Here is a 72,089-nt window from a genome sequence, read left to right on the forward strand (position 1 = left end):
AGAGACTTGAAGCAGGAGGGTCTTTCAGAGTATGCCACCTATGAGTCCAAGTTCGTGGATTTGTGGGAACGGTGGGTTGAGTCACTGGAAAGAGGAGAAGATGCACCCGATTTCCTTAAAAGGGACCGGTTCACACATGGCTTATGGCCACCACTCAAGGATAAGGTGAAGGGTAGATTCCAGGCTACACATATAAGCTAGCCATGGAGATTGCTTGCCTTAACGACAAGAAGCTATGAATGAAAGCCAAAGAAACGGAGTCAACAAAAGCAGGAACATCGCGTCAACCGCCAACCATGACAACCACCACTGGCTCTTGGGGTAAGAAATGACCAACAAGATATGTTGGCCCACATTACTAATCAACTACAGAATTTGCCTGCCCACTTGATATAGCAAGGAAGGAATCAGGAGAGAGATTAGAATGTGGGAAGGGCACAATGACAAAATAAGGAGTATCATTGCTACAAATGTGGAGAACATGGTCATGGTATATACTATTGCCCTCAATTGCAACAACTCTATAATAGAGGAGGTAGGAGAAACCAATTGTCACACCCTAGAGAAAGAGCACCTCCACCCTGAGCACTAGCCCCACCAACACAAATTCTACATCCACCCCAAGCACCACCACAAGCACCCATCCCACCTCCTCCACTGGCACCACCAAAGGATCGCACTGTAAGCATCATAAGCTTAGAAGAGAAGGGAAAGGTTGTAGTAGCGGATCCAACCAGCACTAATGATGAGACAAGCATGAAGGGAGAGACTAGCAAAAGTCCGTCAAGGCCACGATGGAAAATAGGCATCACCGACTCTCAGTTAGGGGAGAGTTCTAGGCCCTATGACCTAACATTGGATATGAAAGATCAAGGACCAAAGATTACCTGGCCATGACTGCTACATCTCGCACCAAAGATAAGGTGGAAATGGTCTAAAATGGTAAGTAAAATGTGCTCCAAAGCAAAGGTAGCAGGAGCAATTTCGGGTTGCAACATGGATGACATCCTTCCAGTCATCGATGTCAACGTAAAGGGTAAGAGGGTTGGAAACACCTACATTGATGGTGGCTCACAAATCTGTGTGATGAGTGAAGCTATGATGCTTTGGCTAGGGCTCAAGGTTGGGCTCAAGGTTGACCGACCTTCTCCATGTAAGGAAAAGATGGAAAACAACTCAAAAATAAAATGTGCGGGTGTGGTAAGTGCAGTAAAGGTAAAAGCCTTCAACACTGAGGTAGAAGTAGATATTTTTGTAATGCCAACTAAGGGGGAGGGCTATCCATTGATCTTGGGAAGGCCATGGTTGATGGCCATGAAGGCAAAACAATTCTGGGTCACTGGTCTTCTATGCATGATTGGTAAGAAGGGGGAAACAATGCATTACAACATGAGGACCTACAAGCAGAAACAAATGGACCTAGAGACATCAACATATGAAACTACTAGTGAGTCTTCCACTTCTGAGGAGGAGAACACTTTCACCAATGAGAGCGACAGCTCCATCAATGTGATGGGAATTATCATGAAGGATCTACAAAGGGCAAGCATGACTGGCGACCTGACACTAGAAGGTCATAGCCACAGGGAGGAAAATAAATCACCTGGCCTAGGAGAGGATAGTTTAAAAAGTATGTTGTCTATAGGATTAACAAGTGAAGAGAAGGAATTTTTTTTGCAAATGTTGATGGGATTCCCTAACCTTTTCATTGACAACTATGAAAGAATCACAGGTATTACAGTGGTGGAGCATCACATTAAGTTGAAGGAAGGGGTAAAGCCAGTCGTGTAGAAACTACGACGGCTGGGGGTCATACAGAAAAAGGCACTCCTTGCCGAGGTAAGGAAGCTACTAGAAGCAGGGTTCATTTATCCTGTGGAAAAATCTGAATGGGTGTCACCCGTCGTAGTGACACCTAAAAAAATGGGTAAGTGGAGGGTCTGCATCAACTACAAACCACTAAATGCAGCCACAAAGAGGGACCATTTCCCTCTCCCTTTCTTGGATGAAGTTATGAATGAAGTAGCTGGTGTTGAATGCTACACGGTGTGTGATGGGTATTCCAACTATTTTCAAATACGCATAGCCTTTGAAGATCAACTAAAAACCACTTTCATTACACCATGGGGTTGTTTTTTTTATAGAGTTATGCCATTTGGTCTCATAAGTGCACCCTGCCACGTTCCAGAATATATCACATATGTCTTTCAATCTTTCTTTGGAACATCCATAAGAGTGTTCATTGATGACTTTTGTATATATAGCCCTCACATCTCACACCTAGAAAAGGTAACTAAGGGTTTGGCAAGGCTGCAAAGCCTAGGGGGGTAGTTAAATGTAGACAAGTGCCACATTGGGAAACATAGATTCGTTCTTTTAGGCCATGAAATTTTAGCTAAAGGTATCAATGCCAATCCAAGTAAGGTATCCGCACTCATTGCACTTCCTTCACCAACAACCACACGACAACTAGTCTCTTTTCTACAAAAGGTGAGGTACTTGAGTAGATTCATACATCTACTATCACAACTTGTTCTACCACTGCAACAACTCACACAATCGACTTTCACATGGGACGAGGAGAGTGAGCATCACTACAACAAGGTAAAGGAGATCTTAGCCAACCTACCAACTATCTCACCGCCTAAGTGGGACAAAAAGTTATATGTCATCTCAAGTGTGGGAGATGACTCCTTGGGGGTAATACTACTCCAAAAGGACGTGACGACATCTTTCATGAGACCCATCTACTTCTCCAGTCGCATGATGGCAGCGGGCAGAGAAAGGTTTCACCCATGCAGAACACCTAGTCTTGGCTCCGATCATATTCATTGTTGCCTAGGCAATTTGTAATCTTAACCATGGATGAAATGTTCCTCTATGTGGTACAACACATTGGGGTGAAAGAATGTTAACCTGTCATGCTTTTTCATGTCTCGGACAATGCTAACTAGCACAATTTTGACATATGCTAACTAGTACAATAACTTGAGCTACATCTCCAAGATCTATGACATATGATATATCAATAGAAAGCACTTGAAACAAGGAATCCAAATGTACAACCTCAGACAAATTTTGATATTATTTTTAAAAAATTTACCGGACGCCCAACTTTTCAAAGATGTGCTAACTTGAAACTGCTAATGAGCACAAAAAGCGCGACAGGTTAACATGCTTTCACCCATTGATTTTTTTGCTAGAATTACTAAATGGCTAATTTGTCTGCAAGAGTTTGACTACACGATACAGATGGGAAGCATGAAAAGGGCAAGCTTGGGTGGACTCATGACCTACTAGAACTTTGAAAAGAAGGTAAAGCAATCTAAAGGGGAGGGAACTCAACCACTTCCAAAGTCACCGGTCATAGAAAGAGCACACTCCCTCTACTTTGATGGAGCCTACAAGCAAGCATCAGACAAAGAAGCTATAGGCATAGTGGTCTTTGATGACAAAGGTATCAAGGTATTTTCGCTTGGACATTTGTTAGAAGCACATTCTAACAATGAAGCTGAGTATGTTGCACTAACAAAGGGATTACAATGCTGCATCTCACAAGGGGTAAAACGCCATAATGTATTTGGGGATGCTTTAGTTTTGTAAAGCAAGTCAGACCAATTGAAAGGCAAGGGAAAAACCTATTAGTGGGATACCGCTCAGTAGAAAGGTTTTGATACTCTCAAGGAAGCATTAGCTATAGCTTCTATTTTAGCTATTGTGGATCCTTTGAAGCCATTCATCTTGGAAATGAATGCCAATAACCGTGCTATTGGAGCAGTCCTTCTACAAGAAGGGATGCCAATTTCATTTAAAAGCAAGAAGCTTGATTCAACATAGTAGAATTACTCTATTAGCAAACGCAAACTCTATGCAATAGTGTCTACCTTGAAGACATCTGGCATTATTTACATGGAGCTTAGTTTGAGATTGTGCTCAACCATGAAAGCATAAAATGGTTTACACAACAAGATGACTTGAAGAGTCCAAAGGCCAGGTGGGTTGAGATTCTTCACTAGTATGATGCAAAGCTCTGATATCATAAAGGACGATACAACATTGTGGTTCATGCTCTTAGTCATATGTTGAGATCAACTCTCTTCTATTCACGAAAATTTGAATTGACTTTTTGGCTTCTCTGAAGGGAAAATATGAGCATGAGGATGTATACTCTAAAGTGTGGAGCCATGTGAAAATGAAGGAGCGATGGTGGTGAGGATCCCAATAACAAAGGAGATAACGATAATGATGATGATGAATCTCCACCTTCTGTCCAACACCAAGCTCAGCAAAACAAGGAACCCAAAAAATTCTACTCAATAAGTTATCTCAGCAATTCAAAAAATAAGAAAAGAAATAATTTTTTGTATATTTAGATTCAAGTTCAGATACAAATCCGAACTATTCCACTATGCTACCAACATTGAACACAAGACTGAGGAAGGAAAAGGCAACACATATTCAATAATTTTTGCATCATAAGATGGCATACCCTAATTTAAAACACTTTTAGATGTTTTATGCTAGAGCTAGAAGGATGGTCAAGCAATGGCAATTGATTAAAATCATGACTAAACCACTTGCCAACTACCTCCACATCCTAGTTGCATTGAGGTACTAGAGCAAGTACCAGAATGGTTTTTGACAAATGATGATGTGATTTTCAACCCCCATGTGAAGGAAACATCCATGATTAATCTCTAAATAATTGTTAGACAGAAATGGTTTTTGACAAATGATGATGTGATTGTCAACCCCCGTATGAAGAAACTATCCATAGTTAATCTCGAAAGCATTGGATTGCAGTTAGAAATGCTACTGGGAGACAAACTAAATTAAAGACTCATGAAAGATATCAGAATAGAGGTTAAAGCCATGTTAGTCAAAATGCAGATTGCCCCAAGGAGTACTAGATCAAAAGATCAAGTTATTGCTAGAGAAAAATGCAACAAGTAGCAAAGGGTGTAAGACATGGATGAGACTTAGAGAGCATGCGATGAACTCAAAACCCTTGTGTCATCTCATGAAAATATTCAAGAAAATGATGCAATAATAAAAGAAGATTGTCATGAGTTTCATCGAGTTTATCTATGATTCACCAATTTTGATGCCTTGCCAAAGAAGGAGGATGAAATTTACATGCTTTTTCCTACTCTCTACCCAAAGTATAGCAAACCAGATGATCAATAGTGTTACATCAATATTGTAGATTAGCTGCAAGAGTGGTTTGACCAAAGAAAAGCAAAGTGGGTATCTTGGACAAAGATTCTAAATGAGGTCAAGCAAAAATTCATTGTAGATGAGTTGAAAGCCAACTTGCAACTTTTTAGAAGAAAGATGTAGTAGTGGAGGATTCAGCTTAGTAAGTTGATAAAGATTACCAATTAGTGTTGCAATTGTCAATTGAAGATTCAAAGTGTCTAGATAAGGAACTGGAAAACAAGACTACATCAGAGCCTTGATCTAAAGAAATGGTTGAAGTCCTGTTCGAAGCTTGGATCAAAGAAAACTAGTAGCTACTTGAAGGGGGGATCCATATTGCTTCAGTATGTCATAAGTTGGACAAGGCAAGGCTAACCATAGTTAAACACACATTGTATAATGTTGATGCAAAGACCTTCTGAATGCCTTGACACCCTACAAAGTGGAAATGATGATTGAACAAAAGGAGGAATTGGCGAAAGAAGCCATTTATAGTCCGGTTTAAAAAGAGAATGTTGGTATTAGTGCTCTATAGGTGTTGAAGAGTGCGCAAATGCGATGCGTGTGTGGAGAGCAAGAAGGGGAGAGAGGGAGAGTGAGTGAGAGTGAGTGAGAGAGAGAGAGAGAGAGAGAGGAAGAAGAGGAAGAAGAAGAAGAAGATGTGGGTGGAGCAACTCAGCACTATGTGTGTGAGAGAGCCCCATATTCTTCTATCTAGTAAAGATTAAGAATTGTACAAGTAATGGACGGTCGAATGTCTCTGACGTGTTCAGCAGAGGTAAGAGGCACGTTGCCTTTACCTCAACAAAGTCCCACTTAAAGGCAATGCGTCGATAAGTGAGGCCTTCTAGCTAAACTACTACAAGAAACTAGGTGAGAGACTATCTCAACCTATATCCACTAGCTCACTCTCTCAATCTACACACATTCATATCAGCTCGGGTCGTAGGAGAGCATGCGTATCCATGATAGAGGCTTCATGTAAATCCCATAGACAACTTTGTTGGGTTTGCAAAGCTCCACAAAGCGTCATGCTAGTGTCAATCATCGCACACTGACAAGTACTGATGCAAATGCTCCCAGTGCAGCTGCTAGTTCGGGCCATCACACTAACAAGTCAAACACGAGGTGCCCGAACGTTGACAAGATCTACACAAACATGGTTGTACTCACCCCTACGCTATCTGCATGTACTACATCATCAAGAATACCCATCGCTTATGGATGTGTCAATGTCGACACTGGGATAGCTACGTCCCTCTCACCCATAGGCAAAACTATGCGTCCTGGCCCCAACTCATCAACCTCTAACATGAGCATATCAGAGAACTGCATGTCTGTAATCTCTATTTGTGTTTCTAAGGAGCAAACCTAGCTACTCTACCTCTGCCTGCACAAACTCTAACTAAACCTATTGTGTCTCACTAGAGCACTGTCGCTCTACCTCTGTCTCTATAGAGTCTATTGGTATGTCCTGCATAGCTAAATGCTTTGTCTCGTGAGCATGGTGGAGCTCACACGTGAAGGAGACATGTCTCGTCTCTTGCTCAAATCGTGCCAGCAACAAAACCAATACTACACCTTCTCAAAACTCAGACACATGAATAGGATATATCAGGCTGCTGCGAGCTCCTCTAGGAGTCACTAATGAACCACAATGCATCTAGAAAAACTGCTCTATAAGAAATATCTGACAACAAAAGCTACTAATTGTCTCATTGACATCAAACTCTATCTCAAATTAGGGAACATAGCGCACATATTGTAGCGTGTATAACGCACCACTAGGCCAAGAAAAACAAACATCTCCTGCACCCTCTATGTCAAGTGCTGAACGATCGGCCAGGTGCACACAACCAAGTCTCCCACTAGAAAACGTGTTGAACCACTCACAACATGGCGTGACATGGAAAGCAACATTGCTATTTAGTAACCACTATGGAGAAAGTGTGTTATCCATATACAAATCTGCAAGAGGTACACTCAAGGCAAGCATGACATCACCATCACTGGCATAGACTACCACTAGAATTGCATCTCTAACATGTGTCAAAGCCATATCTGCATCTCCCACACATCTCCATTGTTGTCTCATACCTCTAAAACAATAGCGCCTAATGTGCCATGTGTGACCACAATGCCAAAAACGCAAGTATTGGCAAGAAGGGAATTGTCGTCTCTCAACGTCACACATATCTTCTGCCATAAGTGAACGCCAAAATGACAAAAAAGTGGGAGATAATTCGACCACTACATAATCATGGAAACCATGACCAATTGCATCAAAATCAATGCTCACATATGGATAAAACAACTCCACAATTTGCAAACTGCAAGCATATAATCTAGGACAAACTGCTCAACTGAGCATAAAGTGCATAACCATGTATGCAAGTAGAGAGCAAACTTGCTCAAAACGCATTCCACAAGAGAAAATTCTTGCAAAATTCTGCAAAAAACCTGTGAAACTTATGATTGGAAAAGTCTATAGCCACACTAGCATACGTAATCCTCACTCCACACTAGAGTGGGTACAAGAACACCAAACTTCTCCAAGCTGACAAAACCTGTCAAAGTGAGAGTAAACACTTGATCAATGTCAAGATGAGAATATATCGACCACTATACAAGATGGCATAAAACTGCAAAAATTTTACGGTGAGGATGTGGTAAAACAAACAAATTTTCTTTGAAAAATGAGTCAAATCTCAACGTAAACCGCAAGCCAAAAAACTACAGATATCTGCCACAGTGGGAGTAAACTCGACCACTAAACCATCAGAGAGTAAACTGCAGATACGCATAAACCATGGTGAGAATCTAGAAAAAATTTGGTAAAATTTTCTCTTAAAATGAGTAAAAACTCACAAATCTCACCAAATTGCATGAAAACAGACACTTAGTGTCTCAGTAATCAGATCCACAAATGATCTACATGTATTGCCAAAAGCTTGGCAAACTGACTCACTCCTAAACGAGTGGCTCTATGGATGTGTACATTTCCATAAATGCTACAAACCTGTAAACTTGCTAGCTACAAGGTACACCTAGCTTAAGCACTATCCACAAAATCCATACATAGCATGAAACAACACAAAACTGTGCTAAAAAAGCTCTCTGGAATGCCACACACGATCATACAATGCGCATAAGATCGCATCCGAATGTGTAAAGATCTGAAAGTCACATCTCAAAGCATCACTTGCATATGAAAAAACAATGTGAATTCACTCTCAAATAGCACCACAATGTGCCATACATAGCCAAAGATGCAAACCGCATCACTCTCTACAATGTAGGAATCAAACTGCAAAACTTTCATATATCGAGATTGTTGTTTGACAGGCTGCTGTAAAAAAACATAGCACTCAAAATTTGAAAATTTTGATACAACTATCACGTCCAAAACATACCAAAACCCTAGGGTAGACTCCTAGATCACATATATCCGAGTCCGGGTGTGAAAGATATGCCAAAAACATCCGTTCTCGGTCCGAATACGCAGCATAAACTTGCTGTTGTTGCACCTGCTATAATTTTGATCCAAAAAATGGACATCATCATCATGTTCATAATGTGCTAAAACCCTAATCTAAACTCCTGGATCATATCTATCGGACTCTGTGTGACGGAGATATACAAAAAACACTGTTTCGAGAGCCAAAAACAACAAAAACGAGCTGCAATACTTCTTGTTCTTGTTGTTTCTCTGCAAAATTCAGCAATTCCTTGCTACAAAATCACTATAAAAGTACAATATACATGCCTAAGCTCAGATCTGATCCCTTCAAGCTGGATCCACCACCGTCGAGCTCAAGCCTCAATAGCCGAGCTCCGTCGCCTTCTGCTCATCGAGAAGCCATCATGTCGCATCACCAAAGCTATGATACTACTTGAAGAGTGCACAAATGCGATGCATGTGCAAAGAGTGAGAAGAGGAGAGAGAGAGAGAGAGAGAGAGAGAGAGAGAGAGAGAGAGAGAGAGAGAGAGAGAGAGAGTACACAGGATGTGGGTGGAGCAACTCAACACTTTATGTGTGAGAGAGCCCCTTATTCTTCTATCGAGTAAAGAATAAGGTTTGTATAAGTAATGGGTTGTCGAATGTGTTTGATAGAGGTAAGAGGAACACCACCTCTACCCTAACCGATGCAAGCCAGCCATTGATAATCTAGGCTCCATCTTGGGTCATTTGGGAACCCATAAAGAAGACGGCCCCATATAAAAGGAAATGATGGCATCCAAACAATGTTCAAATATGCAAGCCAGTTCAGAAGCGTAGAGAGCTGAGAGGCCTCAACCCATTTTCAACAACATACCTCAAATTTTGAAATATTTTGAAATTCAAAGAAAGGGGGGAAGGAAATGTAGATAGTGGGAACAGTCCCCATTTGGCAAGTTAGACTAGCAGTGGAACTGGTAAATATCGAGCCTAGTTACTGTAGTAACTATGTTGTGGATAGCTAGTCAAAGGCCCATTTTGGAAACTATAAATAGGGCCAATTACTCATTTGACGGGATCTATTGTGAAGAATTGGGACTATTATCACTGAGTCTAGTGTCATTCTTGAAGCTCGTTGTGTTCTTGTACTTGATCATTAGAAAATTTCGGAGGTCATTTGGAGGGCCTTCTAAGAAATTGTATTTCTCTCTCTAGAAACTTTTTTTAAAATGCACTTGCACCTTGTGAGTACGTCCAAAAGGAGAACCAGACACTTTAAAAAGTAGATTTATATTCCCAATCGTCCTTGAAAACGGTCACTTTTTTATTTAATGCGAGCGTCTTTTTCAGGAGGCAGGTGCGACGCATTCAAGGAAGCTTACGTCATCACTGAAAGTTGAAAAGTCACAAACTGTCAAATAGTGATAGATTTTGAGGCTTCTGACACCACCAATGCGTTCGGAATGCCAAAATACCCTAAAAACGAATGTCTACTTGTCTCATTCCGACATCCGGAGAGGCAAAAAATATCAAAAAACCCCAAAAAATGGGCTTTTTACTTAAGGCGCGCGAGGAGGCATTCTAAAATGCTAGAATGCCCCTCTGCGCGCCGTTAGTACAAAGCTCCTTTTAGTGATTTTTGGACAATTATCTTTCAAGAAAGCCTACCCATGTTTCTCTATTGCACTTTTGCACCATGCTCTCTCTCTCTCTCTCTCTCTCTCTCTCTCTCTTTCTCCCTCTCCTTTCTATAGCTTAGCATATTTAAAGAGAGAGAGAGTGAGAGACTCCCATTACTAACGACGCACGTGGAGCATGTTTGACCTCAAAAAACACCTCCTCGCGCCTTTAGTATAAGGTAACAGAAAGACTCTTTCTCTCTCTCTCTCTCTCTCTCTCTCTCTCTCTCTCTCTTTCCCCCGCCTTACTTCCTCTCTCTATAACACTCACACATACACACATAACCACATACACTGGTGGATGCACAGTACTAAAGGCGCGCATAGAGACATGCACACCGGTTGTGCCTCTCTACGCGCGCCTTTAGTATAGAGAGAGAGAGAGAGAGAGAGAGAGAGAGAGAGAGAGAGAGAGAGAGAGAGAGAGGGGCTGTGTGTGTGTGTGTGTATGTTATATTTGTGTCTCTGTGTGTTTGTGTGTATGTTATATTTGTCTGTGTGTGTGTGTGTGTGATCAAAATGCACTTTGTAGAATTGTAACAATGGGTGTGCGTGCTCACTCTTATAGACCTGAAATTATGATCTCTAAGGCTAAGATGATGAAGAAAAAACCTATGTGATAGATGGAGGCCTTTTTAGAGATTTTTTGACATTTTCCTCTCAAAAAGATCCCTAAAAGAGGAAAAAAGGGACTTTTTACTAACGGCACGCGGTGAGGCATTCCAAAATTTTGGAATGCCCCCTCGCGCGCCGTTAGTAAAATGTTCTTTTAGGGGTTTTTGACATTCTTTGCCTCTTTGGATGTCGGAGCCAGGCAATTGAACATTCATTTTTAGGATATTTGGGCGTTCCGGACGCATTGACAGTATCAAAAGTTTCAAAATCTTCCACCACTTGATAGTTTTGTAACTTTTTGAATTCTAGTGATGACGTAAGCCGTATCAAATGCACTGCATCTACCTTCTGAAAAAGGTGCTCTCATTAAATGAAAGAGAGTGATCGTCGTCAAGGACCACTAGATTATTAAATGAGGAGAGGGACACCTTTTATTTTTTTGTTAATATCAATCTATTTTTCTACGTAACGTAGGCTCTTCTCTCATTGGAGGAGCTTATTTTCCTCTCTCTTCCAAAAGGCCCTCCAAAAGACCTCCGAAATCTCCTAATGCTTTTGTCATTAATCTCAGAGTATGCTTTGGCTCATGCTATTGTACTCATTACCACTTTCTCGGGGCATCCACTAGGAAATATGTAAGATAACACGTGCGAACAAAATAAGAGGTTTATAACATTTATAGAAAAATGTACTTACATGAAGGGTTTTATAGTTGAGAAAGTGAAAATTTTCATACATAAGGGCTAGTTTTTTTACATAAAATCATACATAAGGGATACATATAATACTTGAAAATATACAGGTAAGGGATTATTTAAATACCTCTTGTTCACACGTGCTATATGTAATTTTTAAATAGTGGGCTCCCTGGGCCAATTTTACTTATCCACAATCATACATTCTAGTTCCACTTCTAGTATCAATTTCACATTTCTATTTGAGTTTTGTCTTTATCTCTATCTAATCTTGTGACTAAAGTTTTCTTGCTTGAATGGGTTCAACTTACTCTACTCACTCAACTTAGAATAGTTGTTCAAAATGACTAGCTCATTCCACTTATTATAACCAAAACGCATGAAAATTGATGACAAGATTAAGTGGGAGCAAGCCGTACAATCACAGATGACTCGATTGAGCAAATCAAGACTTGGGAGCTAGTAAAATTGTCTAATGGAAAGAAGATTTTCCATGTAAATGGGTCTACAAGAGGAAGTATGTATCAGGGGATCCAAAGACCAAGTATAAGGCTAGGCAAGGGCTATGCTAGTAGCTAAGGGATTCAAAGGTATAGATTTTGACCAAACCTTTCAATTGTGGTCAAGATGACTACTTTGTTTGTGGTGCTTGGGCTAGTAGCTATTGAGGCTTGGAGTTGGTCCAAATGAATATTAAGACAACTTTATTTACCTTGATATCCAAAAAGATATATGTATTTAACAACTTATAGGGTTTTTTAAGTAAATTAGATAAGAGCTTGTATGTAGACTTGAAAAAGCACTTTATAGCTTGAAGCAAGGATTTAATAAATGGTATCAAAAGCTCGGTACATTTATTTAGTCTCACGGATATGAAAGGAGTCAAGAGGATCAACTCTTGTACACAAACAAGCTCAATGATGGATCACTCATTCTTCTTCTGTTGCATGTTGATTGCATGCTTATGTTTTGTTAGAACTCTCACAAAAATTTCCAATTCAAAGAAATTAATGCTAGATCATACATTTTTTATAAAGGATTTGGGAGAAGCTGTTTACTTCCTAGTCTAGGTATCAGGTTTGATAGGTGAAAGTACATTCTTGAGTTTTCTCACGATTCATAGATGGATAAGGTTGGTAGATAAGTGGATCAGGTATGATAGGTGAAAGAACATTCTTGAGTTTTCTCACAAGTCATAGATGCATATGGTGGATGCTTTTTTTTGTGAAACAATGATGCATCAACCATTAGATACTTAGATGTAGATTAATTATGCATAGAAAGTAGACAACAAGAAGTCTATATTTGGCTATATTTTCATATTTTTTTATCTATCTTTTAGAGAGATTGTGTTTTCAAGATTGTATAGCATATTTCACCATAGAGGCTAAGTATGTTGTCGTGTCAAAGGCCAATAGCGAGGATTTATGGTTGGCACATTTAGTAAGAGATCTAAACAAGGGTCAAAAAAGTGTTCCATTGTGATAGTCATAGTTCCATTGCTTTGGTAAGAATCCTTTGTTTCATTCTAGATCAAAACACATTAAGGGAGGTATCATTTCATATGGGATGTATTGGTAGATAAGTAGATCAAACTTGTCAAGAGCCATATTGATGAAAACCCTTTTGATTCTCTTATCAAGAGCCTAGCTTTGGAGGAGTTTGCACATTGCATAAAATTGATGGGTGTGGGCTGAAGCCATTGTCATGCTTCACAATTGTACATGTTGTTTTGTACATTGTTTTTCTTTACTCCACTTGGGTGACATTGGCCATTAGGTGGGATGTTGTTGAGGTAATGGTCATGGTCAGCTAGAGAACCACATCCATTACTATTCTGCCTTATCTAAATGAATAGGATTTTGTGAGATATTTCTCACACTTCAACTCCATCCACATCCTATATTGTGTTCTTCTCTTGCCATGCTCATGTGCAAGCATGCAGCTCCACTCATGTGCTCTTTATGGAGTGCCTTTGGTGCTTACCTCTAATATAGATAGCAAGATGTTGGGGTCAATTAGTTGCTCATTTCAACATCGAGAGTTTATCATGTTACTACCCTTAACGCAATACTTTATTAGAGAAAGTTAACTGGAATACTATTAAAATGTTGATAAAATATGACCCTAATAATCGTAAGAAATGGGAAGAGAGGCTTTACAATTGTCTATGGGCCTATTGGACTTCTTGCAATGTATCTACTCATTTCACCTTCTTTGGGTTCGTGTATGAAAAGGAAAAAATCATGTATATCCAAGTTCAGTCAATACATTTTCTACCACATTAATGTAGAGATGATCCGGCTATGATTAAATAAAGAATGAAAAGGCTTCAACTTGCACTCATGGATACATAACATGGTAATGGCTACTATGCAAAGCAAACGACTAAGACGGTTGCAAAGTTCAACTCTATTCTCTCACTCAGGCACGTGGAAGAGATCAAGTCATGAGATATAATGGCCCATTGGACATTAGTTTTTAAAACAAGTCTAGGAACAAATGGAAGGGCCTTTCTAAAGTCATTAAAGCACACCTAGAGGGAATCAAAGCACATATGAACTATCTAAAATGGAGGGACTTGAGCTAAAATCTTGCATCAATGAACACCAGCACAAGTTATATTTCCTTTGTATTATCATTATGGATGTCAAAGCACTTTTGGTGGGGCCTCAATGCTACATATTGGGGGAGGATAATGATTTTGGGCATTATATTATAGCCATATCTTCAACATCGTTTCCTCTCATCAAGATTCTACCAATTGATTGTGTATAGTGTACAAAATCTAAGTGATACATTTTAGTTATGGTCTTGCATATATATATCAAGAATGATATGATGTCAAAATTGAAAGAAACTTTGTTTGAGGTAGCTCATTGTGTACATGAGGGTGCACATAAGATGATTTTTTATAAGTGCATCCCACAGCTTCATAATTTGGCATTGAACTCCTCTCACATATAGTCGTGATGTTAATGGATCCTATTGATGATATCTCTCCAAAATGGTGTTAATTTAAAGTGCATATATATATATATATATATATATATATATATATATATATATATATATATATATATATATATATATATATATATAGTTACAATCTCTAGTATATATCTAAAAAATGATATGGTGTCAAAATTCAAAAGAAATTTGTTTGAGGTAGCTCATTGTGTACATGAGGGCTCAAATAAGATGATTTTTTATAAGTGCGTCCCATGGCTTCATATAGTTGTGATGTTAATGGATCCTATTGATGATATCTCTCCAGAACTAATCATTTGAAGTAGGGCCCTCCCAATTTGTACTCTAATGCAGATTCTCCATCTTACTTGTGCTAGTAGATGGAATTACTTCTCCTAAAAAACAAAGGGCTCTTAATATTGAAGAATTTTTATGTATTAAGCAAAATCATGGTAATAATTACTAAAGATAAATAAAATTATCTCTCTTTTAAAAGGCACTTTTCTATTTTAGGTTTGTCAAATTCAAAATGCATCCCTTTATATCAAAGCCTTTTGCAGAACGAGTTTTACTAATCTATATTACTTTTCATGTGGGGCATCAAAAATCAATTCAAACCACTAATACCCTTGATGCTTGTGGGAGAATGGGTAGACCTAAGAGAGAAGAATGTTGGATGATACAAGGCTACTATAGGAGAAGGAGGTTGGTTTGGGAGTTTTCAAAAATATGGAGGTTTCCCTAGAGGTTTGAGAAGGGAAAACCCAAGAGATCAGGAAAAGGTTTGGATGATGCAAGGCTAGTATAGGAGAAGGAGCTTGGTTTAGTAGTTTCCAATAGCATTGGCGTGGAGTGTTCAACTAGTTCTAGAGTCCCTAGGAGATTTAAAGGAAATAGGGATTGTTAAGGGGTACAAGTTTCTGAAGATGCAAAGCTAGTATAGGAGAAGGAGCTTGGTTTGGGAGTTTCCAATAGCATTGGCGTGGAGTGTTCAACTAGTTCTAGAGTACCTAGGAGAAATAAGGATTGTAAAGGGGTACAAGTTTCTGAAGATGCTTGGGTTGAAATTTTTTGGGAGGTGAGGTTTGCCAAATGACTATCAACTGAGTGAAACTTTTGCCTGAGACGGGGCTCTATTGTGTATAAAGATGGACATGTTTAAATTTGTAGACAATGGAAGAAGATGTATGAGAAGGAAAATACCTCAGCTTTAAGATTCTAGTATGTGGGGCTTGACATATTGAGAAGCAAACTTATGATGTTTCCTTTTATCAATAAATATAATATCATATATGATTACATGACCGAGTTGTACAAAACAAAAATGTAAAAACAATTCTTCTACCCTAGCAATTGAGAGAGAGAGAGAGAGAGAGAGAGAGAGAGAGAGAGAGAGAGAGAGAGAGAGAGAGGAGTTTAATGAAAGATTTACAAGATATATGAGTGATCTAGACTTTAAAGAGGTAAGAGAGTGTGTGTATCTATGTGTTTCCTCTCATCTTTCATCAACGTCAACATCATATCATTGTAGCACCACTAATCCTAACATTAGAATCCAATGGGAGAGGTGGAGAAAAGAATCCACTAGGAAGAGAACGGGGTCTAGGAGGGCCTCTTTATTTGGCATTTCAAGGGAGTCAAAGCTCTAGTATTAAGAAAGCAATCAAAGCACAACTTTTAGACAAAGATATATAGCTTATACTATAAGGTCTTACTGTAGACCTTTCTACACGATTGAAGTTGTCACTTAATGATGGGAGATTTTTTAAGGAAAAACAAAAATTTCTTGTGACTTTTTAATATTTTTTTGAGTGATCAGGTATGTACAAAACAACATTGTACATAGATCATAGTAGGTCCTATGAAGATGGTATCCTTATTTTTACAAGTCAAATATAGAACTCACTTTAAGAGGAAGTTGAATTTAATTTTCAATAGTGTAAAAATTAATTTGATCCTAGTGTACTAACTCTATATTTTCTTTATATATATATGTATATATAAATACATGTGTTTGTGTGTGTGTGTGTATATATATATATATATATATATATATATATATATATAGAGAGAGAGAGAGAGAGAGAGAGAGAGAGAGAGAGAGAGAGAGAGAGAGAGGGAGATAGACAGAGACAAAGGGATGTATCTTTACATTTATTCTCTTGAGAATATTATATTTGGATGCATACCAAAAATAAGAGAAAACTAGCAGAGGTACCACAAACAAGAGAAAAGTAGCAGAGACATTAACAACTAATATCAAGGTAGTCCACAAACTATATTCCTTGGGCAGGAATAGGATAAAGCTATGAAGAATAACTATCTAGAACACATGATTTTTTTGAGGATGAAATCAAACCGCATTTAGAATTCAAAATATCAATGTCATTGAGAACCTCTTTATTCTTTCATAATGCTAAACTTACCTTTCCACCCATGTGACCATTGATTATCCCATTAACACTTTTATTTGTGAAAGAAATTTACAATAATTTGAAAGGACTTGATCTCATATATTTGACTCATTGCTGGTGAATTACTCGTATAATGAGCTACTCTTGGTGCCTAGATGCTTTCAACTATTTTGTGAAATTTTAGGACAAGATGATGCACAGTAAAGAATCTATGCTTGACTTGCTATTGTTTAAAATGAAGCATGTAATCTGTTTATGAAAATCTTTTTTATTAATTCATTTTTTGTGAGTTTATACACCTTCAAAGCTTTTTCTTTTGCAAACTTTTGTGATATTGCCTTTATGAAATTAACATGATATCAATGCTACATCTAAAAGCCTATATTATGTTGAATAAGTCTCTTTGTTCAGAAAACAAGCATCAACTTTTGTTGTTTTTGTTTGGAGAAAATTCCAAGAATTTTGGCATCAATAGCAACCCTATTGTTTTTGCATAACATTATGCAACATGTAATTGGAACTAGTAGTCATGTGATCTCTTCTTAGCTTGATGAAAAAAATCTATATGTGTGTGTGTGTGTGTGTTTATGTATATTGATGCTTTTCTTTGTGAAGGTAGTAAGAGGAATACATTTTTTTCAATATGAAAAGTATTTCTACGAAAGGATGTTTTCCTTGTGAAGAACTCGTCGTTTTACAACTCAAGGTGGTGTGCTCATTTTTACTCAACTAGGTTGAGCATCATATATATGCAATGATGGATTACCATGTCCTAAAAACTAGGGGTGAAAATACAATAAGTAAAAACCACTTTTATAAGTTTTGTTGATGGCAAGTACTCAATCATATAAGTTATAGGATCCCTTTCAAAAAGATTCCTTGTGAATTAAAGAACTATTTCACATCGATAAATTCTTAGATTAACAAAAAATTTTATATGCATAAATGTTCTAATTACTTGGCAAATTGGGCAATCCATAATCTTTTATACTCGCTACTCATCAGCCTTTCTTCTCTCACTCTCAGTTTTTCAATATTTTTTTAATTAGGTCTCTTTTCTATTTTTAGTATATATTTAGCTCTACCATAGACATAGGAGGCTTCTACAAAGACATATAGATGTGGAGGTTTGCATGTATTGTGTGAAACAGACTTGCTATTAAGAGATGGATCTTTTGTAAAAATATACTATGATGCATGTTGCATTGGATACAATAATGCAAAAATGCATAGTTAATTAATTAAAAAAGTACATTTCCATCTATCTTTACCATATTGTAGGTACAAGATAGTTGAGCTAAATCTCGATGAGACATTACACATGCAAAAGAAACACAAAATGAGAAAGGAGTTAAAGCTCATGGCATAATGTATACTTTCAAGCTTTTTATGTACTTCATTTGGATGGCCTTCACTTTAGTCTTATCTTTGTCTTTGAGAGCACATATGTAAGTACCAGCTATATATAGAACTACATTTTTATCAAGCTAGAACTATTTATAAATAGCACATTTCTAGATGATAACCTAGCAATTCACAAGGAAGAATCTCATACATAATATACAAGTAAGCAATATCATAAATTCCACTACCATGGTACTACTATTAGTACTTATTCTTTCTTTGACATGGTAAGAAGGTTATTTTAAAATTTTAGACACCATCAAGAATACAAAGTGCTAGATATGTCTACTCTTGATGGAAAGTGTTGGACATGTCAACCTTGTAAAGATTTGCTGAAGACAAATTTACTAGCAAATTTTCACTAGCTGACCTACTTGAATGAATGAATTTTGATACTTCTGGGAGAATATGCATATTGTTGACTCTCTAAATTGCCTAGACAATTTCTTTACAGATCCTCCAAAAGTGGTCAATAGCCTACAATAGCCATCACAAGTGCGTGAGGGTGAACATTGATTTTACCTTATGTTCTTGTCAAACTCTAAATGAAATGCCCACCTCTCATGACCCTAAAAAGAAAAATCTTACATTTGTATCTTCAAGGATATATGAGACTGATATTTAATAAATTAGTCCATTATTGCATGGAAGTTTAGATCAAGTTCTATACAAAAGAATGCAACACATGAGAATTTTTGTGATTGTTTTTACTCCAAGGAGTATTGCAGTAAGGGAAGATAGTTATTATGAGAAGACAATAATTGATAATACCAATATATTTCTTGAAGCAAATGAGTGGGCCATAATGCATGCCCCAAGTTGCCACAATATTGCCTATCAAAAAAGATTGTAAAGGGTTGGGTACATACCATATAGCAAGTGGGTATGATTTGTGTGTGCAGTAAAACATGTGTGAGGGCCATGGGTATGTGGCTATGAAGGCTACAAGATCTTGGGTGATGGAAGAAGTAGTAGTCGTAGTAGTTGGGTAAAGGGGACCTTTAGTAGTTCAGATGTTGAAGGAGGCTGTCGTCACAAAAAAAAACCTTAATCATGGGGTGGTGTTGTAGTGCAAGATGAAGATGACGATCCCCAAAGTGTACTCAAAAGGTGGGAAAGGGGCCATTATAAAAATCAGGCTTGTAAACGTAAATTTGGGCAAGCAAGGTACGAAGGGAAGCATAGTTTTAGGCTTTATGGAAGAGCAAGGGGGATGCATCGAGTGATCACATATTCTCTAGAAGAGGTGTGTGCGTGTGTGTGTGTGCTTCTTTTGGGTTTAAAAAAAAAGGAAAATGCAGTGTTCGTGTTCGTGTGGGTGGAGTGGGCACGTGATCTGTGCAGTCCGACTATGTGTGTATGCGCCTTTTTGGTGCTTTCCAATAATGCCCACTTTATTCTAAGGAGGACTTGGGTATAAATAACAGGCCGCATGCATTCGCTTCCTCATTACCAAGCGCAGAAGTATATTTCAGGAGGCGGCCTCTTTGCAGTGATAGCCAGCTGCAGCTGCATATTTTGTGCAGCTGCATGTCACGAGTAGTAGTAGTACTATTATTGTCTTTATTATTATTATTATGCTGATCATTATTTTTGTGGGTCGCGCTGGAGTTGCAGGCAGAAGAGGATCTCCTACTGGCTCATCCGAGGTCACCGCCTGCCCTCGTTCATGCTGTGATACAGCTCACTTACTCACTTATTCCGTCCCTCTTGTGCACTCACCACCTGCCCTCGTTCCTCTTGTGATACAGCTCACTTACTCACTTATTCCGTCCCTCTTGTGCCCTGATCACCGCCTACCCTCATGTACGCTCTCTCTCTCTATCTCTCTTTCTCTCTCTCTCTCTCTCTCTCTCTCTCTCTCTCTCTCTCTCATGCATACACCATCCGTATAGTATCACTTACTCACTTATGCCTTCCATTCACTCACCCACTCAATCACTCTACCATCATCATTCCTTTGCCTTCTCTCCATCCCAATCCCCATACTACTATATTGTAACTAACATATTGATACTCATACTGATGTATTATTACTATATTAATCATGACTTTGCTTATTCTGCCTTCTAATGCCCATATTTAGTACTATCATTCCTTAAGGTTCTCTGATCCACTCTCTGCCCATATCCTGATATTAGCTTGAGTTTTCTCTCTCCTTGTTTGTTTGCTTTTGTATCTCCAACCTAATTCCTTTTATATCATTACTTTGCTCTTTTTCCCTTCATAAACTTTTTAAAGCATTTCCTACTTCTTCTACATACCTAATTGACGTTATAGTATTATGGGTTTCCTTCATTCTCATGTCGTTATGGACCTAGTTGGCTTTGTTTCTTTATTATTTAGCCACCATTTATATATGCCCTATTTGTCGTGTGCTCTCCTTATATTTATTGGCTTTTGTCACCACTGTGTAACTCGCCATTTGATTATGTTCCTTATAACCCACAATGTCCATTTTTCTTCATGCTCAATTTCCTTGTCAACTTATAGTGATAGTATTACCATTTATAGTATGTTACTCCCTTATCAAAAAATCCTACTTTCAAACTTTCTCACACAATCACATTAACCGTCATTAGATGCTAGCTAGAATCTTGAAACATGATAAGTTACTTGGTGATTCATTTTGATTATATCAAATACACCAACTTAGCCCTAGCACTAGCCTCTAGCAATCATATTGATTCTATGTAGCATGTGTGTGAACGAGGGTAGCCGGTGATATTTTGATGAGCTATTAAGAGATCTTCTCTTGCATGCAAAATGGTTAAGCTATTCAGTGCAGGTAAGGTCTTTTCTACTCAGCTATTTTCTTATTTCAATTGTGCTTAGATTCAAAACATTAAATGCTATGGCCATGTTCATATATTGATGAGGGCACATATCAAGAACATAGTAGGAAACATTCTTTTCAAATTGTCTTCCTTTTTCAACATACAAATATACTGAAATTTGAATATTATTTGGGAAGAAACATAGAGGGTAGCTCATGAAACTATACTCATCTCAATTGAGACCTACTCTTAGTTATAGTGGCTCAAGTAAAAGGTCCATTTTCATAAACTTTTTGAATCATGTTCCATGTCAACACAAAGATTTCCAAGAGAACTATCCATAAGTACATCAAACTATATAGTTTTTTCTTACTTTGCATTAATTGATCTTGCATATGCACTCTCATGCTAAGTTGTTATGAACCTTGAAAGAATTGTACTCCACCTTCTACAGACTATATTTCATTCATTCCAATCTCACTCATGCATACATTGTACGTATCCTCGCAGCATCCCAATTCTTTGCCTCACTGCATCCCAATCCTTATATTACCATATTAATACTTATAGCATATTCATATTGATGAATTATTGCTATAATAATCATGGCTTTTCTTTTCTCTCTTCTAATGCCCATATAATAGTTTCAATCCAATCATCCCTTCCCAGCTTGATGCCAAGATTCTGATATTTCTTGAATTCTTTCTCTCTTTGTTTGTTTGCTTTTGTATCTCCAACCTAATTCCTTTTATACCGCATTAATGTAGAAACTTTTCTCTTTCACCCTTCATAACATTTTTAAAGCATTTCCTACTTCTTCTATGTGGAGTTAAAGTGTCAATAAACTCCTTAATTTTTAATTCATTATGGACATATTTGATTTTGTTCCTTTGCTATTTAACCATAACCTATATATTTCCCCTCTTTGTCATTTGTTCTCAAATTCAATTATTGAATTTTTTCACCATTGTCTAAAGAATCATTGATTAATCTTGTTATACCCACAATGCCCTTTTTTCTTCATATTCAATTTCCATGTCAACTTATAGTGATGGCATTACCATTTATATCATGCTACTTCCTTACCATACATCCTATTCTCAAATTCTTTTTTTGACAATCCTAGTAGCCATCATCACATGCTACTAGAATTAAAAGCTTGATACAATGTAAGGTACTTGGTGATTCAATTTAATTGTATCAAATATGCCAACTAATTCACCAATGTATATTATTTGGGTGCATGGAAAGGGTAGCTTGTGTGAAATTATGCTCGATTGTAGTTCTTATAGAAGATTGTGTGGAGACATTGTGATATGTACCAGGAGGGTACCTTCATGTATGAACTAGGGACAAAGTTTGCAAAGGCCTTTGCATTGGAAAATTGCATGGAAGTTGTGTCAAGTCCTAGAAAGCATCAAATTGCTTGGGTTGTCTTCGTAGAGAGGGAAATGAAAGCCTCAAAGGAAAGACACAACCTACAAACCAAGATGAAGAGGTGGGAAGAGCAGACAATTGGTAGAGGGTTAGGTTTCAAAACCATTGTTGCTTCTACCAAATCATCTGTGTAAATAGAAGATTTTTTGTACCCCTATCAATTGTGCTCATCAAGGGTGCATGATGCAATTGAAAGAGGAGGATAGCAGGGTATTTGTAGTATTGAAATCTCCACTGAAAGGGTTCCAAAAAAGATGCAGTATGAATATGTTGTCAAGCCCAATGCATTGGCCTTTTTGCATGCATTGTGCCAAAGAGCACAATTAGTGATTTTCAGTAGCATGACCAAAGATAATCTAGAGATTGCTTTGAGGGCTTTCTTTATCAAGATGGTCCACCTTGACCAGGAAAATGACTTCCATGGAAGAATGGAAAAAAACAATGATTTTGCAACATTAGTATATTTTCATATCCATCACCAACAACTTGACCCTATTTAGCTTTCTCATGTGACACTTTTCCTTTGAATCCCCTGTTTTTTGTACAAGTGGCATCATTTCTTCAAGAAAATTATTAAGCTTAAGATCAGTGGCTTCCAAATCATCTTCTTTAGTCTAAGATTTAAATAACATCTGTCGACAACTAGAATTTGTACTTTTCTAGGACCCCCCTTCTCAACCTTTAGAAATGTGCTAACAAGACTACGCACCTTTCCAATGGTTGCCCTCCTAGTACCTGTCTAAACATTATGATTATGCTCCCCAAAGTGGATGACCAAATATGTCCTTGTGGAATCATTTGGCATCACATAATAGATCATGCATGTGCAAACATTTGAGCAAGTGACAATTTCTTTTTAAATAGTAGGGACAAGTTATTTTGGATTTACCTTCACTAGCAATATAGCCCATGATGACTTGCTTGTCCAAATGACCATGAAAAATGCAACATTGTATCTTCTTTTGCTCATGTAAAACAGGCGTGTCCCCGTGCAACATTAAAGACTGCCAAGACAATAGCTCAAGCGCACTGTGCATGCAATGGCCATGTTGGTTGATGTCTGTCTAGACCACAAGTGATCATCATACATCTAGTGCTCCATGCCGAGCATTTTTTTCTCTCGTCTGTTGGAGGAAGCTAGCTCCAAACAAACATTGCCATGTACACATTTGAAAGATCACCTACTCTTTTGGGAGTCCCACAAATCTCTAGTAGTTTGAATAACCTACCGAATTTAGCTCTGTCTTTAAACCCTGCAATGATGGATGTATCCTTTGAACACTCCTACCTGGTGTGCTCACTCAAACCTTTTGTCTCCATGAAGACTTTGGGTTCTTTGGCTATTTGTACCATCTTCATAGAAATTGCATCTCCTTCTTCATCTGTATCAATGTTAAAAATCACTTGACTCAAGTTATTAGAACATGGAGTACCCTAGATAGAATCATCGACAACATCTTCCATTGTTTCTAAACTATCAGACACATAAACATAGTCATCTGAATGCAAAATGTTTCAAGTAGAGGATAATTTATAATCAAGAAGATAACGCTTTGAGTCTTCATGATCCCACCTTGGCAACACATTCACCTTGTATAGAGATCCTTCTTTCGGTACAATTGCTTGCAAACCCCGAACTTTGACAGAAAGTGGAAACAAGATTTGCAAATAATATTTACTCATAAGAAGCTCTCCGTTCCTTTATAAAACACTATGTTCCATGGGAGCGCCATTTATTGTCCATGAAAGCATGGGTAAAGTTTTCATGTTCAAAGCAGAGATAGAAGAGAAAAGTCTAAAACAAAGAGAGTGAAAGTCTAAAACAAAGAGAGTGAAAAAAACGGATGGAATAGGATGCGTCAAAAAGAAAGGAATTGGAGAAGAATATAGTTCCAAGAAGTTAAAGTGCCAAAAGTCACTTTAAAAGGATATTCAATATCCATTCTTTAAGATAGGCACAATCATAATTATGAAGATCCTTCTGAATCTTTGTGTTAAAGGTTGCAGTCACAATCTCTCAAAAAATGGGCTTTGCAATCAAAAACATTTAAACACATATTAATATATACACGTGAGTTTACAAGCAAAACAGGCGCATAATATATCAAAGTGAGCATAGCTACATAACTATGTATATAAATTTTATATATCTATATAACTATAGCTATATATAGATATCTAAACATTTATTTATTTAAAACTATAGAATATATATAGTAGCAATAATATTTTTTATATTCATAGTATAGTATATAAAACTATACTATACAATCGCATAACTACATGACTATGTATATACATTTTATAAATCTATTATACTATTTACTACGTACCTATAGTATAGTTTATTATATATACATATATATACTATATACTACATACCTATAGTATAGTATATTATACCTATCTTTAGTATCTTATGGCATAATTCATAAATATTCTATATATTTATAGTATATTACATTATATATAGTTTATCATATATAATATGTATTTATAGTATAGTATAGTATAGTATATATAAAAATATAATATAATATTATATATATATATATATATATATGTGTGTGTGTGTGTGTGTGTGTGTGTGTATTGTATGATATATATGCATCTATAGTATGGTATATACTTTATACTACGTACTCTATACATATATATATATATATATATATATATATATATATATATATATACTATATGTACTTTGTCTTGCATTTCTCAAAGATCTTCTTAGATGCTCTATATGTTCATGGCTCATGAGAGAATGCATGCATAAGTCATTCATGTCTTAGATACTCTTTAAACGTATGACTTATCATCCTTTAGAATGTGGTATGTGCATTGTTTAAGCCAAATGGCATCGCTCTATAAGCAAATATGTCCCATTATGTTGCAAATGCCATCTTATGTTGATCCTCGAGCTTGATGTAAAGTTGGTTGTAACCCAAAAAGCCATCAAGAAAGTTGTACGCTTCCTTGCCCGTAACTCTCTCATTGCGTGATCAATAATTGGGAGGGGATAGTTATCTCTGATGGTGGTAGCATTTACCTATTTGAGATTTATACAAACTCTCAATTTGTCATTCTTCTTGGTCACTACCATGATGGGTGACACTCAATTTGTGTGTTCAATCTCATAGATAAACTTTGCTTCCTTAAGCTTGTCTATCTCCTCTTTAATATTTTTGGCGAACGTTTCATTGTATGTATAGGGACGTTTCCTGTGGGGTTTTCCATCACTCTTAAGGGGTATAAGATCCACTCCCTTAAGGTCCTTGTATGACCATACAAACACATCTCCGTACTATTGGAGACTAGTTATTAATAGTCGCTCTTCCTCCTTAGTGAGTTTTGTGGCAAAATACTTTGTCTCTTCTCCTGGTTTAGCTAGGTCAACACACTTCGCATTTTTAGATCTATTATAGGATGTTCTCCATTCCTTAAGTTCCCTCATCGGCTATTAAACTATGATCTTTTGATCTTGTATAGTATACTTCTTGTAGTGAGAGTGTGCGTCAAATTTGTCGGTGTCCGATCCTCTTCACTCTCCATTTCTAATTGTCCAAACCTCTTTCAAGATTTACTTTAGCTTCTTCTACTCAATTTTTTGCTTAGTTTTAGTCATTTTTTATGATTTTTCAAATGTGTCTTTGGGTTTTTCTTTGATTTGGTTCTTTGGATTAATCCTTGTGGAAATTGGTTTCAATGGTTTTTGTGTGATTTTGTCCTTGACACATACATTTTCTCGTATGAGCATCAGATATTGCGTTTGTCTCTTTAATAGAGACATATGTTTTCTTTGCATGCGTTTCTATTTCCCTACTTGTTTTGCGTGATACCTCTTTTGTCTTCTAGACTCTTGGTTGGGGAATTCATAGAAGGACACTTCATTCTCGTTTGTTTTTGTTTTGTTTTTAGAGCTACTAGATAGCTCATCCTCATCTTCAATCTCTACTAAAGGACACTTCATTCTCGTTTGTTTTTGTTTTGTTTTTAGAGCTACTAGATAGCTCATCCTCAGCTTCAATCTCTACTTCCACATGTTGACGGCTAAACACAGAAGAAGCATTTCCAACCTTTTATTTTTTTAGAAATGGAATGACATTTTGTAATGATTTAAGCGGCCAATAAGCTCCATTGGTTAGCCTTTCTCTTTGATAGAACATCTCTCATTTGGGCTCCTTTGCCATTGTCCCCATGTTGAGATAGATCTATAAGCACATGTCTTTATCTTAACCCTTGTTCCCGTTTATTCTCCCACATTAAGTGATCAGTTTAATATGAGAAAATCATTTGGGTTGGAAAGTACAACTCCTCTCTTTTTCAAGAACCTTTTTTTCTGCCCCACCAAAGTAAACTGCACGCACTGCAAGCCAATTTGCATTTGCCTCATCTGCCATGAATCCACGAAACTCTGGTTTTTCAAAGCCATTTTCATGAACCACAGAATTCAACATTTTCCAAAACTCATTCTGAGCAAAGCGATCCTCGACCTTGAACTCACATGTGGCAATAGTCAAAAGAGAACGCACATAAGGGTCATATACATGTGCAGACATTGTGGGCCAGCCAGAAACCCTATTTATGTGATCAAAATGAACCCACATTTCTTGCAAGTTTCCACCAGGTCTCATTCTATTAGCCAAATCAAGTCCACTACCAGATCCCCTAATTGACATTTTAAAAACATATGGTTGATGTTTGTCACTTAATTGCCCTGGGAACAACACACTGTGTATGAAAGGGTAGCGGCAACGATTCTTCAAGTTTAACACAGCTTCAAGTCCCGTTGCAATGATATTCTTCTCTCTTTTGGCATACTCTAAACATCTTCCTATCCTCCTTTTATTTGAGAGATGAGTGTCATACTCAAGAATGTCTGCAAGTTCATCCTCTCCAATCTCTAAGTTCCCCTCTTGTTTGTCTTTCATTAGCATGTCCAAAATAAGATCTTGAGTAACGGCACCCTCCAGCTGTTTTGGAGTAGTGAAAGGATTTAGCTTTGCACGTGCTGCAACCTTCTCCTCTATTTGTTTTTCAATGGCTCTGCTCACACCCTCTTCATAAGGGTGCTTATGATTACCCAGATGAATCGCACATCTTGTAGTGTTGAAATGATCTCTAGGCACACAATAGTAAATTATTGCATGACATAAATCCACACACTCAGGCATTTGTGAGCAATGCTTGCAAACTATATTACCATGTTGAGCCCTACAAGACCAACAGGACAACTTTTTTTCATTCTTCCTTTCCAGTGTGTTTCATTTTGATAATGTAGTCTCAAGTACTGAGGACAATCAATATTGACGCACCGAAGGTGTCCAGGACAACGACTCAAGCGCACAACACCATCAAAACAATCTGAGCTGCATGTGACGTACTCCATCCAAGAGTGACCATCATACTTCTACTCCATTCCATGCATTGTTGACTTCTCTTCACAAGGCGGGAGCTCAAATGCAATGTACCCATTGTAAACTTTGGGCAGTTCTTCAACTTTAACAATCTTTGTAGCACTTTGCATATCGACATGCAAGCTACTATTTAAGGGCAGTTGTTTAATCATATCAGTGACACTCTGAGTTTTTGGTGTTTCAGTAGGAATGAACTCAACAGAACTAGGAGTCTCATGTAGAGCAATATCAATAAAAATCTTATAGAATTGATGTATTTCTGCATCAAGAAGAAATCCTTCTTCACCAGTGGAGAGTAGAACAGTCTTAAACTTTAATTGTTCATGGATGAGTGACAAAGGCTTAAGTGACAAAGGCACCCCTTCTAAGTCAACATACTCCTCAAGAAGATTTAGCTTGATTTCCACAAACCTTCTCTGAAAATCAACACTTAATTTCTGTCTTGGAGAAGGACCATAGATGGTGATGAATCTACTCATGGTTGATATGGGCAGAAACAAGTAGAAACATGATGATTGCAGAAACAGGCAAAAATCGGTAGGTGATAGGTGATTGCAGATACAGGCAGGTGATTGCAGAAACAGGCTAGTGATATGTCGAAACGGGACAACAGTAAAAACAGTGCGTTGAACCAACTGAAGGGGAATTCTAGTGAAACCGTCATGAATGCACCTCTATTTTATGAATGATGACATAATTTTAAAAATTTAATGCACTAAATCTTGCCATCATAAAAAAACGCTAAACAAAAGAAGGCTACGGACTAGATCTCTCTCTCTCTCTCTCTCTCTCTCTCTCTCTCTCTCTCTCTCTCTCTCTCTCTCTCTCTCTCTCTCTCTCTCTCTCTCTCTCTAGTTCTCCATCTCTCACTCTAGAAAAGGCTTGCCCATAAAGGTGGACTATTCCCAACAAAGGGAGGAGAGAGAAAAGAGAGTGGGAAATCTTCACATAGTCTTCACATAATGAAATTATAGAGGGACTAATATTGATTTGAATACCTGATATAAATTAGAGACTTGAAAAACACTCAAAAAATAACAATCTAAATGTGGTACGCCTACTTAGAACATTCTCATTGCAAGGCCCTCTCTCAAGAACAGAGCGAAGATGAACAAATCGAAAAAAACGGAAAAGCCTCAGAGGTACATATCTCTTCTCCACAGAGGTTCCACTTGCTGTGCCATGCTCAAAAAACACCTCAAAAGCAGGCTGCGCTGGCGTGCCCTTCTTTTGGGGTGTTTTTTGACATTTTGTTTTCCTTTTGGGTTGTGCATCTGCAAGTTCAATTTTCAGTGGATTCAAGATTCAGATTTTCAGTTTGTATTGCAGAAATTTTCAGTCGATGCTAGTTCAGTTTTCAGTCGATTCAAGAGATAGCGTTTAGTTCAGATTTTTCAAATTTGTATTGCAGAAATTTGGCCTGATGCTATACTGTGAGAGAGAGAGAGAGAGAGAGAGAGAGAGAGAGAGAGAGAGAGAGAGAGAGAGAGAGAGAGAGAGAGAGAGAGAGAGAGAGAGAGAGAGAGAGAGAGAGAGAGAGAGAGAGAGAGAGAGAGAGAGAGAGAGAGAGAGATACACGGTTAGTAACCCCATGCTTGGAAGATCGTTTGTTTGTAGATGGTTTGCAAATCGTTTATTGTAGTTGATCACTTATTTGCTCAGGAATATTGGTGAGACTTGGCTCGTTGTGCTTTTATTTAAGAGTGAATGTGGGCTACGGACGAGGGGGGGCCTAGGTAAGCAGTACATGCAAGGAAAGGGTTAGACAGAAGCCGTGGCAGAGGAAAACTTCCATAGTGACAATGATTTCCATGAATGAGAAGACCTTTTTGTTATAAAACTGCTTTCCTACTTATACAATACCTAAGCAGGGACTTGGTGTATGGGTGAGAAGATTTTGAAAATGGAAAATCAGGGCAGGTCATATCAAACTGGACAAAATATAATTGTTTTTTATTGTCCACGACATCTGTTGACGATGTTTTTCTGGATTGGGAGGGTTTTAGGTGGGAAGTTGGTGTGATCAAGAATGGGGGGCAAATTTTAGATTTTGGATTCTCTGTTTGAACTTTACACCTCCTAATCAATCAGATCTTGTTTTGAGTGATCATTGTTTGTCTCTCTATTGATAGAGATATATTGTAGGAATTTTATGGGCGACCTGATGTTGGATGAAGGTAAACAATTGTTGAAAACCCAGATTAGGCATATGAGTAATTCCTGAGATTGTTGTTGTTTCTGCTTTTATTAGGCAAAGTGAGGATGCAAGTGTAACAGCAGTGTTGTACAAATCGGGTAAGAGGAAGGACCTTGAAGACCTAGGCTATTTCATTGTGGGCGACCAGTGGAGTGATCGTTCAGGATACTCGGTGGGGAGCAAATACGCACTTATTTCCTTGTACTCTCTTTAGCACATACGCACAAATTGTTAATACAAACATTAGAATCTATAAGGGTGGGTCTACTGCAGGACAGCCTAATTGAAATGGTAGCTCCATTCAAGTGTTGTCTCATGTGAGTGTTTTGGCCTGCATAATGTCTTGGCTCACGTGTGTATTAGCCTGCAAAATGCAAAAATAACACCTCAAAAGCAGGGCGCGCTGGCGCGGCCTGCTTTTGGGGTGTTTTTTTGCATTTTGTTTTTTTATACAGGCTGTTTTTTCGACCGAGGTGAGAGGTTGTTCAGGTGTCCCATTATTTACACTTGCATTTGCTTAGTGGAATTTCCTCTGCTAAGATTGGCAGGCACTTTCTAGGAAAGACTGCTGCTCTCACGATTTCATTCTGGACAATCGGCCTTGAATTCCTCCTCCCAAGGCCTTTCCATGAAGCATCATGTGTTGGTTTGAATTCTGGAAGACTTGCTTTGTTGGACTGCCCCCAAAATACTATCAAAGAGTGGGTGCAGAATTTTCAAGTTGAGCAAGTCATGGGAGCTGTGTTTGATGGTATCTGTGCCATTCACCCCATTTTCACAATACACGACAAGTTCGCCAAGATCCTTACATTTTGAAAGATCCTTATCTGAGCTTCCCCATATCACAAAAATGAGCCCTAAGCTTACCCATCATATTGTCACACAAATGAGCCTTGCCTACTGAGGTCCTCAATTTGGGACAGCCTACCAAAGTAAATTCACTCAACTCTCTCAACCCAGAAAGTGTGAGTTCCTCCAGCATTTTTGAATTCCCAAAGCCTTTTAAGCACTGCACCTTCCTGCAGTCAACAACATGCAAGACACAGAGGCTAGGAAGAGACCCTGGACCAATTATTTCCACCATATTGTAGCAGAGGCACAGATTGAGGTTTGTCAGGCTTCCAAACCCAGTTTTCAGATTCACTCTCTCTAGCCTCTCACACAATAGGACATCAAGGTGTTGTAGCGTGCACGCCGATGACGAAAGATCTAGAAGCTCTGAGCAGTGTGCAAGTAATGTAGCTGAAAACTTACAACATTGGCAGACAAAAAGCCCAATTGTCCTTGCTTGAAAAAGGAGGACTGCACTGTCATTTTCTTCAAATGTGGGCATCCAACCATGAAGTCTTTCCCTTCCAATAAATACCTCCCATTCCTTTCCTTGTGTCTCCATATTTGTCTGGCTAAAAATATTTTTGACCTGTATACACCCCTATGAGATAACGATGCTTTCTCATTCTGGCAACATCCCTGAAAAGGAATTGTTCGATTTTTGGAAGGCAACCCAAATTGAACACTTCCAGGTGGGGTTCAATAACCGTCAGATCTCAAAGTTGCGGCCATAGATCCCCAACGCAATCCAGCCTCGTGATGCCCGTGTTCTGCAAGTGGAGAACCTGTAGGCTTCTCATTTGGCTTGCTATGAGCCCCACTTCCAAAGATCGAGGCTGTCTTATCAAGGAGCCAATCGCTCTCTTCAAAAAGGAGGTTGTCTAATAGAAGAGCCAATCGTCGTGTCTAACGATGGGTTGCAAAAGATGCGGCACCTGCAGCTCCCATGACTTGCTCAGCTTGAAAATACTCTCCTAGCATTGGAGGGACCCTTTCCAAAATCATCCTCCAATGTAAAGGTGGTTATTGACTCAGAATCGCTCCCCTGTTCGACCTCATTTTGCGGCATCCTAAAGTTTTAGCATCTCAGCGGCATTCAATTGAAAGCCAAGTGTTGCCTGTAGCTGTTCATTTCTATAATAATAAAAGTATAATAAAAGCTATAATATATTAGATTATATTGGTGATCATGTCATGTAATTTCTCTTTGTTTGAAATGCAATAGCTTGTTAACAGATTAGTAGAAACTGCATGTATAAATGCCAGTATAAATGGCTTGCAAATTGCAAAAAAACACCCCAAAAAACAATATATTAGATTATATTGGTGATCATGTCATGTAATTTCTCTCTGTTTGAAATGCAATAGCTTGTTAACAGATTAGTAGAAACTGCATGTATAAATGCCAGTATAAATGGCTTGCAAATTGCAAAAAAACACCCCAAAAGCAGGGCACGTCGGCACGGCCTACTTTTAGGGTGTTTTTTTCAATTTGTTTTTTTTCAATGTGAGATGCTTTTTTTAACAAAGACTTTTTTACTTGTGTCTCTCTGCAGTCCTTCGGCTGTTGCTGGGGGTCGTAAGCGATTGAGGAAAACCAAAGGTTCATCTCAACTTAATGTAGACTCAATGCAACAAGAGAGTCAAGATGACACTTCAGTGCAAAATGACGTTGAGGAAGAGATTGAGAGCCAAAATTTGGATGCTTCAGGGGTTGTTCCACTTGATGAAAGGATTTCTCAACAAGAGGCAAGTATGATGATTGTCCCTTATGTTGTTAGGCCAGAGGTACAATCTGTAGAGCAATCCAATGAAGAGAACAAGATTTACATGGACATGGGAGAGGACATTCTTCAAAAAACAAGGATGTTCAGCTGTCACCATTGTCCACCCATTCCTCTTTGTAGACTCATTCCTTATGCAAGGGTTAGGGGTCTTCGTGCTGATCTTTCGGGCTTGAAAATAGCATTTGCTAGAGAGGGTTATGTGGCAGAGAAAGGAGCATTTATTGTGTCGATTTGGACAAGGGACAAAGAAGTTTCAATTGTGGATGAAGCAATACAGAGAGATTGGGATCCTATTTGGCATGATGTTAACAAAGAGTTTGAAGATGACCTCATTCTTAAACCGGAACTTCAGGAACTAATGGGTCACATGTTCTATGTTTGGGAAGGCAACCACCGTACAGTGGCATGGACATCTGCTATTAAAGAATGCTTCAAAGAAACAAAAGTGAAGCATTGTCGTGTGCTTTGTACTATTATTGACCCTACCAGGGTTAGTGAGATTTCCCTTCTTATAAGTTTACAGAGGATGAACTAGTGAGTCACCTTCTTCCTCTTTTTAGTTATTATAGTTCTCAAGTTTATTTATGTTTGTGTGAATTTATCTTCATTATGAACATGTAGTCTGAATACACATGCCTTGGTGACCACAACCTTGAGGGATGAACTAGTAAATTGTGCAAATATTTGTTATGTTGATCATGGGGAGTACCTCAAAGACCTACCTGAGAGAGATAGAATGTTGATTGCGCGTATCAGAAAGAAGAGTACCAAAGGTGCTGAGCCCTGGTATCCTCTCACATGTGGATATCTTGGAAAGCTAGTTTTTAATGTAAGTTTTATGTAGTATATATTTCTAACATGAATTTAGTATTCCTTAATGTAAGCTTGTTACAATGGATTTGACTCCTCCCTTATTTTTCTAGGTGCAAATAAGTAAAGCATTAAACAAGAAGGTTGAAGATGCAAGACTGAAAATGTCAGATGAAGAGCTTTGATTGTTTGAAGAGAAGGAGAACGAGGAGTTGGCTTCAAGATATGGTGATAGGATTGGAAAGGTGAGTCTTTCTCAATGAACAATTGTGTGTGTATTTACTTTGTTTAGATAAAATATTGAATTCACTAAGTTAATTTTAGATCCTTAATATTGTCGATCCCAAGCATGGAGATACTTGGTGGTCAAAGGTATGGTCTCTCAAATGGGGGCCCGAAAGCTTTGCAACGCTTGAGAAATTGAATTTATTGGCTTTATGTGATGTTCAAATGGAGTCCAAAATCTTTTGGCTGACTTTGTTGGAGGCAAACAAAGCCACAAGATCTATGTATGGTCTTGCACGAGGGGATCGTCTTTATAGACAGTGAGTTCCTAACAATTTTTTATGATTGTATACATTGCATGGTTTATAGGTTGACAAAAATAATACATGAAATTATGTTTTCTTCTTAAAGTTGGCTTAGAAGAGAAGCTGTGCTTGAGAAGATATACCATAAAGCTAAGGAGGTGCTGGTCGATTTTATGGATGTGCCGGGAGGGGTGATTGTGCCTCTTGATCTCTCTCTATTTGACTACTATGAAGAGGTGAAGATAGACATGAGGACACATTTGTTTCCTCTTGAGGTTCGAGGAGAGCCAAAGGAGAAAAAGAGCAATGATAAACCTATCACTCAAGAAAGAGGATATGATATTGAAAGCCTCTATGAGGCTACTTTTTAGGTGAAGATGTGTGAATGAATTTACTTGATAGTTACTTTAATTTAATAATGAAGATAAAATCATGTTTTAGATAATTGTTTCATTGTCCATGGTAGGTACTTTGTTTGCTTGCAAGAAAAAGGTCATTGCCAAGTATTCCAGTAAGGGCAAAGCAATGGATTTTGACCCTAAATGAAGAGACTTGTATGTACCCATGTGCTGTGCATCAATGTACATGATGGGAGCTTGACAATTGTCCATGGTGGATAGATCTTGAAGGAGGTCATGTATTGAATAGAGAGAAGGAGCTCTATTCACAAATATCAACCATGGTTCCAAAAGAAGTGGACCAAAGAAAGACTATGATAATTTGAAATTTTGTATAAGTGATGTTTTGAATCATGTATTATGTCTTGTAATTTGCCTTTTTGTTTTTAAATGTAAATATGATTTGTTGGTATTCAATAATGTTTTGTTCTTTATTCTAATGTTGTGTAAATAAACAAAAAGAGAAGCATGTTGAGAAACAAAGGATTGATGTTGAAAGCCAAAAGTCCTTTGATATTTCTCATCATATGGCGGACTTGGAAACAGAGGATTGCACTCAAGGTTTGAATTCCAAGATCCACATCTATTTTGATTCTTTAGTAAATATTTTAATAGTGTTTATATACACATGCACTCACACACATACATACCTACTTACTTGTGTACGTATACATACATATATAAATGTCTCTGTATGCATGTAAGTACTTATATATATATATATATACATATCATGTTTTTGCATAGATTAGTCTATGTGTGTATATCTCTCAAGTATCCATGTGATGTCTTTGCATTTATGTGTGAGAGTGTGCACACATAAACAAAGACTCTCTCTCTCTCTCTCTCTCTCTCTCTCTCTCTCTCTCTCTCTCTCTCTCTCTCTCTCTCTCTCTCTTCTCTTATCCGTATTTGTTTTGAGAGGAAAACCTTATTGATATCATGCTCTTGTGATCCTAAAGGGAATTCTATTAAAGGTCAAAAGAGGCTTTCCAAAAGGACTACACAATTTATTTATCTTGCAGCGCATTCTTTAAGATACACACCTCATGTTGAGAATCCCAAAAGCATTGTAGTGGTTGATGATTACATCATCATTGGGAAGGATTTTGCGGGAGGAAGAAAAAATGATACCTTCTATAGTGTGCACGAGCTCATCAAGCAAAATAAGCCTTCAGGGGTTAATTATACAAAGAGGGGAAAAGTTGTGGATTGGGCAGTTGACTTCATTTTCCTTGACTTGCCATTTGGACGCACTCAAGGTGGTGACAATCCTTGTCCCACCTGGGATTTTGTTTTTGAGGACCATGTACGCTATGGGATCGATTTGGCAGCATCTACTTTGGCAGACTTGGGATGGTTATTGGTGATGGCCTCTATGGCAGGTATTTGTTAAAGTTAATAGTTGTTAACATTTATGTTTACTTTTGCTTCTACTTATTGAAACTTTTCTAAGACGGTGCAATTATATTATAGGTGATTCCACAATTGGGTAGATTGAGCACTATGTTCGCGTTTACGATTTGGAGATAGTGAGACGAGTGGTTGTCATTCACCATTCTACATATGGATACAAGGAGATTGGTGGTATTCGCACAGATGTGAGTATAGTGATGATTATATTACGTTCAAATGCTCAAAACTACATGTGTTTCTTAAATTAAGGTTTAATTAGATATTATTATCTTTTGTTGCTAGTGTTCTACGTCAGTGCTTTTTATGGTTCCACGCCAAGCTACAGATCCTCCTATTTTCATTGCAGAGAGTACACCCCTCTTTGAGTCCTTCAGCATGTATCCTTTAGATACCCTCGCCTATCATTATCTTCCGGATGATTTGCGTGCTTTGGACCCCATCGGGCAACAGCGGCGTGGGGTACTAGAGAGGAGTCATACATTTTTAGCATGCTTTGTATACTTGTACTGTCGTCGAGGTGGTGTGTGCATTGAGATGGGATGTGGTACTGCACCTATTCTTAAGACATGCATGCACACTGGTAGAGTATGTGCATCTATCGATGTGGATACATGCTTGATGACCACGTATGTAGAGCCTCTCCTTTTGGCTTACATGCAACAGAGCAGCCATGACGATGTTAGTAGGCCGCAGGCAGATGATGAGGTGGATCCACTTGCAGGTTTCAATCCATATGACTAGTGAGGCCCTTGTCTCTTCAGACTATTACTATTATGGACTTCTTCAAAGTGTGGTTTGTTTTTATGTGATGTTTGGTTTGTATTGCCATGTTTAATTATGCTCTTGTTTTGTCGCAGAGTGACATTTATGTAAAACTCATTGGTTTTGGAACATATTGCTTCGGTTATGTTATGTTCTTGGATGTTATGTTGTTCATATGTTAATCTTCTCCCTTTGTATGGATTTTTTGTTATAGAAATTTATTACCAGCTCTAGGTAAATAGTAGTATTTCAATATATGCTTATGTGACGTTTGGCTTCTATTGCCATATTTGGATATGCTTTTGTTTTATCATGGTTGGTGACAATACATGGAATACTCACAATTTAGGAAACACATTTTACATCGGAAATGTTATGTATTAGATATTATATTTGAATATGTTAATTATTTTCCTTTGCATGGATTTCTTGATATGTATTAAGATCTCGTTTGTTCCTTCCATGCAAATTCAATTGCCCGTCTATGCCGAAGCAATGGCAAAGAGCATGTGTAGAGACAAACGATTCGACATGGAACGAGAAGAGCGCCGCTCCATTCGAAACCTTTACATTGATGAGATGAATGTGAATCATTGTAAATCACTGTGACATTTTGTTTCATTGATCGTACATGAAATCCTTATTTTCAACTATACTCTGTTATGTCTTTTTTATAACAAAAATTTAGTATCCAAGAGTCTTCCATTTAAATGTGTATTGTTATTGTTGCAATCTTGCATTCTCTCTCTCACACACTCTCTCTCTCTAGACATGAGATTAGGGTGTATATAAATAAACAATTGATTTAGGCATTCCATTCGTATTGATCAATGCAGTATGTATCCTCTTGTAGGTAAAGTTCTCTATGTCCTTTTCAAGTTAAAAAATCCATTCTTGTCAATATGTATTCGAGAACGGAATAGGAGCATGTATTGAAGTGACTCAGACCACCTTGTCTAATAGGAGTACCCTTCCGCCAAGACCTACTCGGAAACTAGGATCGCTCGGAAAACCTCGCTCGGAGAATGGTAACACTCTACACAAGTCACACCTATCACGTGGGTTGGTTAGATATCCTACAATCCACAACGGGTGCTACTAGCGTAGAGGAGCAACAACAAAGAGTTTGTGATGGCATCCATATGGTTATTGAGCTGGAGAGGTAGGACAAAGGGATCCACATGCCTTCAACGGGTCTCATGAGATTCTTGGATACAGAGAAGGCTAAGCAACCAACTTTACAACAAATGGAGAGTCCCTCGGTAAGCCCAATGGATCCTCCATATGTTGTTTTGCCAAGGATCTCAATACAATCTGAGCCCACAAGTGATAGCTTTATCTTTTCAAGTTTGGCTCATCTTTCTCTTGATGACACCACACCTACCCTGCCTACCCCAGTGATGGGCATGCCAAAAAATAGGCCATGGATCTCATTCATTAGTAAAGCACGGCTACATGGTAGATCAATGCCTACAACAATACCTACAAGTGTGTATCAATCTATGCATCTGTAGGTCCTCATACTCATATAGCTCTTACCCCTCCCATTGTTTCAATAACTTATGATCCACAACCACAACATCCAATCTCTCATTACAATGGGATCATACCAACTACCGTTAGCATGTCACATATCACGTCTGCTATCTCTAGGGCCATATATATGAACTTTGGGCCACCACATGGCACAACATCATACCCAACTTAGAGCCCAAGGGCTGCATATATGCCAAAACCAATGCCAAACCCCATTTCACATTTAGTCTAGAGAGCGCTTGTCCCCACTATACCTGCTCACTCAGGTGACTTGGCAACATTTTCTCGAGCTATCGATCGATGTATTGTTGAAACTATGTGTAACACATGTGATAGAGAGCCTAAAAGTAAGGTAGTACAAATAGCCAAGCTCATACAAAAATTTAGTGGAGACGGGGATGTGAGAAAGCATAACGAAGTATTTGAACAAATATGTGTTTCCCTGGGAGGAGAACACAATGACCTACATAAGAGTAATGCTTTAAGCATGACCTTGAGTGGAAAGGCTGGAGATTGGTATAGAACCCTAAGTGTGAAAGAGAAAACAATTTACCCTACTCCTAGGAGATTGTTCTTGAAAGAGTACATCGAGAGGGAGTACTTTGGGGTGTATCATCTCAACTCTAGAAAGCCCAACAAGAGGAAGGAGAGTTCATGAGAGACTTTATTAGTCACGACTCACTTGAAGCATTTGAATTCTCATTGTAATCCAAATAAGTAGTTTAATAATAATCAATTTCTAGATAGATTCATTAGGAGACTACGATGGCATGGGGATATCTACAATGGCCTAGTCATTAGAGGTATCACCACTTGGGAAGCACTCACCACCAATGCGATCAAATTGGTGTCTAACTTAATGATTCAAGGAGAAAGAGTGTCTATTGAGCTTAAATCTACTAGCTCGCAAGCATCGCCAATGACCATAAAGCCTATTGCTAAAGAGCCAAAGGTATCTGAGATGACCTTAGCAAATCTCACCAATGTCATTCAAGAAAGTCTTAGAGACAATCGTGCTCCACAAAACAACCATATGTATCCAAGAAGAAACCATGGAGAATAAAAGGGCCACTAGAAAAGAAACAAACAAGAGAGATTGTCATGAGCCACAATGGCCAGGACCCAAGGAACACAAGAAGAAGATAGAAACTTACCCAAACCCTACAGAGGAGATCGAGCAAGTCAAGCAATTAATGGGTTTGGTAGAAGAGACCCAAAGGGATCTAGAGCCAACACCTAGGAAGGTCTAGATTATAGACATAGTGTTCCCTACACAAAAGAAACCTCACAAAGTCCATAGACCACTAGCCATACCAAGTGTCGTCCAAGAAGAAAGTGACTTTAATTCATCGTGTAGTGGGCGTACTTCCTTCTTGTTGGAGAGAATGTTTACAGAGGGATTACCTGACCCTGTTGAAGAAATGGAGATCCCATCTTCCCCATGTCAAGGGACTGAAGCCCAAAAAGTGCCGTTAAATATTGTGAAAGTGATGGATGTCATGGCTGCAGAAGTTAGAACCACCATCATGTCCAAACTATATGGAGACCCCGAGCTATTCTTAGCTCTTTCAGGTTTCCATTAATGGGGAACTAAAAGTCAGGCTACCACAATTTTCACAGATGGATGGAGCTAGGGAGGTGCCAATAGAGGAGGAACATTCAGATCCACAATCCAACCTAGATGAGAAATCTGTTGTTGAAATACTCCTTAACAAGCTAGGACAATACTTTGAAGGTGATGAATTCAATGCGACCATACCAATCACTACCAAGGGATTAACTGTGAAGGGAATCCTTGATGGTGGTGTTGGGGTTAGCATTGTGACTAAAAATTGTTGGGAAACTATGGGAAGACCTGGCACCTTCGGACAACAAACATAGTAGTAAAGATGGCTAATGGGACTATTGTTAAGCCTATTGGGATGCTAGAAGATCTCAAGATCAAGGTATTTGGACACAAAATAAGGCATACCTTCATTGTTATGGATTTTTCCAAGCACACTATGTCATCTGAGATGATCATAGGACTTCCTTTCATGAGGGAAGTAAAAATGGTGCAGGATTGGTCTAAAAACCATGTCTACTTGTAGTTCCAAGATTTTGTTATTCAAGTTGATCTTGTAACTGGTCAAGCACACCCTCTAGGAAAAAGATTTATAATTGATCATAGATCTGACACCACAATTCACTCGACCCCATTACAGTATTGTTACACGTGTAAAAAGGACAGTGATGTTGGGGAAGATTCTCTTTATATGGATGTTCTACCTGGGACGATTGAGTCTAACAATGTGGATTGGGTCCACCTAGCAGCAACCATAGACACTTGGGAAAATAGGGGGACGACATGGGTAACACTTGAGGGGGATGAAATGCCACAACTTGTATCTTTAATATGATAGGAGCAATGCATATAGATTTTGATGACCTACCATATGAAGGCTTGACTGACATTGGAACCAGTAGCATCTCAAAACACTATATCCCACACAATTTGGAGTCAGAATTATCAATTAAGATTGACTCTGAGGGTGAAGAATCTAAGTTAAATCTTGGTGCAAATATGGGGACGAACCATACGGAGCCCGGTGATACCCTAGATGACAATCTATCCAGGAGAGGAAAAGACACAAGTCGCGATTCACATCTAGTGACTCTTCATTGGAGAACACCCATAATCAAAAATTAGACAAGAAGAGTAAGAGATATAAGAGGTGACAACATCAAGCAAATGTGCATGCTAGAATAAATGAAAAGAAATTTACCGCAGAATGGCTTCATTATGTGGGGCCATGTGATGCTCATCGGAAGTTGGTAGATAACTGGGGTGAATACCTTCAAAGAGCCATGTGATGCAGTCCACAACCCATTCACATCACATAGCTAGAAGCTACAGAGAATTCAAAATTGAGCCGTATTATAAGAAGACAACAAAATCAAGAGCTATCTCAACAACAAAAGAAAGCAGATGAGAAATCACAATCCTCAGAACAACAAGACCCCACAGACTTACACCCTGGACTAGATCATTTCAAATCCTACACCACGGAGGAGCGTAAGGTGGTGTATACAAAGGACCAAAGAACACCTATCGATGGAAGCAATGGATTCTATGATGGTCCAATGATAGTTAAGGAAATAGAGTTAGCAAAACCAAGTGTGGAGTCCAAACCTATTTTCATTGCCCAAGATCTTATAGTGATTGAGAAATATGTACTTAAGGAGCTTCTCAAGGAATTCAAGGATATATTTTCTTATGCATGTCATGATATGAAAGGTGTTCCACCTTCCATGGTGCAACACACAATCCCCATGAATAGCATGGCTAAACCAGTCTAACAACAACCCTACCCAATGAATCCTAAGTATGCAAAGATTATTTAAGAAGAGATTGAAAAGCATATCATGATGCGGATTCATATACCCTATTGAGCAGTCAGAATGGGTGTCTCCAATAGTTATTGTGCCAAAAAATAATGGAGTGTGTGTGGATCTCAAGAAGGTCAATGCCGCCACTAGGAGAGACCATTACCCCTTTTCATATTCAGAACATGTGCTTGAATGAGTTTCACAGAAGACAGCTCATAGCTTTTTAAATGGGTACTCTAACTAGAATAAATCATAATTGCATTTATTTCGTGTTATGGCTTTTGGCTTAACCGGTGCCCCTGCTACCTTCCAAAGATTGATAAACACTACTTTTAGGGAATATTTGAGGGAGTTTTGTGAAGCTTTCTTAGATTACCTTTGTGTTTATTCTTCTTGGAAAGAACATCTATCATGTTTACAAAAAGTGTTTGAAAAGTGCAGATTGTATTGCATCTCATTAAACCCTTACAAATGCCAATTTTGGGTTAAACATGGAGTCATTTTAGGGAACCTAGTGTCCAAAAATGGAATTTCCACCAATGAGAGAAAAATTAAAGCCATTTTCAATTTGCCACCGTCTACAAACTATAAAGGAGTTCAAAGATTCCTGGGCCATGATGGTTATTATCGGCGGTTTATTTTAAACTTTGTCAAGATAGCTCACCCATTTTACAAACTTCTTACTGAGTTCCACTGGACTACGGAGTGTGACCATGCTTATGATTTATTAAAAAAGACCTTAACTAGTGCTCCCATCCTACAAGTGCCCGATTGGATTGTAATTTTCCATGTGCATATTGATGCATTGAACTTTGCTATTGGGTGTGTTCTAGCTCAACCAGGAGAACATAAATTGGACTACCCCATTATCTTTGCAAGTCATCAATTAAATGATGCTGAGAGAAACTACACTACTACAGAGCGGAAAGGTTTAGCTATGATTTATGCATTGAAGAAATTTATCTACTACCTTCTTGCCAAACAAGTTTTTTTTCTATGTGGATCATCAAGCTTTGTTGTATTGAGTAAATAAACCTTGTTCCACAGGAATAATTACACGATGGTTGTTCATTCTTCTTGAGTTTGATTTTACTATTGTGGTGAGACCCAATACAAGACATATCATGGTGGATCATCTGTCTCGCATACCCAATGGTGAAGCCCCTATTGGAATCGATGATGAATTGCCCGATACTTCCCTGTTCCTAGTCGAGACCATGCCTGAATGGAGTGAGAAGAATGTGAACTTTTTAGTTAACGGTTTTTCACCCAAAAAGCTTCGTAAAGATATAGCTCGAAAACTATTAATGGAATGTGAATCCTATTCTCTAATTGCAGGAACTCTCTACAAGCTAGGGAAGGACAACATTCTTAGACATTGTGCCTAGTAGGATGAGTATTTATACATACTGCAAGAGGCCCACATGGGTATAGCCGGAGGACATTTCTCTAGAGAACTAGCTACTAGAAAGGTGTTGCAATCAGGCTATTGGTGGCCTATCTTATTCAAGGATGCATCACTTTTGCAAAAGGATGTGATGAATGCCAACGCTATAAGATTAGACAACAAAAGGATAAGATGCCCTTACATCCTATTAAAGTGACTCAAACATTTGAAAAATGGGATTTAGACTTTGTAGGCCCAATTAGTTCGGTAGATCGTAACACTCAATCTCGATATATTATTGTTGCCATTGACTATGTGACAAAGTGGGTAGAAACCAAGGCGCCACAGAAGGCTGATACAAGGTCAACTGCTCAGTTTCTCTTTGAGAAAATTATTACAAGATTTGGTTGTCCCTTTGAGATTGTGAGTGACAATGGTATCATTTTATAAATGGGGTCATAAAGGAACTCACAACAAACTTCATGATAGCCTACCATAAGTCGATGCCTTATCATCCACAAGCAAATGGCCAAGTTGAGAGCACTAACAAGACCTTAATTTCTATCTTGATCAAAAGAGTCCAGTTTTTGAGGAAGCTTTTGGAGGGAGCTTTTTCCATATTTTTGTTCAACTGAACAATTTTTAAAAAAAGCTTGCTTCCCTCTAAAATCAATTTTTGGAGCGAGCTTTTTTTTCTTAATCCCTCAATCTCTCTCTCTCTCTCTCTCTCTCTCTCTCTCTATATATATATATATATATATATATATATATATATATATATATATGTGTGTGTGTGTGTGTGTGTGTGTGTGTGTGTGTGTGTGTGTGTCTACACACATATATATTCCTCTCTTCCCCCCTTCTCTCTCTCTCTCTCTCTCTCTCTCTCTCTCTCTCTTCTTGAAAATCTTCAAATAGAGCTTAGGCTTAACAACCATCTATTACAATGCTCCCATCACTAGAGCTTGGTTGTCTTGATGACTTGCCCCTTGATTGGGCAAGACTAGCACACTAAGGAATACGTGAAGAGACAAAATAAATTAACCAAGTTTGAAGTGCATTGGGAGGTATGCACTTCAAGCTCAACGAACAAAACCAAAGTACCTTTTGCGACATGATATGATGAATTAGATATGGATAGAAAACTTATTTTTCCATCTGCAATTCATGTTAACTGCTCCATTATCCACCCTTCTCCCCACTACAAACATGCAGAAGCCAGTGAGTATGTCGGGAAGGGCAACAAGTGGAATCTTCATTAGTCTCCTTACGCATGATAGGCGAACGTCCTTGCCAATTAAGATCATCCATGTCTAGACCTCTTGTAATATAGAGGTGTCTCACAGTATTAATAAGCACCGACTCACTCAACACACCCTGCAGGATCTGCCTGCCCCAAGCGCACAAAGGTCAAATTTGGGAGCTATCATATGCACCTCTCTCCTCGTCGGATATATCTTTCAGGTCTCTTGAGATAGTTTCCTAAGATGTTAAAATTCTCTTCTTCTTCTTCTTCTTCTTCTCCTCTCCTCTCCTCTCCTCCTCCTCCTCCTCTCTCTCTCTCTCTCTATCTCTCTCTCTCTCTCTCTCTCTCTCTAGCTCAATAAGAATAAAAGCCTTCATAAAAACCTTCAAACATTACATTCATGAGAAAACTCTATGGTCTTACATAGGAGATGTATGTTTCTCCATCTCTTTCAATTCATCTTTTTCTTTTTGCAATAAATGTTGTCTGCCCCTCCTCCCCATGAGCCCACGAGATAAGTTGAGCTCAACCTTGTGTAGATTGACCTCCATCTCGGATTGGGCCCAACAACATACACTTCATCTGAGAGACTCGAGCACAGGGATGGAGTTGCTCTCCCAAGTTCACATGCAATGGGTGTTAGCTTTCACATTAGAGATGAGGCAGCCTCTCCCCTCAAGCACATGGCAAAGCTTGCCACCACAGAGTCTAATATAAATATATGAGAGAGATAAACTATGAGAGATGGCCCCTCAAATAAAAAAGTCACCACCAAAGAGCTTAATATATATGAGAGATGGACCCTCAAATGAATAGACTGATTCACATCTCTCTCTCTCTCAAGCTCAAGGTGAGAGGTGAGCGCTAGCTGCACTCAAGCTAAGAGAGAGAGAGAGAGAGAGGGAAGGTGATCTAGCCATGTCGAAGAGAGAGAGAGAGAGAGAGAGAGAGAGAGAGAGACTTTGTCTTTCTTGCTAGCTTTTGTGTGTTGCCTTACTTACTTGCGTGTTGCGTCTTACTTGGTTTGCTGTTGTGCATTGGTGAAACCTTGATGCAATCAAGCGGCCTCTACACCTGCAAAGCCTGCGTGACTCGCAAGCCATACGCCCCTATGCAGCATCTGCACTTGTGAAGCCCTGCACGATCTATGCTGCCTGTAGACTGCACGAGCCTAGTTGGCCCAAGGATCTTTGTTGCACCTCTGCGACTTGATGTAGATGTATGATGTACCCTTTTGCTTCTACCCCACACACCTACCTCAACTCGTAGCTACTCTATCACATATTACACCATATGCAGCCTGCAAAAATTAACAACTAGATAATTGTGTTATTTGTTGCATTTATCGGTCGCACTTTACAATATTCACTATATTCACTTCATTGACCCCTTTCAAAACCTGTTGTGCGAGCTGTGGAGAGAGAGAGAGAGAGAGAGAGAGAGAGAGAGGGGGGAAGAAGAAGAGAATTTTAACGTCATAGGAAACTATCCCACGCGACATTAAAGATCTATCTAATGAGGAGAGTTGAACTCAAGACCTATTATTCAATAGGGAAATGGCATAACCAATCTACCACACTCAGGTGATAGAAAGGTTATAACAATTTCCTCTTCTTATTCGCACACACACATACACACTCGAGAAGAAGAGAATTTGAACGTCATAGGAAACTATCCCAAGAGACCTTAAAGATCTATACGACAAGGAGAGCTGAACTCAACGCCTATTATTCAAGAGGAAAATGGCATAACCAATCTATCACACTTGGGTGATAGAGAGAAAGAGAGAGTGTGTGTGTATGTGTGTGTCAGAGAGAGAGAGAGAGAGAGAGAGAGAGAGAGAGAGAGAGAGAGAGATAGGCCTAGGAATTTGTACCTTCACTCTCATTCCAGTTTTGCAAGCTCATGCAATTTTTGCAAGCATGACAACAAGCATCTACAACCTCTTCATTATGACAACAAGCATCTACAACCTCTTCATTATCAACAAGTCCGACGGCCTAATCTTCTGCAAGGACTGTGGATCTACCAGCTGTCTAGACACTAATGACAGCTTACGGCTGGCAAGTATTTGGCATTCTAAGCATGCCATCTACCACAGCAGCTCTCACGTACCCCTGTTTGTGGTGGCATTGAGCTCTTAGAAGCTAATAAATTTGACCTTCGTTGTTTCCAGTCCCTTAATGGTACAAAACTCTTTGTGGTGGTAGAGCCAGGTACTCAGGCACTAGATACCTTACTATATGATCTTTACGTTGATAATGTACTAAAACTCCATATTATGAAGTTGAAATGCCAATTAGATGTGAGCTATTTGATCTCAGCTCCACCCAATATATCTGCAAAGACAAGGGAATGTTGAGTGGCAGGTAAAGACGAGCATTCATGAGAAACTTGGTTGCCTTGGGGTCTTGTAGTATTATGCCAATGTGGGACTATACTTCATTGTGAGAGAAGTTTGAATAGCTACCACGGCCTTGAACCCAAAACAGTGGTGAGGATCTGCTTCTACCTGAGCCAATACGGACAAAAAAGGAAAAGACTAGATATTTGGTTGTTAAATGCGATTCATGGGCCATACATTGTGATGATTGAACTTATATCAAAGGTCCAAAATTTAATAGTGGACTAATGTAGTCCTGTTCCTTGAGTGATGTAATGCTCTATCCCAAGCTATCAGAAAGAGAGTCGCCACTTACAGAGGATATGTCAGTAGATGATACGCTATGTGAAGGGGCAACACTCACTTTCCTTGGCAAGATGGATGCTTGAGTCCATCCTAAAACAACATCTTCTTGCTTTTTGTGTTGCAAAACAATCTGTTCCATATGAAGGTGCATAGCAGGTCCACACACACACACACACACACACACACACACACACACACACACACAGAGAGAGAGAGAGAGGCGGGGGGGGGGGGGGAGATTGAGAGATTAAGAAAAAACGCTTGCGCTAAAAAGTGATTTTGGAGTGAAGTGATTTTTTTTTTTAAATTGCTCAAATGAGCAAAAATCTAGAAAAAGCTCCCTCCATTCCCATCCCCAATGCGCTTGTGGAGAAAGATAGGAGAAAGAAATGGTTTGACCATCACGTAAAGCACAAAAATATCAAGGTTGGGGATAAAGTCCTTATGTATGGAGTGCGAAATGAGAAGAAAGAGTTAAAATATGCAGGAGAAGGACCATATAGAGTATGTGAAATCACCCCACAAGGTACCACTCGTGTGGAAACTTTTGATGGAGTTGAAACCATTGGATTCCTCAATGAGGTAAATTTAAAAGGTACTATGATCCTTTAAGCCAAGAGGAGCTATGTGCCATCCATTAAAAGAAAGGCAGCCAAGGCACAAGCAGAATTTAAAAAGATACAAGCTCAAGTTGAGGCTAAGGAGCGACAACAATGTATTAAATTTCAACGAGAGGTCAACCTTGGAGTCACACATGTATTCACGTTGAAACAAAGGATAGTTGGTTGGACTCTAAACAACCTCTACGATACCCTATTGAGCTATATAGCACTTATGAGAAAGTGCCACATAACGTCTTATTGGACATGGGTGCTAAATATAATCTTCTATCATATGGAGTGTGGTGTGTCAGTTAGTAAAGCCATCTCTATCTGAGAATACCATCCAAGCCAAGGGTATCAACAAGAAAAAAACTACGGTTCTTGGAACTTGGCACACTTCTATCAGTTTGACAATGGGGTTGTAGCTTAAGACTTTTTGGTCATGCCTGGTGGAACTATGGAAGGAAATATAAACCTAGGACATGGGTGGATGACAGCGACCAAATGCACTATTGATTGTGGGACTGGGAGTGTCACAACACAGAAACCAACTCTTAGTCCTACCACTCAAGTGATAGTCCCTAACATATCACCTTCTGACGAAATAAAATCTAAAACCTTGCATGTCCAAGAAGTTGAACCATCTGTACCTATTGCCCAATCCTCTAGAGCTTGAACTTTTTAAGAAAACGTTGTGTTGGATTCTTAAACGTTGTGTTGGAAGCCTAAGGCTACTATGAAGGGAATGATCAAATTTGGGTGCCTAAATGTAGATTGTGTTCTTACCTGTCACCTATAGACCCATGTGAGTCAAATCCTATAATAACAATAAAGCCCATTGAAGATCGTGGAAAGGGAAAGATCACAGAACACTATACACCTAACCCGGAGCTAGTTTGGGTACCCAAGAAAAAAAGGCTTGTTTTGCTCAGCCCAAACATAGAAAACAAAAATGAAGCTTCTTGTTCATGTAGTTCATACAAGCTTCGACACAACCTCCACCCACCATTGTACATATCCATACAAACAAGAAAAATCTTGCACCTCCCGTTGTTGTAGATTCACCACTTACAACAACTTTGCAAGTAAAATCATGGGAGAGTACCTTACCACCCTTGAAACTAGATGAAATGCCTAGGGTGGTTAAAAACTATTGGTCAAATTCTTCACCCATTATAACAACGTTAAACAATTGGATTCAAAGGGTGATGACATCATTCCAAAAGGTATGACCTACCCAAGGAAGGGGGGAGTGTTTGCTGACATCCATCTTTCACTTGCTTCTCTCTTAACCTTCCTCCCTTACCTCTCAATCTCCCAATCTTAGGGAATGTATATATATAGCCCTATACTAAAGAAAACAAAAATAAAAAAGTAAAAGAGCAAGAGCCACCAAACAAAAAGCTGGAAACCTACAAATTCTAGTATATGACTGTGGGACGCATGTTTAACCTCACCATCCTATCTTATTGTAGTATTAGCGAGAACCACGATTAAATTATCAATCCATGGGACGAAGCTAAATTGACTAGTGCATAGAGGCTACAAGAGGTTGTCAATCTCTTGAAAAACAACTAACAACTTGCATCTATCTCAAGCTACACTCAAGTGACTGAAATCACCAAAAGCCAATCGCTAATCAGCAAACAAATCACATCCGTTATAGCATCAAATGACATCCAAACGTAACAAAACTTCTAGGACATGTTTATAAGACCTCAGCACACATGCTTATGGTCTCAAACCCCACTTTAGGTCAAGTTTCAAAATCACAATTATTAACAGTAGTGAATTTTGGACCTAGTCGTTTTCGACCCAAAATTCATCTAAATGCTTAGCAATGATGCCCCAATACCCCACCTATGCTTAATTTTTTATTTGAAAGTGTAAATTCCTAGTTATGATGAAATTAGGCCACGGGTAGGCGACGCCAAAAGCTACGAAATACTGTGATGTGTTAACGTCAATGCGTAGACCTCTTACCTGCGGTTGCAATGCAACAAACGTGACTGCAATGTGACAATCGGAGAAGGAGTAGGAAGCGTGAGAAGGAGAGGAGTGAGAGCCGTTAGCTCACACTGTGTATTTCATTATCCAGAACTTCTTAATAACTTACAAAAATTGGCTTTTATACCTCAGCCAAGATTTTTGGTGGTCAAAACTAATAATCTAGGAGTTCTACCAAAGATGGGTAATGACGGGTTGATACAACCTGGAAGCTTACTTATCCAAAAAATGGTATCCGTGTTAGATTTCGGCTAACATTCCCCCCTCCTCGCTTGTGTCGTTCCTTGACACAGCTTTATGGGTTGAAGTAGTCTTTGGGCTGGTGGCTGGCGGCAGGCTGGCGAGGTGGTCTTTAAGTGCACTTAGTGCCTTTTGGTATCTTATCTTCCTTTCTTTATCAAGCACTTGCAAAAATTGCATAGTTACTTTGTTCTTCAGCTCCACTGTTGAGTAGCCTACAAACCTTGAGGTCAGATTGCTGATCACTGGTGCAAATATCTTCGTTCTCCAAGTGAAGAATCCCTTGTAGAACGCTTCCTTGAATGCCAGCATATTGTGTGAAGGTAGAAACATGCATCTAGCGTAGAAGCCATAGAGGACTTCTTTGGAAGGTTTCCCACTGAGATCATAGCACAAACCTTTATTACCCTCAAGGAATGATATCCAAGGGGCACCTGCTTGCTCTGGCTCATTGAATGCCAACATATTGTGTGAAGGTAGAAACATGCATCTAGCGTAGAATCCATAGAGGACTTCTTTGGAAGGTTGGCCACTGAGATCATAGCACAAACCTTTATTATCCGCAAGGAATGACATCCAAGGGGCACCTGCTTGCTCTAGCTCATTGAACACTTTGATGCATGTGAGCAGCATTCGACAGATTTTATATAGCATAGCACATGACAAATCAGGTAGACTTTTAAAGAATGACATGGTGCCCTTTAGGGTTTTCACCATGTATTCTTCAATGGCTGGTCCCTTTTTTGGAGCAGACAATCTGGGGTAGTTTAGCCAAGTTGGACGCTTCTTGAATAGTGTCTCATGAGCTATCCAGGTCCTTACTCTTGGTATAGGACAGAAAGTCGAGTCTTTTTGTAGGTCCGCAGGTGCTCTCATGAACAAAATCAAGTATCTTGGGTTTTTGTTCAGCCAGCTCAACCTCCACTTCGGGTGGTCTTTATCTGCATCCTTGACTTGCATGTCTGGGTAAAGCCTTTCTTTTACCTATAGTAACTCAACTTTTATCAGAGGGTAGGGCAGGGACTGTTGGTGCCATTGTGCATTGATTTGATTGGGAGTGAGTTGTGTAACGTTGACAGAGTGAAGAAATATCAACTCCCAATCCATCGCTGCCTTCCAGTACTCATCTACCTCTTGTGTAATCTTTTCTTTCAGTGAATCTTCTTCAACCTTTGAGAGCTGGACCATGGGCACTGTGTCTTCTTCTGTAATGGTTACCTAAAAATCTTCCTCACCACTCATCTCTATTGTGGACTGTGTCTCCATTTCAGCAAATGACATTGAGGGTATTTCTATTTGAGGCTGCTTCAAAGTGTCTGCCTCTTCTTGCGTTTCCAACTTTCCATCTCTCAGCAGCTGATTAACTCTTTTAAGCTTGGATATTTCTTTTAGCAGCTCTTCTTCTCGTTGCACCCGTATCAAAGCCAGGTCTCTACATTGAGATTGCTCTAACTTCAGCTCCAGCTCGTGGTCTTTGTTCTTTTCTCTAATGCTTTGTATACTTCATTTGTCCCTTTGATCGAGGATGCTGCGGGGTTTTATCGTATGTTGCTCTTGTGTAGTGGCTGCCTGTTGTGCAGATTCATCGGCCTTTTGCTATTCAGGCTCTTGTGTATCTTTAGATGCTTTCTCTTGTTAAGGCTCAGCTTCTTTAGTTGGCTCATTTGTGGTGTCTTTAACTGCCGGTGATGGTGGTGGGCTCGGCATGGGTTGATCTTGGTGTTCAAAGACAGGAGAAGAGATACGGGGAGACACATCACATTGGGCATGTTATGCTTCTCCTTGTGTAGTGGTCTCCTCTGCTCTCTTTTGTTCTTATTCCTCCTTTTCCTTCCTTGCCGCTTCTTTGGCTTCCTTTAGCTTTAAAGCTTCTGCTTCTTGGTACATATGTTCCAGTGCTTCACTGGGTTCTTCAGCCTCTTTCCTGGTGTGATGCTTGGTCCTTGGTCTCTTAAGTCCACTAGGCACCCATTTTTCTGGGTCCTTTCCTTTTGCTTGTCGGCTGCATTGGTATGCATGTTTCTCTCTTTCAAACCGGGCTTGCTTTGGCACGGGCTCTTCTTGGTGCGATGCCACGGCTTTTCTCTTCATTTCCTCTCTTCGTGCTCTCTTTTCTTCACTATATGAGCTTTCACTGCTGTTCCTTTCTGGTGAGCTTTCAACCGACTCTTCATCAAATTTGTAGGATCTCTTCGCTGATCTTGTAGCTCGAGGAGATGGTTGAGCTGATAGTATCCAAGTGTTTTGGTCTCGGGCAGGTGGTAGGTTGTCGGCCATGCAAATGGCATGGTATGCAATCCTTGTCAGTACCTCTGGTGCACCCAGGTAAGTAATCTTCCCTTCTTTTTTTGTGCCTTTCAAAGTGGTCAAAAGACATATTGTGCGTGGTCCACCGGTTCGCTGGTTGTTGACTTGATTACTTGCCTGAAAGTGGTGGCAATCGCATGATTTGGCGTGGTATACCTTAGTGGTCTTTTAGCCAGGAAGTGGAAGTGTTGGTTGTATAACCTGGCTGGCTCTTCCACTTGCTTGTGAATTAGGTCTGCAAAGGTGGCTGCGGCAGTTTCTTTGGTGAAAGTACATGTTGTTTTCCTGTCCCTTGCCCTCATCATCATTCCTTCTGTGAGCAATCTAAGTGCTTTTGTCACTATTTCCTTGGTTATCACCACTTCAACTTTATTCACCTGAGGGTCAGAAATCTGGGCAGTTCCATCTTCTTTAATCATGGATAAAAGCTCGTAAGCTTTTTGGAAATCCACACCACATGGCTCTTGTTCATGAGTCCTAACCTACGGTTGGCTTCTTTGGTCTCAGGCTTCGCGGCGACATCATACACTTCTTTTGGTAGGAGTTGCAACTCTATGTGATGTCCCTCCTCACTCTTGAATCTGCCGTAAGCTCTTCTAACTGCTCTTTTGAAACATAGGCTGCCTTGGCGGCTTTGACTGAATGTGGATCCAGTTGGTATGTGGGCAGCTCTTGCAAATTTTCTTTCTGGTTGGCTTCTTCTTGGCCCTCTTTGCTGCTTGCATGGCTCCTACTCAATGAATGGAGTGTCAAAGTCAGCAGATTTGATGGATTTTTCTCTGAAATGTCCTTTTGTCTGAAATGCTGACAATCTTGGTCCAAATTGCTTCAAATCAATTTTTGAACAAGCATAGATGCATAAAAACATGCAAGGAGCAAAATTGTAAAGTCCAAACAAATTTTTGCAACGAAAGTAAATAATGGCAATTATTTACAACTGAGTATATTTTTCAACATTTTGCAAACTTGGCATCATAGGCTTGAAGTATATATCAAATACATGCTCTGAGTAAAATATGGTTTCATTACGATGCATAGGGTGAAAATGGTACCAGATTTTGACTTTAGGTCTCTGAAACAGTAGATATAATGGAAATTTGAGATTTTGAGCTCCAAATTGGTTCAAACTTGGCTAGAGGGCTTAACACATCATGTACTTTGGCTGTATAATGGCAAAATATCGAAATTCCCCCAATTTGGCTAGAAAGTAAATAATCGCGATTATTAACATTTCTACCAAAATCAACATTTTTTGGTACAAATTGGTTATAGGCATTGTATAGACCCTATGTATGTGATATGAGGTGATTTGGATGAAGAAATGTGGTCCATAACCCAAAAATTGGTTGCAAAGACTTCTTTATGTTTTCTGGCAATTTTCCAAGGTATAGGTGCTCATTTTGGTTCATACTTGATTTTTGGCATGTAATAGGTGTGTACACATGATAGGTGAGGTGATGATACAATTTCCAAGAAAAAATAGTGCAAAAGTAAATAATCGCGATTATTTACACCATTCATAATTTTTTTGCAAAATTTAAAAAGTTTGACCTAAACACATTCTAAATTGAATTCTAAATTTGGTCAAGTTTGGTCTTGTCGGCATCACTTTGGCTTTGTCGACTCTAAAATCACCGATTTCTATGACTGCACTGCCTTTTGAGTTGGTCAGTCAATTTTGAGGCTTTGGACTTTTCCACAAAATAATCGTGAAGTAATTTAATTCTAGCTCATTTCGAGTCAGTTTGACCCCGTATCTCGAATTCGACACTTTGTAGCCTTCGAGCCAATTTCTATTTTTTGAGGGCTTTGCTTCATTGATTTCATGAAACCAATCATATACATTGTATATGAACCTCGTAGGCAAGCTGTCTGTGGAGTCAAATCCAAATTCTGGCATCTTTCAAAAACCTAGCTTTTCTACCGGGGATCCCCTTGACCCCTGTCAAATGGTCAATTGATGATATAGAAAGGTTCTATTATGTTAGTGCATACTACAGTTCAAATTCCATCTGATTTGGTCGAGTTGACAAGCTGTTATGGTCAGTTTTTGGTCGTAGGTCTTCGTGCACTGCTTTATTCCTAGGGTTTTTTCTAGGGGTTTAGATTAGCTACCGGCCGTATAAATTGGATCATTGATGAGTAAAGAAGTTACCCCTCATGTCTCGTGTGAGACGGTGCTGAAAACGGACAACTGTAGACTCTGGAAAAGATGTGCGAAAGAGGTCGAAAAGCTCTCTCTGAAAAGGCCACAAGTGGAAATGAGGTGGTTTTAGCCTACCTTGGATATCTATACCCGGACTTCCCGAACCCATTTTCTTGAGATTTCCTCATTAATCCTACTAGGCCGTGAAATCTATGTTAGGCTCAAATATTTCCTTGATCAGATTCCTGTAGCTCATTCTGCAAGAATTTTGCAAAAGTAGGTGCGGCCGCCTAATTTAGGCTTCCCGCTTCTATCTCCTGATTTCATTAAAAAAATTTGTGATTGTCTACCTTGTCTCTCTCATCATTATCGTGTCTTCCGTTTTTCCATCTAAGCTTTCTTGCTATTTATTATTAATTTTTAACCTATTTATTGAAAAAATCAAAGAAAATAACAAAATGCTCCAAAAAAGTAAAGTAAAAATCCAATAATTAAAAAAATCCATTGAAAAACACAGGTTTATTGTTTTTTGTTGAATTTCTCTATTTTTAAGTCTCATTATCAATAAAAATGATTAAAAATAACAAAAAAAGACTATTTTTTTATGATTTTCTGATAGTATATACACTATTTACATTCATCGGGAAGATATTATCAGTGAATTTTTCCTTGATGATGAATTATAAGGGCATTATTAGGTAATTTTATAAAAAATCACACGTTAACATCAAACTTTTTCCTCCCTCTTCAAACATTGCCCTTAATTCCTTATTACTTAGTGCCCTTCCACCCCTCCTAGATGGCGTACTCTGGGACAACTGTGTGCATGGGTTGAACAATCGTGTCTATGCATAGTCGTGGTTGGCTCTACCATGCTTTGAAGATCAATGCAATTCAAAACACTATGTTGTGCAAGAGCTGGGTCTTGAGTAGTTAACTCAAGGGTTTCTGATGTCGAGGCTTTCTGATGTTGTCTTCCAAAGAGCAAATCTTGTAGCTTGTGTGCTCTCTGTTTGATTGTACCATCAGGATGCTTCAGCATGCTGATTGCTTGAGCTATTGGTAGCACTTTTGTTTGTTATCGAGATTTTTCTCACCATTGGTAGCTTGGTTTGCTTGTTGCTGTATGGTGTGGTGGAATCTTTTGAGACTTAACTCGCCATTGCTTGACTGATCTTACGGTTTGTGGAGAAGATAAGTGCTCCTTTTTTTCCAAACCAATTTCATGCTAGGTTCCTTGCTCGGAGATACTCGCCTCTGTGTTTTTACCCTTGGAACCTTCTTTTGTTTTGTCGGGTGAAGTTTTGGGCACCCATATTTGAATCAGCTTATCCTTAAGCTGTGCTTTTGGTACACAAATTTTCCTGACTCCTTGCATGCTACTTTGTAGTTTGGTCTGTTGATTGCTTCCTTTCCATTCCTCCTTGCTTGGTGCAATTGGAACAATGAGTTTCCCTCCTTTAGGTGATAGCTTGAGTTGATTTGTATCCCAATCTGGTACTCCTTTGTATGTCCGCATCTAGGGAATTCCAAGAATCATCGTCTCATTCATGTGTTCATCTAGTAAACATACAAACTGATGAGGACATGAACATCCATGTATTATCACGTTCAAGTTGACTACTCCCAATGTTGGGGTTGGGTTCTTGTTGCATCCTTTGATTGTCGCTATTCCTGTTGTCAATGCTTGACTTGTTGCCTTCTTGTACGTGGAATAATTGACTGCTTTTACTCTAGCTCCTGTGTCAACCAAAGCATTGGTGCTATGATTGTTGAGTTGTACTTTGATGCGCAGGTCCATTCCATCTAACCAGTCATCATCTGTTGAAACTGCATCTTTTTAGGTAATTCCCATTGTCAGTTATCTATTTCCAGAGTGTTGATGGGAATGGATATCTGTTGATTCCTTAGAGCAGCTTTCTGTTTGAGTACCCGAAGCCGAGCTTCCTCTTGGGCTTCATCAATAACCTGCTATCATCTAATCCTCCTTTGCATGGCTGCATGCATTTTTTCTAGCAATTCATTGGTTAGCGGAAAATTGTATTTCTTTAAACGACATCCACTAATCCAATTATCCATTGGTTCACCATCTAGGGTGGACAATTTTACAGCTCCACTTGGAGATACATCTTCAATGGTAAACGGTCTATTTCCCTTTTTCTTAAACTTGGGAATGTGTTGCTTAAGGGAATAAACTAAAACTAAGTCCCCTTTCTTGAAGATTTTTGTGATTAAGTGTGAATCAAAAAACTGTTTTTGTTTTCGCTTTTGTGCATAGATGTGAGCTACAGCAGCTAGCCTTTGTTCATCTAGCTTTTCCAAATCCTTAAGTATTTCTGACAATTCATGTCCAGTCCACTCAATATTCCGTGCTACCCTTAATGTCGGCAATAGAAATTCTATTGGCAATATGGCATCAAGACCATAAACAAGGTTAAAGGGTGTAGCATTTAAAGCTGTTTTGAATGAAACTTGATAAGCCCATAGAGCAGCATGGAGATTCATTTCCCAGTCTGTCCTTCTTGAACTAACCACTTTAGTCAGCATCGAGCTAAGAATGTTGTTCGTATGCTCAACTTGTCCGTTTGCTTGTGGGTGATAGGGAGCTGATTTGTTATGGATGACCATAAACTCATTAAGCAAATACTCGATTACCTCATTGAGGAAATGAGTTCTCTGATCACTGACAATTTCTATTGGCAGTCCATATCTCGTGAATACATACTCATATAAGAATGCAGCAGTGGTTCTGGTATCATTCTTTGAGTTGCTTTAGCCTTGGCCCACTTGGTCAAATAGTCCATAGCTACAATGATATATTGAGCTTGGGTTCTATAAGCATGTGACTGTATTGGGCCAACAAAATCTATACCCCATTTTGCGAAGGCTCTAGCCCCCATCATTGGTACTTAAGGGCATGCTATCTACACGTATTGGCATTTTTGCTCATTGACAAGCATCACACCTTCGAACATATTTTTTGGCATCTGCAAAAAGTGTTGGCCACCATATGCCTGCCATCAAGATTGCTCTTGCAGTGGTCTCACTAGAAAAATGACCTCCAACTAATCCAGCATCGGCTTGATAAGTAAGTAAACAGATAGTTACTCCACTTAGGAACAGGTGACATTTGAAACAATGTTACATGAGGTATAGGTGTTTGTTTTTGACATTGCGTACAATCCTTTACAAAAGATCGAACATCATTCCTCATAGTCAGCCAAAATACTCCAAGTCTCAAGATTTGTTGCATAGTTTGGTCTTCCGCAAAGTGAAGTCCTACTATGGTAACATGTGTTTGGCTTAGGTATTGTTTTTTTTCTTCACGATTAATGCATAAGAGAAATATTCCATCTTGATTCCTTTTGTATAGCCTACCAGCTACTAATTGATACATAGCCGATTGCTTGATTAATCTAATCGTAATAGGAAGTGGTATTTGTGAATCCACTTGAGCTATTGTCATCAATGACACCATGTTTTCCGACCATCGAGGTATCATTTCCACGGAGAACAAGTAGGCATCTTGTAGATCATCGTCTACCCCTTTAGAGGGATCTCTTGAAATAATCCTTGACAAATGATCTGCTCGTTGATGTGTACTTCCCTTTTTTATAACCACAGTGAAATCAAATTCCAGAAGAATGATGAACCATCTCACTATTCTTCATGTGCTGCATGGCTTGTTGGCCAAGTACAACAAAGCTTGGTGGTCCACAAAGAACACAAACTTGTTGGCTAATAGGTAATGTCTATACTTTTTAATGGCATAGATCATTCCTAATCCTTCCCTTTTTGCGGTGGTGTAATTCTTTTCCTCCATGTTCAGCTATCGATTCACATGCCTCGGTCCACTCAAAGTGTGTAATCAAGATATACATGGGTTTTGCAATGATAGCGTACATGTAGATGAACCGTCGGTAATATCCACAATGCCCCATGAAGGCTTGTACCCCCTTGACTGTTGTTGGTCTAGGAAAATTAGCAATGATATGAATTTTTTCAATATCAATAGCTATGCCATTTTTAGACACTATATGTCCAGGAATTTTTCCTTGTCTACCTATGAATGTGCACTTTTCAAGATTTAAGAAAATCTTATAAAGTCTACATTTTTCAAATACCTTTTTGAGATGTCCAAAATGATCAGCCCAGATTGATGAATGTACGCATGGATCATCCATATATACTTCTAACAATTTCCTAAGATATTCTTTAAAGACATGGCTCATCAACCTTTGAAATGTGGCTGGAGCATTAGTTAACACAAATGGCATAACCCAATAGGCAAAAATATCCCATTCTGCTGCAAAAGCCGTTTTATGTTGATCTTTTGGTTCAACCAAAAGTTGATTGTATCCCGAAAAGACATCTAAGAATCTGTAAGCTTATTTTTCTGCAACTCGTTCTAAAACATGCTCAGTGTGATTGGAAGAGGACATTTGTCTCTAATGGTAGCTGCATTCACCTTTTTGAGATTAACACACACTCATAAATTTCCATTCTTCTTGGGTACTACCACAATTGGAGACACCCAATCTGTGTGTTCAATTTTGTAAATGAATTCGGCTTCCTTTAATTTTTTAATGTCTTCTTTTATCTTCCTGGAAAATGTTTCATTATATGTGTATGGACTTTGTCTACTTGGTTTCGTATTATCTCACATGGGTATGGTATGTTGACAAATTTCTGGATCAACACCCTTGATATCCTTGTAAGACCAAGCAAAGATATCTCGGTATTCTTTTCAAGCTCAGCAAGAGATCTTCTTCTTTCTCTGTTAGGCCGTTTGCAATGTAAACAGGTCTAGTCTCTTCTACTAGTTCAGCCAAGTCTATCTTTTTTTAGCGTTTTTAGGCCCTTCGTAGGACTTGCCCTGTTTTCATAGTTCCCTAACAGGTTGTTTGACTATGATTTTTCAATCTTGGAGAGTATTCTTTTTGTAATGGGATGGAATACTCATTACATCCTTACCATCCTCTTCCGTGGTTTCCATTTCGGTCGTATATATCTCCTTTTAGAGACTTTTTTAACTCTTGATATTTCTTTTTCCACTCAACTCGTGTCGTGATTGGCTTCTTATCTTGTTGGTTTTCTTGAGTATCATTCCTTGTTTTTCTCAAGGTTTTAAACATTTTTGGATTTTTGTTTGAAGGATATCTACCAGTGATTTTGTCCTTGACACAATCATTTGCATCTATCTGCATCAGGAATTGTGTTCCACTGGAGACTGATGGCATAGCTCGTGTTTTCACGTTTCTGGTGTCTCTTTTTCGTCTATAGCATTTTTTTCTTCTTGATTTCTGGTTGAGAAAGTCAAAACACTTTTCCTCCCCTCCTTTCAAGAGTAGCTTAGCTCTCACATGTTCTTTTTCTGACCCCGAACCTTCTGAGGTAGCTGAGTGTTCATCTAACCCATCTGGTGCATCGTAGTAGAGGTCTAAAAAGACTTGTTGAGCTTTCATCAAGTCCTTGGGTTTCTCATTTTGGTCTTCAATGTTAAGGGTTGAAATCATTTGGATGGGAATTATGTCGTAGCCATCCTTATTGCAAAATTGACTAGGCATAGACATATATTCACACATACATCCATGGTCGCTAAAATTTGAGTCCACTTGAATGGATCAAACAAATTCTCTGGAAAGGGTTCAGGTACATAGCCTTCGTCTGTGAAATCCCTTTCTAGAATACATTCTTCTCATTTTAAACTCCCATTTTTTGAAGCTCCACACATCCAAATAGGAGTGTCTTTGTTTAACCCCGGTGGAAGCTTAGTTTCAACCAAAGAGACTGAATCAAACTCTTGTATGGGTGTTTTCAAGACATCTCTATAAGTGTGATCTTTTAGATTTACCCTTGTTATAGATCCCACTTGCTTCAAGTACAGATAATTGTTTCCCCAATCTTGGATAAGTTGTACCTGTCGCATGAAAGGTCTTCCCAATATGATTTCATAATTGAGTTTTTTTCCAAAGTCTACTATGGCAAAAGTGTGTTGATATTCAATTCCATAGGAATTGACTACCACCTTTTCAAGCAGCCCTAATGGTCTCTCAATGTGTCCGTCAGCCAATCGCAATTTCATTCAGGTTTGTCTAATGGCTGGTTGTCCCCAGGATTCCCATAATGCTTTCGTGGCTATGGCTATGCCTGCTCCACTAACCAGTATTGCCATGGTTTCAATGTCATTATATTTCACGGAAAGGGTGAAATATAATGGTGTTTCCTTCTTCCCCTCCGTAATACTCTCCGACTTTGTTCATTGGAACAGATCAATCTCTTTGTTGTCCATTTCGTTTTTTAATTTTTCCAAATTTTTTGAGATTAGCCCCGTTATCCCCACCTTCTCTAGGTTTTTCAATAGATCATTCCATAAGTATGGTCTGAGTTTTAACAATTCTCCCAAGGTAAGAGTGCATTGGATGGGTGTAGACATGACTGAATGAATGTTGTCTACTTCTAGGGTCTGTTCAGTTCTTTTTACTTGAGTGGTCTTACACACTATGGATTCATCTTCGTTATCTCCCAATTAAGAGGTTAATGTTCTCAAGGTCAACGGTTTCGACATTCCTGAAGCTTCAGATCCGCAATCCCCATATCCATATTCATATCAGAAGGTAGGTTATCCAACCAAACTTCCTCTATAGGAGCTGACTTTAGAGTTAGGCTCCCATCATTGATCTCTCTAACTTTTTTCCATAAGGGTCCTGGCCAGCCTTCCTCTACGGATGGAATTCCGTCTAAGGCATCTTCGATGTCTGGCACTATAAGTTCTTGTTCTTTTGTTTCAAGGTGGGTTCTGCCACCACATCGCGTTTTTCTTTAGTGTCTCTTACCACAAGCTCTTCAGGTTTTGTGATACTTTCAAGCTTGGATTTTTGTTTTTCTAGCATTTCTTGCGTGGTTCTTACCAAATTTTGATAAGCTTCCAGCTTAGCTGCTTCCATGTCTGGAGAAGGATAGTTTTTCCATTTGTTTTCCATGTTTTGGCATGCTTTTAAGTCCTGCTTGGTAGGCTTCCAAGGTTGCATTAATAGGCTCAAACATTTTATCAACCAGAATGGATCCTCCAAATTTCACGGTTGTTTCCTTGATTTTACTTCCAGTTTCTTTTAACTTTTCCTGGAATAGCTTTTTGCTTTCTCCTTGATTTCAATCCGTTGTTTTAGTTTTCTCATCTCATATCTTTTGCTTCTACTTCTTTTAACCCTTTGAGAGGAAACTTTTGTATTTTCTGAATCATCATAGGAGTTGTGTTTCTTTTTATTGTTTCATTCGAGTTGCACAATCCCTAACAGACTCACCATGTTTCTGTTTAAAGTTGTAGATTTGAGCTACCGTATTATGTTTGATCCCTGTTTTGGAACAAGCAGCTACAAATCCTTGAGCTAATGTGTTCAAGTCCATGATTGACCTTGGTGCAATGTTTTGGAACCAGGTCAATTCTTTTCCTTCTGATGTCATTCCAAACCCCTCGAATTGAGTATGGAAATCGGATATACATTCTGCTCTTAGCACTTGCTTAAAGCTTGCTAAGTGGCGTATGGATCCCCTGATCCACTGTATTTTTTGACTCATTTCTGAAAATCAGCTGGTCTGACAAGTCTATTTGGTTCAACTCCCGATCTCCTGGCAATTGGTCTTGTTCCGAGTCCTTCAAACCAGTCTGTTGGAAATAGTGATTCATGTAGCCCTGGAATGGCCTTAGTGTCACGTGGTTTTCTACGTGATGAGGTGGTTTCTAGTTTCTTAACATTACTCTCAAATGATCTCTCACGGTGTTCATCTCTTAGAGTTGTTTCTAGTCCTTGTCCCAATATCCAATCCCTTATAGAATACCCCTGGTATTTGGTGTGTTCTACCTCCTCAGGAGTCATCATAACAAAGTTGTTGTTATAACAATCCCTAAATAGGTAGGTTGGTAGGTCTGTTGATCCCTTATCTTTGATCTTGAAAATATAGATGATCTTCATGGTGGTTAGTCATCCTGATTTGGCATTCGAAGTCCACAGAAGATATTTTATGTTTCTATCCTCCCAACAATAGACTCTGATCCTAGGATTATCCGTACTAAGCCGTCTCATAGGCTTCAAATCTGCTTGATCGTATCCTCATATTCTAAAGTTGGTGGTACTTCTTTTGGTGACATATCTTGGATTATGGTGTTTGCTTCTAACCCCCATTTGTCTATCACATCAGGGTTTTTGACTTGTACGTACTGAGTTCCGTCTCTGTCCATGTACATTTTTCCTTGTTTATTTGCCATAATCTCTTCTTCGGACTCAATACCATGGTCATCAATGTGAATAGCATACTTCTCGTTAGGGTCCAGGTAAACCTGAGCTCCATGGCGGTTAGTCTTATAAAAAGAGAGTATATGCTTATAGCACATTGTCATTCTGGATTCTGAGTGAGTTGAGTAAGAAGACATTTTTTATGTTGAATCTGAAAAAGTGTCTAAGACTTCTTCAAGGATTGTGTGCAAGGAATTGCCTTGATCACGCTTTTATTCTACTGGAGGTTTCTCCGTGTATGCCCTAATTTCCTAGTACACGACCAGATCTAAGGTTCATAAAGACTGGTGAAGCCCTGAATAGAGTACTTACCTTTGGATTGACTTGTCGTCAATTTCCACTTAACTGGATTGCAACCTCTGTTGAATTGTCAATTCCTCATCTGCAACCTGATTCCTGTACAAATTTGATCAAGTTAGCTATTCTTCTATAAAGACAAGAGAGTTTTTTTCTAATTGTCATGATTGGTCTATGTGTATCACTTCAAATCGAGCTATGGGATCAACAATTGACTTTCAGATTCGACTTTAGCAAAAAATTAAAGGATTAATCTGCAACCTGGAAACTGAGTGAACATATACCAATTTGGATCCGATTGAACCCAAAATTGCCCGGTGGCTTTGTATTATGTTGGTCTAACACTTTACAAGTTCAAAAGTCAAAATTGATGTCCCTGGGTAGCAGTAGTAAATAATTGCGATTATTTACGTTTGCTAGTTTTTTGCACTTTTTGGCTTGGTTTGGCAAGTATACAACCTGTTAAAGTCCCTAGACAAGTTTCAACAAGTTTGGACAAATCTGATCAAGTTTATCAACTGTTTTGTGTCCACAGATTCTGATTTCAAGAATCTGGCTTAAGTCTCACTTTTGTGATCCAAATTTCACCAAAATTGATTTGTGGGGTCTACTTGATATGCTTGACCTTGTGGTATACTCACATTTGCAAAATTATCAAGTTTTGAAGCAGTTGTAAATAATTATGATTATATACTTTTGTTATGTTTTTGCAAATTTTTATCCCAACTTAGACACAGATCTGTTAAGCACCTTAAGTTAAGTCACTAGCCAAGTTTCATCAAGTTTGGACAATTTTTGGTCAAATAGTCATCAATTTTCTGTCCACATACTAACTTTGCAAATTTGGTCATAATTTTCAGTTTAATGATCCAAATCTTACCAAAATTGGTTTTTGGGCTTATTTCAACATGGTAAAACTAGTGGTATGCTCACTTGGTCAAAAAAGTTGAAAAATGGGGTAGATGTAAATAATCACGATTATCTACAACTGGAAACTTTTTGCATCTTCTTTACCGACCGACTGAGCATGTACACATGTTTATCACATCATTATAAGCCTATTGAATCAAATTTCAACACGTTTGGACAATTTTTTTCCCAATTTACACTCAAGTTTCAGAAAGTCAGTACAAACTTTAGGTTTTACCTTGTTTTTTGTCAGTTTAGTGATCCAATTCTTTTGGGCCTTTACAAAAGTTGTTTGTACACATGCAATGAGTCAATGATATGAACCTTGGTTAAATCTAAGCTAAAAGTTAATAATCGTGATTATTAACTTCAGGCTTAAAATGAACACTTTTTTGCAATTTTGTCAAAGACAGTCTTTACATGAGCTAGTTTAAACCTATGAATCAAGTAAAAACTTAATTTGGCCTAAAATGTCAAGAAAAATTAAATAATCTGAGTTTTTTCCAACTCTTGAAATGTTTACCTCAAAGTGTCCTTAAGCTTACCCACTAGTTCAGACAACTTTTAAGCTTACTCTCCAGTCGGATTGAGTGGTTTTGAGTCTTTTTGTGCTATTTCTAGCCGTAGACCTGAAATTTTATAACTTCCAAGAACAACTCACAATGATTCTTTGAGAGAGAGCAATGTTCTGAATTACACCTCGGATCCTACTTACCCTACTCCTAGATTATCATGCGATGGAGTTGTGGAAAGTGTCCACAAACACTCATTTTCTTGTCTTTTATGGTTTTCTGAGCATTGATCTTAAGACTTGTCTCTTCTACCAATCATCCTCAAAATCCTAATCTATTTCTACAATTCTACAATCCTAAAGGCACTTAGCAAGTACAATTACTTCCAAGCTACCTCTACACAGCAAAAGACGACAATCTTAGGCTATGGGTTTCTAAAAGAAAGTTTTGAACTCTAGGCAATCCTAGAGGAAGTTAAAGGATAACTTCACAAGATGCTTGTATTTTTCCCTAGTTTAGGTCTCTTCGATCCCCAGTAGCGGCACCAAATATGAGACGCATGTCTAACCTCACCATCCTATCTTGTTGCAGTATTAACGAGAACCACGATTAAATTGTCAATCCATGGGACGAAGCTGACTCGACTAGTGCATAGAGGCTACAAGAGGTTGTCAATCTCTCCGAAAACAACTAACAACTCGCATCTAACTCAAGCTACACTCAAGTGACTGAAATCACCAAAAGCCAATCGCTCATCGGCAAACAAATCACATCTGTTACAACATCAAATGACTTCCAAACGTCATGAAACTTCTAGGACATGTTTCTAAGACCTAAGCACACATGCTTATGGTCTCAAAATCCACTTTAGGTCAAGTTCCAAAATCGCGATTATTAACAGCAGTGGATTTTTGACCTAGTCGTTTTCGACCCAGAATGCATCTAAATGCTTAGCATTGATGCCCCAATACCCTGCATATGCTTAGTTTTTTATTTGAAAGTGTAAATTCCTAGTTATGATGAAATTAGGCCGCAGGTCAGCGACGCCAAAAGCTACAAAATACTGTGATTTGTTTACATCAATGCGTAGAGCTCTTACCTGCGGTTGCAATGCAACAAACATGATTGCAATGTGACAATCGGAGAGGGAGCAGGAAGTATGAGAAGGAGAGGAGTGAGCGCCGTTAGCTCACCTTGTGTATTTTATTATCCAAAACTTAATAATAACTTACAAAAATTGGCTTTTATACCTTAGCCAAGGTTTTGAGTGACCAAAACTAATAATCTGGGAGTTCTACCAAAGATGGGTAATGACGGGTTGATACAATCTAGAAGCTTGTAGTCCCGGCTCATTAAAAATAGAGTTTATCCGAGAAAATAAGAGTTACAATATTCCTAGTTTATCAAAATAATAAGTGTTTTACAATGAGAACTTCGAAAAATGGTATCCGTGTTAGGTTGCTGCTAACAATGACCCAAAATCATAAAAACACATTATTCACAAGGACACGATCTTTTGACACGACCCTTATAATATTTTCACACTAACCAAAATCTATCTTTGTGTATAGATATGGCTAGTATGCTAGAGTCATCCACTCCTACCTTGGGTGAGAGGTACCCTCTTTACTTTTCACAAGTGTTTCACATAGTCTACCTGGTGCTTGCCTATGAATGGGATTTGGTAGATACTCTAGCGTGTGAGAAGAACTTCAAGGAATTAGAATGGCTCATACGTCTCTTGACCACGACTAATCCATACTTAGTAGAGGACGTCTCTTTGATTGCACAAGCTTACCCTCTTGACCAAGATGACTATAGACATCTAGTGACATTCTTACTGTACATTTGTGCCTCTAATGATGAGGAAGATTTACATTATTACACAGATGGCACGTATGGTCTCTCGAATGATGACTTTGTTTTCTCAACAATGACGAGGATAGGGGCTTAGACCTAGGGCTACTCACCCATCTATTTAATATCGTGTTCCCTTGACTCTCTAGGGGGGTGCAAATAGTTAGGTTAGGGTTCCTTATGTTGGTTGGTTGTGTACAATAAAGGTTGGTGCCTCTTCCCACTGATGTGCCTCCTAGAGATATTCCTTGTGTTTTCTAGTGTGTATAGGAATGCGTTGCGGTAGTTGGGATTTTGAACTTCATGGAATCTTTATCTCGTTCACTCTTCGAATCAAGCGCGATCATCAACACGAACAGGTGTTTCTTGTCTATTAGCATTTCCTCTTGTCTATTTTTTAGCATCTATGTTTGTCTGCTTTAACTATAATTGGTAGCATAATATTCCACACATTTGGTAGTATAAAAAATTAGATTTAATATAATTTTTTGTCATAATCCCTTGTCTAGGTTTAAGAATCAAACAATCTGACTAAGCTAGTTTGACCAAGATAGGCGTTAGTATCTTCTCTTAATACCATGGAAACTGCCTTCCTAATTGTCAATGGCTACTTTAGGTTCTTAATTTGATTTAGGCAGCATTGTGTGCAACGTACTAGTGCTTTCTAGTGGGCTTAACAAAGGGAGTTTACTGTTGTGATGAGCCTAGGGAGGGTAACAGTGTCAATATGACCCCCCAAAGTTATAAAATTGAAAGGCAATGAAAAAAAAAGTGCCAAGAATGTAAAATCTTAATTTGATACCTTACTCACATGTATTGCCTACGGTACTAGAGCCCTAGAGATTCCCAATGTGGGTGCTTTTCTTTTTAAAGAAAAAGCCCAAGGCATACAAAATAAGCACACACATCAAAAATTGAATCAATATGAAAAAACTTTGGGGGTCAAACAAAGGGAATAGTTCACGCGATGATTTCATAAGCAATTCCTTTTATCGTATAGCTGAACTAGATGGTCTTTTAGGTATAGCCTCTAGTTAGCCCTCAAACATGAAATACTTTGCTCTCTCAATTAAACAGTTTAATTGATCAGAGAAAATTGAGAAGCTTGCCCATGGTATTAATAGTTGACTCTAGTGCCTCTCGGCCTGTTAAATTAGCAACCCTAGACTTGTTTATTTTATGACCTTTACAAGTGCTGATGCGTTTAATTATATTATAGTTTAATGTTTACTGTTGAGAATTGTGTAATATTCGGTTACCAATTAATCTCTATGTCTATTCACTGCATATGCTTTTTAATTGTATATAAGAATGCAATTACTATGCCAATTTTGGTTGATTTTGCAGTGTTTGAAGAAGGCTAAGGACATTCAATCTCAGATGCTCTTCCACCTAGACAACGGGCTTCATCTCAATAGCTTTTGAGGACAGAATCTAAATCGATAAGGGGGGCATGTTAATCCTTACGAACACCCTATCACCTTTGATGGTCTCCTTATTACTTATTTGAGTCATGGAACGGGTTGGTTGGTCCTATAGGTGTATAGGTGATCGTCAATGAGAGGCGCACCACTTATCTTATTTTTACAGTATTTTTGCAACAATCTTGGGGGTTGCATTATGTAATCATGTTAATGTATAACATGAGTTTGATAGAAGGGGTTTTAAAACAAAAAAAAAAGGCAATTCAACACAAATACATTAAAATAAGGGGGTTTTATATTCAATTTTGAAAAAAATCTTCAAATAAGGAGTCATTTTCTTAATTTAGACACATTAAAAGAGGGGTTTTTTTAATAACCCACGAACGCACGTTATATGGGGGGTACTGAACGGTGAACCCCCTAAGGCAACAATCGGCCACTATGGATGCCCATGTGTGAATGGGTTAGATTCTTATAAAAGGTCTATTTTGACCTAAAATCCTCATTCTTTAAGTGCAAGCTAAGAAGTGCTCTTTCTCTACCACTATCTTCTCCTCCTTCGTGTGCTCATGTGTGTATGTGTGTGTATATGCTTGAGAGAGAGAGAGAGAGAGAGAGAGGTAGAGGGGGGGGGGGGATTCACCATTGCGGCGGCATCGATGGTGGCTCCTTCTTTGCGGCACATGATCCTTCACAACGAAAGCATTGAATAGTGAGTGACACACCATTGCCTCTTTGAGCTTGCTAGGACTGCCTAGTTGTGTACTTGCAGCCATATCCAAGAGTGTTGGTGTAGGCTCTCAACCTCTACGTGCTTGGAGAAGCAGAGGGAGCTCTTGCACTTTGCATAGCACACAATGAGAGTGTTTGTGAGTGTGTGTGGGTGAGTATACCTTGCAAGAAACCCCCCTCCTTGCTAGGTCGACCCCCTCTTCTAGCTCATCATTGAAGCTCATTGGCTCATGCCAAGCCTAGCCAATCACAAGCTTGGGCCATTTCTAGCAATAGGTGTAGTCTTGGGACAAGTGTCCACCTTTCCCCTTAGAGAGAGAGAGGACTTGATAAATGAAAAAAAAATTAGATAATTGTTGTAAATTATCATTGGACCCCTTTTAATCCTAGCCAATAGGGTTCAAGCACCTCATGGAGGTAACATGGGTAGGGGCTTGCCATGTGTCCCTGCTGCCTCTTTAAGCTTGGGATTTCCTTGAGAGAGAGAGAGTGTGTGTGTGTGTGTTCTCTTTCTAACCCCTAAGAAAAGGGATCGCCCCCCTCTTTGTAGGGATCTTTTTGACCTTGGGTGCTCAAGCACCTTAGTCATCAAGCATGACTAAGCACTTGGACTAGGGATGTTCCCACAAGCATCTCAGGCAAGCATGTCAAAGCACCTCAAGCACCTTAATCATGCAGCAGGTCAAGCACCTCAAACACCTTAATCATGCAATAGGTCAAGTACCTCAAGCACTTTAATCAAGCACCTCAAGCACGAGAAGCACTTCAAGCAGGACAAGCACCTCGAGCTTGGGCCGGGTTCCCACCTCAAGCTCAGACCTAGCTTGTCTATGGTCCTAGATCTAAGGAATTTTACACACATTATTGGAGTTCTTCAATGAAGCTAACCCTAAGGTCTTATGCTGCATTGTTTAACCTTGCTCTTTGATAGACCATCTCTCATTTGGTCTCCTTTACCATTGGCCCCGTGTTGAGATAGATCTATAAGCACATGTCTATATCTTAACCCTTGTTTCCGTTTATTCTCCCACATTAAGTGATCAGTTTAATATGAGAAAATCATTTGGGTTGGTTAGATATTAGATATTAGATTTTATGACATAACCTCTCTCTTGAAATCATAGTCGTCCTCGACTATGAGGTAGAAGAGGTAAAGCCTTAGTCATTAGTCAATTCTACTTAGCGGGTAGAGGATCCCTTTTTACCCTACGACATCTTTCTAAGATGGATGACTAATCCATTTGGTGCTTGGAGACATAGCTACCACAAGCATGTCTGCTCTTTAGTCCATTTCATTCTCCCAAAGTAGAGTGACAAATTCTACTTGGTGTTTGAGAGACGTCATCATCACAAACATGATTCTAAGCATGCATAATAGTTAAATTTGTGCACAATTAAAAAGAGGACTGGTCTTATAAGACAAAAACATGAGTCATTTAAAAGAAATTTGTACATTTGTTTACTCTAATGTAGCATTGTAAGAATTGACAAGGTTCATACTATCCTTAAGCTATATTCCTTGCATCCATCTAGCATCTTCAAAAGGATAATTTTTGAACTTAATAAGATACCGACTGATAATCTTACCATGTCGTAATACCTTGTCTTCATGCCAAAGAACAGCTTCAGGTTGTAGCACCTCTTCTTGGTCTTCAACTTCGGGAGGGTCTTCAATAATTGGTTCAGTTGGTGGCTCTCCTTTGTAGGGCTTAAGTAGGCTTACATGAAAGGCATTGTGTATGAGCCAATAGTTGGGAAACTTGAGTTGATAAGCTGTCTCATTGATGGGCTTCAAGATTTGTAAAGGACCATAGTATCTTTTTGCTAGTTTAGCATAATACTTTTGATGGCCCGTAGGATTTTTGCCCGTCGTTTGTCTTAATCGAGCCTTTCGAAACTTGAGTAAGACCCAATCATTTTATTTGAACATTAAGGCTCTTTTGTGCTTATCAGCAGCAGCTTTTTGCCTTTGTTGAGAGATGGATATAGCCTCCTTAATCTTTTGAAAAGATTCTTGTAGGTCACGGCTATACTCATCGGCGACGAAGATCTTCCCATGTACTTTGAGTAGCAAGGGACTTTTAGGTCTTCCCTCAATGATCTCAAAAGGTGCTTTTCCCGTAGAAGTATGTATAGTATTATTGTAGGCATACTCTACAAGAGGAAAGTCCTTTTCCCATTGTGAGCGTTGATCTACTTCGGTAACATAAGTCTTGAGTAGATCGAGTATCGTAAGATTGGCTATCTCACTTTGGCCATCCGTTTGTGGGTGATAGGCCGAAGAGAAATTCAATCTTGTTCCTAGATTTTCAAAGAGACCTTTCCAGAAATTACTGGTCATTCTAGGATCTCTATCTGACACGATGGATGTGGGTAATCTATGGTGCTTGAAAATCTGAGATATGAAGAGAGTTGCCATTTGATGTGCCTTAATAGTCTTTTTGACAGGAATAAAATGTGCTTGCTTGCTAAAACTGTCAACTATTGTCCATATTCATGTATTCCCATGGATAGACTTGGGTAATCCAAAGATGAAATCCATGGATATACTCTCCCATGGTGAATTTGGAATAGGCAATGGCTGGAGTAATCCAGGTTGCTCCCCTCTATCATACTTGGTCTTTTGGCATACTACAAATTTTGAAACATACTCTTGTATGTCCACTTTCATGGTAGTCCAATAGAAGTACGTCTCTACTCCTCGGAGAGTAGGTTGAATACCTCTATGCCCCGCATATGGAGGAGCATGGGATTCATACATAACTTTCTCATGAAGGGAATGTGTAACACAGCCTATTGCCGTGGAGAAGATAACCATCCTGCAAGGTGAATGGTTCCTCTTTCTTCCCCAAAGCAAGGGCTGACATTATGTCTCTAAAGTCAGGGTCAGCAGCATACTCATCTATCATAGACGATAGATCATTGTGAGTAGCTATAGACACCGCATTAACTTTGGGTCGTCGTGAAAGTGCATCGGCCACTTGATTGTGCTTTCCAGCTATGTGAGCAATATGGAAATTAAATTGTGAAAGAAAATTTTCCCACCTCATTTGTTTGTCGGAAAGCTTGGTTTGCGTCATGAAATACTTGAGACTTTGGTGGTCGGTTCGTATGATAAATGGAGTCCGCAATAGGTAGTGCTTCCATCTGTCTAGGGCATGTAGAACAGCTAAAAGCTCTTTCTCATAAATGCCCAAGACTCGTTCATCAATATTGAGCCTTCGGCTCTCATATGCTATGGCATGCCCTTCTTGAAGCAAAACTGCTCCAAGGCAATCACCACAAGCATCACATTGGACCTCAAATGGCTTTGAGAGATCCGGAAGCACGAGGACTGGTTGGGAAGTAAGCTTCTCTTTGAGCTTTTCAAAAGCATTTTGCTCCTTAGCAGTCCACACAAACTTAACGTTCTTCTTAGTTAAGTCGTGTAGTGGTCCTTCTACTTGAGAGAATTTTGCTATGAAGCGTCTGTAGTATGCACACATACCAACAAAGCTTCTTAGCTCATGTAGATTTCTTGGGTTAGGCCATGCTTTTATTACCTCTAACTTTGATGGATCCATTTGGATACCATCTTTAGAGATAATATGACCTAGGTATTGAATCTCTTGTAGGAAGAATTCGCTTTTCTTTTGGTTGAGAAAAATCTTGTTCTCCCTCAATGCTTGAAAAATCACTTGGAGATGTTGTTTATGTTCCTCCAAAGACTTGGAGTAGATGATGATATCATCAAAGAACACTCCAGTGAATTTGCGGT

The 72,089-nt window shown here is 38.8% G+C and overlaps 1 protein-coding gene and 2 pseudogenes across 2 annotated transcripts; 2 read left to right on the forward strand and 1 right to left on the reverse strand.

The window, feature by feature from the left end:
- Positions 1-19,659: 19,659 nt before the first annotated feature.
- On the forward strand, positions 19,660-37,460 carry LOC147452579 (uncharacterized). Of its 2 annotated transcripts, XM_086518214.1 has the most exons (17): positions 19,674-21,204; positions 32,632-32,828; positions 33,386-33,396; positions 33,484-33,502; positions 33,684-33,691; positions 33,786-33,795; positions 33,868-33,917; positions 33,997-34,217; positions 34,309-34,360; positions 34,530-34,573; positions 34,669-34,694; positions 35,063-35,161; positions 35,563-35,985; positions 36,077-36,092; positions 36,138-36,201; positions 36,299-36,393; positions 37,223-37,460. In XM_086518214.1, exons 2-17 carry the CDS (start codon positions 32,705-32,707, stop codon positions 37,359-37,361), a joined length of 1,401 nt encoding a protein of 466 aa, XP_086374340.1. In that variant the 5' UTR covers positions 19,674-21,204; positions 32,632-32,704; the 3' UTR covers positions 37,362-37,460. The 2 variants fall into 2 exon arrangements, 1 of the variants encoding a protein (XP_086374340.1); XR_015188905.1 differs by lacking the exons at positions 32,632-32,828; positions 33,386-33,396; positions 33,484-33,502; ... (11 more) ...; positions 36,299-36,393; positions 37,223-37,460 and adding an exon at positions 23,610-24,043 and having other exon boundaries at positions 19,660-21,204.
- LOC147452580 (uncharacterized) lies at positions 30,819-31,585 on the reverse strand (annotated as a pseudogene).
- An 8,808-nt stretch (positions 37,461-46,268) lies between the features above and the next one.
- LOC147452581 (uncharacterized) lies at positions 46,269-46,689 on the forward strand (annotated as a pseudogene).
- The last annotated feature ends 25,400 nt before the right edge of the window (positions 46,690-72,089 follow it).

The sequence above is a fragment of the Adiantum capillus-veneris genome, chromosome 8 (genome assembly GCF_014529385.1).
Source record: "Adiantum capillus-veneris isolate H3 chromosome 8, ASM1452938v2, whole genome shotgun sequence".
NCBI lineage: Eukaryota > Viridiplantae > Streptophyta > Polypodiopsida > Polypodiales > Pteridaceae > Adiantum > Adiantum capillus-veneris.

What these genes read in the sequence shown, in the direction of transcription:
- LOC147452579 (XM_086518214.1), top strand. Translation starts at nt 32,705, where the DNA reads ATGCAACAAGAGAGTCAAGATGACACTTCAGTGCAAAATGACGTTGAG. An exon ending in GGGGATCGTCTTTATAGACA is followed by an intron (nt 34,218 to 34,308) that starts GTGAGTTCCTAA and finishes TTCTTCTTAAAG; the next exon opens with TTGGCTTAGAAGAGAAGCTG. An exon ending in TCTATGAGGCTACTTTTTAG is followed by an intron (nt 34,574 to 34,668) that starts GTGAAGATGTGT and finishes TGTCCATGGTAG; the next exon opens with GTACTTTGTTTGCTTGCAAG.